Source organism: Dipodomys merriami, unplaced genomic scaffold (genome assembly GCF_024711535.1).
Source record: "Dipodomys merriami isolate MVZ:Mamm:240054 unplaced genomic scaffold, mDipMer1.0.p SCAF_12, whole genome shotgun sequence".
In the NCBI taxonomy this organism is placed as follows: Eukaryota; Metazoa; Chordata; class Mammalia; order Rodentia; family Heteromyidae; genus Dipodomys; species Dipodomys merriami.
This window is the reverse complement of record NW_027202493.1, coordinates 28,552,792-28,624,880: the sequence shown is the minus strand read 5'-3', so window position 1 is coordinate 28,624,880 and position 72,089 is coordinate 28,552,792. Positions and strand designations below refer to the sequence as shown.

The 72,089-nt window shown below is 36.6% G+C and overlaps 2 protein-coding genes and 1 long non-coding RNA gene across 5 annotated transcripts in view; 1 reads left to right on the top strand and 2 right to left on the bottom strand.

Annotated features, from left to right (window-relative positions):
• Positions 1-7,242, bottom strand: part of Spata4 (spermatogenesis associated 4) — a 9,078-nt gene extending 1,836 nt beyond the window's left edge. Inside the window, exons 1-5 of the mRNA XM_070016454.1 lie at positions 6,740-7,242; positions 5,641-5,770; positions 5,116-5,234; positions 4,796-5,016; positions 1,152-1,268 (exon numbers count right to left, since the gene is read on the bottom strand). Coding sequence (XP_069872555.1) covers positions 1,152-1,268; positions 4,796-5,016; positions 5,116-5,234; positions 5,641-5,770; positions 6,740-6,936 — 784 coding nt within the window. The 5' untranslated portion in view covers positions 6,937-7,242. The remainder of the gene's footprint in view (positions 1-1,151; positions 1,269-4,795; positions 5,017-5,115; positions 5,235-5,640; positions 5,771-6,739) is intronic.
• A 9,505-nt stretch (positions 7,243-16,747) lies between these two features.
• Asb5 (ankyrin repeat and SOCS box containing 5) lies at positions 16,748-60,108 on the bottom strand. 3 transcript variants are annotated; one of them, XM_070016450.1, is made up of 7 exons: positions 59,799-60,108; positions 26,290-26,369; positions 21,307-21,414; positions 20,484-20,634; positions 20,184-20,318; positions 18,330-18,521; positions 16,748-16,876 (listed from the first exon to the last, which is right to left on the bottom strand). In XM_070016450.1, the coding sequence occupies exons 1-7, from the start codon at positions 59,992-59,994 to the stop codon at positions 16,749-16,751; spliced, it is 990 nt and encodes a 329-aa protein (XP_069872551.1). In that variant the 5' UTR covers positions 59,995-60,108; the 3' UTR covers position 16,748. The 3 variants fall into 3 exon arrangements, with proteins under 3 accessions (XP_069872551.1, XP_069872553.1, XP_069872552.1); XM_070016452.1 differs by lacking the exon at positions 59,799-60,108 and adding an exon at positions 42,683-42,905; XM_070016451.1 differs by lacking the exon at positions 59,799-60,108 and adding an exon at positions 31,957-32,025.
• LOC138823279 (uncharacterized) lies at positions 45,215-55,978 on the top strand. The gene is made up of 3 exons (XR_011370775.1): positions 45,215-45,319; positions 47,046-47,103; positions 55,734-55,978. It is a non-coding gene; the product is annotated as an uncharacterized lncRNA (long non-coding RNA).
• Positions 60,109-72,089: the final 11,981 nt, after the last annotated feature.

Here is a 72,089-nt window from a genome sequence, read left to right as displayed (position 1 = left end):
ATGCCCATGCTTTAGGGCTATGGTGAGGTAAACAGGTTCAATAGGCTGGCTTATGCCTGAAGATTCAAAAGTATGCTTTGAGAAACACTAGTACTACAAGGCCATTGAACAAAGAAAAATTATATGATAATAATATGTGGCCAAACAGCTTGGAAAATGCCTCATCCTTTAATATTTACAATGCATAGCAGTATATTAAAGTCCTAAGTGTAAAGGTGGTATTGGCATTATACTCATTATATAAATATATAAATATATATACTCATTAGCACTATATTCAATAGCATTATACTTATCAACTGACTTCAAAGTTGTAACCTCTTTTAATTATAATAATTTTAAAAGACATCTGTTGACATTATACTGTTAGATCTGATGTAACAAAGAATGTGCCCTAGCCAATGAAATCACTCGTAACACAAAGGAAATGAACTCTTCAGCAGTGAGGCACACTCATATTCTATAAAGTTTTTGACTTTGTGATAGGGTTGTCTGATAAAGTTATAAGACACCCAGATTAAATTGAATTTCAGATATACAATGAATATGGTTTAGTAAAAACGTGTCCTAAATATGTCTTTAAAATTATTATATTACCCTATGTTCTTGTTAAATCTGCCAATTCTTATTTTGTGGGCCATAATAGTGTAAAAGCAGCTATATACAGGACATAAAGCAAACATGCTTTGCTGGGGCACTGTTGTTTGTGGGCACAGAATCTTAAGTTTCCTATCACTTTCATGTAAAAAGCCATCCATGACTTGTGAGCTATTCAAAAGCAGGTGACTGGCTGAATTTCTTCCATGCGTTTACAGCTGCTGTAATAGAAATGTTTTCCAAGTGACAAGCTTTAAACCAGTAGCTTCTTGTCATACAACAGATGGGGAAGTCCTAGTGCCCAATACTTTCATGTTCCTTAGAGCTGAAATTTGCTCCAACCACAGTTTCCTGTTTCAGATTCAACATCTTAAAGACAAAATGAGAACTGGGTGAGAGCTTTTAGAAGTAGAAAATATGTGCTGGGAGAGTAGTGGTAATTTAATATTACTTTAGAATAATGCTGATTCTATACTAACTCTTTTTTAAAAAACTGTAATTGAACAAAGTAAAACAACCCATTTTAAGAGAAAACATTTACAACAAGAACTTACATAAAACAGGAGTAGCTCTTTCCTTCAGAACCCTTGGATGAGATCTGTGCCCAGGGGTCGGGGCAGGAAGATGATCAAGGGTAATTTCTCCCACTGTTGGTTTCACTTCAAACCATGCTACCAAGCAAACACAAATGTTATTTTTGGCTCTATTATTATTATTATTATTATTATTATTATTATTATTATTATTGTGAAAATACCGTACAGAGGGGTTACAATTACATGGACAAGGTAATGAGTACATGTCTTATCAAGCACTGTTGCCTCCTCCTTTGTTTCCCCTTCCCATCTCTGCCCCCAACCCCCTGCTCCTCCCTTCCCACTCTCACCCCACCCACCCCCAGCAAAGTTGTAAAATTAATTTTTCGACATAACGTCTTGAACATCTCATTGTTGCAATGGGTCCACCTGTATCCCTATTTAAACAATTTGTTTTTTTCCCTTCCCCTCCACAAATTATAGGCATGATGGCTTTACAATTTAGGCGCGGTCAGGGGAAAGAGGGGAATGTAGTTGTGGTGGTGGGAGGGAAGGGATGGTAGGGGAAAAATAAAGGAGGAGGCACAATGCTTGATAAGAAATGTACTCATTACCTTGCTCATGTACTGTAACCCCTCTGTACAGTATTATCACAATAAAAACTTATAAAAAATAAGATGCCATTACCTTAAAATTAAACAAGTTATCAAATCGTATCATATTCTCAAGACTAATGGGAAAATACAGGCCAAATAGCCCTTTCCCCACATTGCTCAAAATATTTGATGCTCAAAATAATTATTTTTTAAAAATCACTTTAAAAGTAGTAATTTTATGTTCTTATGTTTCTATTCATTTCGGTGGGTTGTCTTTTGTTGTTGCATTGTTTGATTTGGTTTGGGAAGAACCACTGGAGATTGAACTCAGGACCTTATACTTGCTAGGCTAGTGCTCCACTAGTTCATATTCCCTGCCCTTTTGCTTTTAGGGGGGGTTGTTTGTTTATTTACATATAGTGTCTGTTGTCTTATTCAGACCAACTTCAGACCATAATCCTTCTATCTCTGCCTCCGGAGTAACTGGGACCACAGGCTAGGTACCATACTCACAACCTATTAGTTTTTGATACATTCTTATTCAGTAATGTGTATACAAATAAGTGTAATACTCATGAGGTTAATTTATGCCAATGAAGTTTTGAAATATATCTTCCAGATCACAAAATGCTACATTGCCAGAGCTCCAAAACCTTCTGCTGTCTTTCCTAGACACTAACGAGAAAGGAAAACACTTACGACTGCTGTCATCATATGTTAGTTTTACCAGTGTCTTTGTTTCATATAAGCAAATCACACAGCACCTGTTTCATTTTGTAAACCTGTTTACATTCTAAAATTAGTGACAAACTTATTTCCACATTTCCCATTGTTCAACTGATTATATAAAAATCTGATAATTAGGCAATTTCTCTTTGCCTCCAAAAGGTCACTCCCTAACCTGTAATTCACTGGAGCCTGAAGATGAATCTAAGGTAATTTCTACCTATCACTCATGTCCCCTGAGGGATGCACAAAACAGTTAAATTCCTAAAACTCTAATTATCACTATTAATTACCTTGGCAATAAACAAGAGATGTTTACAATTAGCAGTCCAGGGATTGGAGACTAGAGTGATTGTGGCTAAGGAAAAGGGGTGTTCAAAATGAGATCACTTATACAAAGGTAAATGTGTAACAACAATAAGAAAAATGGGAACAACAAGAGAATTACAGTGAAATGTGGGGTGGCCTTAAGCGATCACCGTCACAGTACTTTCATAGACTTGTACTTTAAGCATAAAGACAGCTGTTTAGACCAAGCTTAATATGTGTTTAAAAATTTCTAGGTTATCCTAGGGAGAAAGTTTCTAGATTATCCTAGGAGAGTGAAATTTTAAAATTTTCAAAATTGAAACCAGGAAAGTCTTTCAAATGCATTCATTACAAAATTAAAAACAAAGTCAGTCCATAGTCACTAGCAGCTCAGTGGTAGAGTGTTTGCTTCTGGCATGTTTAACACTGGGTTCAATCTCCAGCAAGACAGAGAAAGGGGAAGGAGAGGGAGGAGAGAGTAGGGAAAGGGAGGAGAAGGGAGGAAGAAAATCTCAGAATGGAGAACTATTAATGCAGATCCAATGGTAGATAGAAATCATGAATCCATGATAACAAAAGTTGCTGGAATAGAAAAGTCATTTACAATACATCCTTCAAAGAATAAATATGAGGACTATGTGAAGTATAACAATTACAGAGCAACACTAAAAATGCATGGATTTTGAAGCGGAGTTCTTGTGTAGGCAAAGTTGAATAGAGAATTTGGAAAGAGACTCATATATTCAAAGGTACTTGAAACCTGAGCAGGCATACAAATCAGCGGGAAAAAGAACATACCATTCAAAAAGTGGTAATGAAGCAATTTGTCCTCCATGGAAGTTACAGATGAATTAAGATCTTAAAAGGGAAAGGCTCCACTTTATCAATTTCAGTGTAGGTGATTATAATGTCATTGTGGAAACTACGAAGTTTTAATTCTGTTTTCATTTCTAGCATAACAAATTATCATACATCTTATGATTTATGGCAATGGCCATTAAAAAATAAATTTCTGTATACAAATCATCTATTTAGGTCCTGTAGTTTATTCTCACAAGACTGAATGAAATCAAAATGTTGGCAGGGCTCTGTTCCTTTCTGAGCACTCTAGATGAATTTTCCTTCAAAAATATAAGAGTTCAAAGGGGAAATAAATCCTAGGGACCTACATCTTTCTCATTCCTGAATAACTTGTATGCTACCCAAGAGTTCCCTAAGTTCCTAAGTGTGAGGTAGAGATTCTGACACATAAGTGGGGCAGAGTGGCTGGTGGCTCAGGCCTGTAATCCTAACTACTCAGGAAGCTGAGATCTGAGAATCATGGTTCAAGGCTAGCCCAGGCAGGAAAGTCCTTGAGACTTGTCTCCATTTAAGCACCAGAAAACCAGAAGTGGCTCTATAGCTCAAACTGGTAGAACACTACCCTTGAACAAAAGAGCTCAGGGACAGCACCCAGGCCCTAAGTTCAAGTCCCACATCAACCACTAATTAATTAATGAAATGCTAGGAAGGAGTCGGGTAGCCCATCTGCTTGGAATTGTGAATTATGTCATTGTCCCTGTGGAAAGCTGCCATGAGTTTCTCTAATCTGTCCTTCCATCCACACAGCAATAAAGTAGAAAAGAATACTGATCATACTCTAGGACCTAGAATGAGTCATGATAATCGGCAGGCTTTTCCTAAAAACATAAATCCTGATTGACTCAAACATTTGCATTCTTTTGGATTACTTGAGTTGATATGTAAATGCATTTCCCATAAAAGTTTACATGAATAAATAAAAAATTACATTTTTTTTCTAAAATTCAGTGTTTGTGCCAGATGTTATCTTGTGCTTCCATAGGAAAGAAAGAAAGAAGCACCGCAAGAATAATAAAGGATTCTATTGCCAGCATAAAAATTGTCTTTTCCCATTTTAGCCAGTGACAGAAGTAGACATGGGGTCACAGCATGGCAAGTTTTTCTTTGCTCTGTGTTAAAAAATATCACCTTGAGTTTGAAAGAACTCAACTGCTTCCAGGGAAAACTTACCTGGATTCAACTGTCTGGTTAATTTTCTTTGCAACATTTGTAAAAGGAAGAGGAACTCTACTTTCAGCTCATTGCTGAGCATATTGGGGTGGCTTAATAATTCGGTTAGCCTAATGTTATCCTTAATAGACCTGGAAACTGTAGACCTTGGAACCAGAGGTAGGTTCATCTGGTAGCTGTAGTCTGTGAAATTCACATAGTCTTCCTGTATACTTTTCACTCTGAAAATAAGAAAAGGTTGACAGGTCACATTTCATTCACGAGTGTCATCCAAAGAAAATTCTCTTCAATTGTATTACTAGAAAATTTGAACAACTTACTCTCGGTGTGTTAATAAAGTGTAAACCTCTTGTATCAATATTTCAGGTACTCCAGCTTTACAATGAATTGTCCCATGGATTAGTTCTGCAGGTAACTTAAGTTTCTTTTTTGCCATAAACTTTAATAGTAGAAATAAATATTTTCATCATAAACAATTATATCATAAGCACTAATTACTAAAAATTCACTTTAATCCATCTGTTTAACACATTAGTTAATCCATGTGTTTTAACACATTAGTTATCAAAATACATATCTTTCAGTGGAGAAACAATTGTACTATACCACATTAATAGTAGCAAATATGTTTGATAACAAACTAATTTCTTGTAGAACCACAGACATCTTGTGGCATGAACAGTTGAATTTTACAAGTTTGCAATACATGGAAACAAACTGTCAACATCTTAGCATACAAAGCGCTCTCTCTTTCTCTCTCTTCACTCACACACACACACACACACACACACACACACACACACACACACGTGCACATTATGAGTCAATAGCAAAAGATATATTACCTTTTCGATCTGTGCCCAATTATCCAACTTGACTTTTAAAGAGCATCCATTTTCGAAGGATGTTATTTTAAGATCCCAGGGGTAATATATACAGAATATTTCTGCAATCAGGAAGCCATTTGAAAAATCCCTGATCCATAGCAACGAAGAAAGGCAATAGTGAAGTTAAACAATGTAATTTTACAATTGACATCAATCTAGCATCTCCATCCCTATAATAAATATCTTTCAAACAAAACGTTTTCTGTATTATTGAGAAGGATCCAAGGCATAGCATTTTGTTAGATTTGTATACACACCGAAACCTTTAGTGTACTTGAAAGGAATTCAAATTAGCAATTGTAACAACATCCCCAAGTGATTTACATACACAATGAAAACTTCAGCACATCTCTGTCAGGCATACCAAATCGAGCCAACTAGATTCCTTCCTGTGTAAAAGACGCATGGTCTTAATTTTCTTTTATGGAATTGTTTGCATTCTCAGAGCAAATATTGGACGACTACAGTTAAGCGTAACTTAAAAGCAACAACAACAAAATCCCTGATGATAGATGCCAGCTCGATAGGAGCATAACCTGCAGGCATGAGTTCCTATCCTACCTGAAGAAAGAGCCTTGCCCCTCTCAGATTTTTTTTTTAGTCTCAAAGAATACTATATTAATTTATATTAATATTAATACTATATTAATTAATCTTATATTAATGTAATCAGTGGTTGAATAAGCAAAGGAAATGTTTCATATTTTACTTAAGGCTGGTGTGTACTTCTGTATGTATGCCTGTGTGGGGAGTAGGCGGGTGGGGGGGGGTTGGATTGGAATATAAAGTGGGGCACATTCAGGGCGGAGAGGGGAGGGCGGGCCTTTTCAGTGGGCCAGGCCTTGGGGTGGGCCTTTCCGGGGGGCTAGGCCTTGGGGTGGGCCTTTCCGGGGGGCTAGGCCTTGGGGTGGGCCTTTCCGGGGGGCTAGGCCTTGGGGTGGGCCTTTCCGGGGGGCTAGGCCTTGGGGTGGGCCTTTCCGGGGGGCTAGGCCTTTTCGGGGGGCTAGGCCTTGGGGTGGGCCTTTCCGGGGGGCTAGGCCTTGGCTGGCTCCATCACCTGCTGATGTTCCTGGGAAAGAAACTGAGATCTAGGCTCTGAAGCCAGCGCAGGATGCATCGGGACAGGCGCGAGCTCTTCGGAGGGTGCGGATACACCAAACACTTCTTTGACTTCCTTCGCAGAGTCGAAAGTGAGGTTGACTTTTCTAGGGCTGCCGCCGGATGTGACTCCCCTTCCCGGCCAGCGGCAGCCATGGCGCTTTCTGAGTTTCTATGGTAACAGCAGCGGGGGCGTGGCCTCCGCTTCCTACAGGTCTCTATGGCAGCAGGTGCACTGGGCCTTCTGATTGCCGTTGAGCGTTGGGAGTTAGGGGCAGGAATCTCCAGCCTGAACAGTCCCTGGGTCTGAGCAATGTGGGGAGCTTACACCTTGGGCAGAACTTCCGATCCCAGCTGTCGTTGGTCGGACTCACAGCCAATTTGGAATTTATTTTCCTTGTATTTCTTGTTATATACTGTGTTCAGCCATTCGATGAAGCATTTTGAAAGTGGTGTGGCAAAGCTGGCAGGGACAGGACAGTTTTGTTTTCTGAAACTTAGAAGGAATAGAAGATGTCTTTCACTATGTTATAAGGGAAGATTTCTTTAAAATCAAACATACCTATTAACTTTTAAATCACGTGTATAAAATTTACATTTAACTACAATTCATAGGTTACACTTTCGCTCTTGGAAAAGATGCCCTACTAGTACAGGGGTGGGGAAGGAAAAGGCGTAGACTGAGGCAGTGAAGTCATTTGGTACGGAACTGGATGGATACACTTCTCAAAGGCTCTCCACCAATATCTGCCTGTATTGGTAATTCACAAGGTCCACAACTGACATTGTAAGTATCCACATGACCACTGTCTGGAAAATAAAATTCTTCAACCCTGACAGTCACCTGAAATCAAGGCCAAATCACAAATAATAAAGACGTATTAATTTTGCCAGGCAAATGAAGAAATGGCTGTTGAGCTACTCTTTAATCTACTACAGTCCTGGTAGGAAGGGTGTGTCAATGAAAGCCCAGCAGGTGTGCTTGGGAATGTATATGCTAACATAAGAGTCTTTGGAAGGGATTGCTTATTTCCATGTATGCTTCTGTTAGACTCCTGAGTTACACCCCTTACTGTCTTGGATGTTCCTTTTCTGCATAGCCAACAAGATAAGGAGAGTGGCCTGATGATCTTACCTAGGCCTATAAAGGCTTTGTTGAATTCCCTTGCATGAAGAAATGGAGGGAAGGAGAAAAGCACAAGGAAAAAGATAGTAACTGAAAAGTTATTTAGTAAAATGAATTAGTTGTGCTTAGCTTGCAGTTGGGAGCATATTTGTCTATTCCCATTACACTAGTCTGTGTGATTCATTCAACAAAAATTTATTGAGTTCTTACCATAAGCCAAGACATTTTGAATTTGTCAGTGAATTATAGAGAAAAATGGTTACACAGTTGACACAGAAATTATAAATTAGATAATGGAAGGAAAATTATAAAAGTCTTATTTTACAGTAAAAGTACACTTAATGTGGCATGCAGATTACACAAAATAAAGCAGGACAAATCTTAATGGCATGATGAAAATTTTCAAATGTTTACTCATATATGGGTTATTAATAAAGTAAATTAATGTGGATTTGTATCAGGTTAAAAAGAAAAAAGAAGTGAAACTCTCCAAGTATTGTTAGTTTGCATGATGAAGCGTCTCAGCAATAATTCATTTATAAGGAATTGTCATAAACTATCTATGTACTATATCAGTATAGCAGCCACTAGCCACAAATGGCTGTTCAAACTTAAATTTTAGTGCAGTAAATTCACTGACACTAGCCACGCATAACCTACTCAAGATCTATTTTGGCAGTGTTGGATAGCACCAATACTGAAGTTTTAATCACACAGGAAGTTTTATACAGGGTCTGTACCCTTGAACATTAATAGGTGACAGAGAGATGAAAGTATCTATGAACCTGTCATGAACACTGAAAAATTTGGCCATGGTAAAACCTTAGGACAAGGAATGAGGCATCAATTTGATATGGGGAGTCTAGAAAGTGTCCTCAGAGGTGAGTACTGAAGTGGATTTTATGAGGCAGCATTTTTGACTAATTAAAGGACTGGTTCTATTCTTATTTGTAAAATAGGAAAATAAAGAGGATAAACCTAAAAGGGCTGTTTGGAGGTTTAAATAAACTAGTCAAATATATATAGGATCTGTGGCAATAAGCAACACTATTACTCATTCAATATAAATTATTCTTAGGAGATTTGAAATCTGTTGGATAAAAGGAGAAGGGCCATTTCCATATAGAACAACTAATATTAGTAAAAACATAAAAATGTGTTTTTATGTATGTCAGGAATTAGGTTTTGAGAAATAAGCCTAAGTAGAAAGATCAACCCAAGATTTGGGTGGTAACAGATAAAAGAGATTAAGGCTATCAACTGGGGTTTAGTTATGAACAGTTCTGCTGCAGAGTTCCACCTCCTCCATGTAATGAATGGTCCTAAGGGTTAAGTGTAAATGAGCTCTTTTATGCTCTGTGATGCTGGATCTGGAACTCTGAAATGTGACTTCTTTGCTAAGGATCTGGTAACCTGTGCCAATAGCAGGAAGGAAGGAGGGATTTGCTGTTTTCCCATCTGTTTCATGATCATTACTGTTGTCACCACAGCAACAAAGCTTCACCTGACAGTGGCAGCTGGTTCCAGCCTATCTTTCGTTTTTCTTAGCACTTAGGCCTGGTCTCTTCATATTCCTCCAGGGATTTTAGCAACTCAGAAGCTGCCCTCCTGAGAAGGCTAGGATTCAGATTTGCTCTAGCATGGCTCCCGTGCTCCTAAATTTCAGCACCAACTGACCACCTTCATGGATACCAAGTACTGGGTTGTTAGAAGCTCAAAATCCTCCACAGAGCTGGTAATTGCTTCTGGCAGCATCTATTTCTGCATTCACTTAATTATTCCATTTGAGTTTTTTAGATCATCAACATCTGTTTAATCAAGTTTCCTACATTAACTTCTTGCCATTAAGTAAGTACTTAGAGATAATGCCATTTGCCCCACAAGATACTGATGCATGTAGGAGAATCAAAGGAATTTTAGCCAGGAATATCATTCTTCCAGCAGATCCAGTCTCATGTCTATCTAAATATTCAATATATAACTAAAGATAGGAAAGATTTCACTCCATAAGGAATGGCTGATAATTTTCTCAAAGCATAGAACCACTGGGAGAAATCATAGCAGCAATATAAAACAGAGGTTCAAATATCAATTATTTCTAAAGGAGTAAACAACTTCCATTATTTGTATGACTGTGCATGCATCTATGTATATGGATACTGGCCTGTAATTGCTTGTGTGTGTGTGTGTCTTTGGTTGTGTGTGTGTGTGTGTGTGTGTGTGTGTGTGTGTGTGTGTGTGTGTGTGTGTGTGTGTGTGTGTTATTAGGGCTTAAACTTGGGACCTTGTGCATATCAGACAAATGCTTTTCTACTTAAGTTATATCCCCAGCCCACTTGTTTTGATTTTATTTTTAAGACAAAAATCTCACCATTTCACTAGTTTTTTCTGGGCTGCCCATAAACTCTTGATCTTGCCTTCTCTACCTCTGGAGTCCCTCGTATTACAGGTATGTAATCTACCACATCTGGCTTGGCTTTCCACACATGGCTTGTAAATTGCTTTTAATACATTACGAGCTTTGCAACTTAGACATTTACTTAGGGGCAGTAGATGATAAATACTTCTATTATTTAAAAAGTGAGTGATTCGGATTACAATTTTAAGTATATATACAGCATACATTAACAGAGACAGAGAAATCTATCTTTCGTCATGACTGTGCACCAGGAAAGGGTTCAAATTTGGATATCTTTCACTGAGAATCATTTACTTGACTATTAGGTAAAAAGATTAAAATACAAGGTAACACTACCAAGAAATATAAAAGGTATGAAAGTACTTCCCATGGAGACAGACTGGAAAAAAGTCTGATAGTTTCATGGATACCTGCAGAAGACAAATACTCCCAGGAGAGCCATTGTGAAGCTCCTTCCTCATTTCAGGGCATGAGCTCCACCTTCTGGCCAGCTCCTCTTGCATGGCAGGTCCTGAGGGTCTCACAGGATTTTGTCAAGTGGTCCAGAGAGAAAGTTCTGACCCCATGCGTTCACCGCCAAGGATTCTTAAATTTAGGAAACTCCAGACTTTTATTCGAAACTGCCAGAAAACCCGCACAATCTTTGCCTGGGAAGAAGATTTTTACCAGGCAAACCTGTGTTCTGTCAGGAGAAAAAGTGTCTTTCATTTCTGTCTCTATGTAAACCTTCTGAAAAACACTATCAGAACCAGAAGTGTCAGTCTGGGCTCACATAGATGTGCAGAAACATGAGAAACCTCACATAGATGGTTCTAGAAAAACACTACTACGTGCATTTCCATTTTCTCTTCTCCATCATCCGTGTTAGTCTAGCACTGAACTGCCTTTGTTCATGCATTTAAATTTAAGATCTTAGGGGCTCTAACAATATTAGTTTTGTGATTGTCATAGGACTGCAGATTTTCAGAATTGGTTTCACTGAAATGCTTTGGTATACTTTATAAGTTGATTATAATTTTATTGAAAAGTCACTTTTAACCCTAAGACCACCTTCTAATCTTTTAAATGTTGTAAGGCATGAGAACTCAACAAACTACAAACAATAAATTGCAAGCGTTAATGTATAAACAGAACTATAAACATAAGATCTTAATGTATCTACCTGTATTACTGAATATTTTATATTCCAATGTTGGAATCAACATCTTAAAAGTAATTACAATAAGCCAGATGCTGGTGGCTCACATCCATAATCCTAGCTACTCAGCAGGTTGAGATCTGAGAATTATGGTTTGAAGCCAGCCCAGGTAGGAAAGTCTATGAGACTCTTATCTCCAGTTAACCACAAGAAAATTGGAAGTGGCAGTGTGACTCAAAGTGGTAGAGTACTAGCCTAAGTGAAAAAGTTCAGAGACAGTGCCCAGTTCCAGTCCCATAACAGACCAAATATATATATATATACATACATATACATATATATATATATACACACACACGTGATTATAAGAGTTAATCATTGACTTGGACGTTTTGATAGTTCATCTGCTAAAATTAGTTTTGACTAATTTTGAAACTAAGTAGTAGGAATATTTTACTTCCAAGTATACTGAATTGTTTCTATACAACAAAAGTCAATAAATTGTGAATTCCTGCTTATGATAAATGGGGCCATATGAATAAGCTACTCTGTTGAAGTATTGAAGATCCAAAACATTCTTCTTTTTCTTCTTGAGATCTGAAACAAATCTGACAAGACAAAAGATTGAGGCAGTTGGAAGAACCAAAGTAAATTATGGATAAAAATATAAGAGAATATGGTTTGCGTTTGTGATTGCACACCATCACTGCACCTCAGCAGTTGAAGTGTCTCCCATCATAGGACATATGTCCAAGTGTGCTAGTGGGTCAGGACAGAGAATAGATAGGGACAAAGCCTGGGACTATTCAAAAGTATCACTTCCTCCATGTGAGAGTACAGCGCAACAATAAAAACAAAACAAAACATCCTATCCACCTTACCATCAATGTGTGAGCAGCCACCACCTTTAAGGAAAGGAATAGATAATCAAGATTTTCCTTTTAATAAATAGAGGGGCATGGGGCCCTGGGGTCACAAATATAAAAAGATTAACACCTTTCCATAGGAGGAATCGCTAAAGTGTACTCATTCAAGGTGCCTTCTGAACAAGCAACTGAAGTTCCAGGGGGCTAAGAGGTGACAAACCATATCCAAAATGTTAGATTTGTCTATTCTAAGGAATGAACAGGATACTACCTGGGCAAAAGAATGGGAGATGAAGGGCTGAAATCACTGCCCTCCATAGAACCAAACTGTTGTTTTCTCTCAATTCTTTTCATAATATTAGAGTTTGAACTCAGGACAACACACTTGCTAAGCAGAGGTATTCTGCCACTAAAGTCATCCCTCCAGCCCTTTTTACTTCTGTGACTTCTCAGATAGTCTCAAGTTTTTCACCCAGGCTGATCTCAAACCTCATGTACCTGTGCTTCCATATAGCTAGATTCATGGATGTATAACACTACACCCAGATTGTTGGTTGGCATAGAAGTTCACAGGTTTTGACCAGGTTGGCCTCAAAGTGATCCTTTAGATCTCTGCCTCCTTAATGGCTGGGTTTGCAAGCCATGAGTCACTATACCTGGCCAAACATTTTTTTCTCAAACCTTGATCTAGCTAATTCTAGCTTTTGCATATTGGTAAGAGGAGACCAGCCAACAATGTATTCTCCTTGTCTTTGTTCTTTTGGCCTAATCTAGGCATTGTCACACCATGACAAAAGAAATTAGCCTGTTATACTAAACAACTCTCTCCCCAACTACTCCGGCAGAGAAGCCCTGCTTTCTCATTCCTCCTCCTATTTTAGGCAACATTTTAGTGCCTGTGCTTGCACTACAATGTGATCTATCTATCCTATATTGACTATTCTGACTGATGACGTTTGTCTTGAATCAATACGCAATCTCTTTACCACTCTATCTTGGTTGATATCATATGTCCATTAGGAATCCAATCCTTTTTCTTGAGATTTGGGAAATCATTAGTGATTCAATAGCATGTTTTATTAATTTTCTGGCACAAAACTCTAGTAAAGGATGTTTCTGGGAACTTGGCCTTATCAGTTTTGCTTGTATGATGCAGAGCAAAGAAATTCAGTTATAACAGCCATTTTCTTGTATATGTCTCAGTCATTCAGATTCCTTGAAGTATCCTGTTTCCATGGTAAAAAGTTCTCTCAGGTGTCACTCTGGGGAAAATGTTTTGTAGTGGTTTCCACTGCTGTGGCTGATATCTGGTATGAACAACTGAAAAGGAGGAAGAATTAATTTGCCTTAGATACTTGGCTTCAGAATTTTCAGTCCATGGTCTGCTGGTTCCACTGCTCCACTGCTTTGGACCATCCACTAAATGTGGTGGTGGTGGGAGGATGTGGAGGAGTAACTGATGTCATGGCAGCCAAGAAACAAAGAGACATAGTGAGGGGGGAGGTAGGAGCTTGAGATAAGACATAACCCCTCTCCACTAAAGACACATCCCTAGGGATCTGCTTTAAATATGCAGCATCTCCAAAGGTCTCAACTACCTGTCAGTAGTCCTATCACATAATTTCATTGGTGGAATTTTTTTCCACTAATTAAGTCACAGCCCTCAAGATCCAATCATCTCTCAATAACCAAGCCTTCAATACATGAATTTCAGGGAAGCCGGGGTGGTCCCTTCACATGCAAACCATAACAGATGTCAAAAGTTAAAAAAAAAGTGAATATGTTGCCTTTAAAGCTATCTAATTATTCTTTTGTCGCAAGAATTTTGGAGCTCTACCTTCACCAAAGTCAAAATTACATTTGTCTTGTCTCTGAACCCATTAGAAATGATTGTAGACAGTAAAAATTGCTGGCTCACCCTAATCCATCCGTGTCAACTGCAGAGCTATTACTACATTTTGTTCCCTAGCAGGAGCAGACAATTCACATCAAAGTACATTTTGACTGCTTAGATTTATGAATTTGCTTTAAAGATTTAACTATTTAATTGCTTAATGCAAATTGTTCTATAAAACCTGAGAGAAGGACTGGACACAAGTACTAGTTCAACTAGTTAACTAGACCATATGAACAATGGAACAATGGCTTCAACTAGTTAACTAGACCATATGAACAATGGAACAATGGCTTCCCTTTGAGCTATTCTCTTCCATATTTATGAATTCCTTTTTGCAGTTAGGATAATATGTGATTAGCATATGTAAAAATAGTCTTCCTAAAACAAAAATTTCCATAATAAGTTATAATCTATAATTGTACTTCATTCTCTAATCTTAAGTGTGGGTATTCAAAACATACTGAAGATGACCATTTATCCACTTCTATTCTTTGACATTGTTTAGCATGTACCTTCTTAAAGAGGACTATTGATGACTTAAAGTGAGAAAGGACTTTTATATTTCTTTTTTTCATTTGCAGACATTATACACTCTGAACTTTTGTGTAAAAAGAATTTGAGACACAGGGTAGGTCTATTTAATTTTGTGAGAAACCACCATACTGTTTGCTAGAGTAGTTGAACAAGCTTGTATTCCTATAACAAGATAATAGAGTTTACTTTGGCTATTCTATCTGGTGTGAGGTAGAATCTCAGTGTTGTTTTGATTTGCATGTTCTTTATAGCCAGAGAATTTCTTTATGTTTCTAGTGTCATTTTTACTACTTTTTCTAAGTCTCTCTTTAAGTCATTAGCCTATTTAATAATTGGGTTGTTGTTTCTTTGAGGGTTTAATTTTTGAGGATTTAATTTTTTGAGCTCTGGATATTAGGCTATTGTCTGTTGTAGCTGGTAAAAATCTTCTCTTATTCTGTTGATTTTCTATTTAGCATGATTACTCTATGACCCAGGAATTCTACTCCTGGACATTAGTCCAATAGAACACGAACAAGGTTACAGGTAAGCCATCAAAACAACCATTTTCATTGCAGCACCATTCATCATAGCCAAAATATGGAAGCAGCCTTCCAATGCCCCTCAACGAATGGATTATATACATACATATAGATGTGTATACATATATATACATTGAAATTTCACTCATCTATTAAAAAATGACATTTGTACCATTTGTAAGGAGATGTAAAGACTTGGAAAAAATATTATGTGAAGTAAGCCAGACGCAAAGATTGCATTGGTTCCCTCCATTTGTGGTAGATAGAATGTACCTATAACTCTGTTCATAAACAGGTTGGACAGTATGCAATCAGTTACAATTAACAAGTATTAATAGATAACAGAGTTGGGTCAAAGAAGGGTATGTATATTGGAGAAAGTGACACTGGTCAGATCAAGACATGTTGTATTCATAAACTCCTTTGTTATATGGCACCTCCTTTGTTCAACTACCTAAAGATAATTAACAAATAAAAAAACAAATTTGAAGCACTGATATTCAATCTATACATAAGTAATTTTGAATGTTTCTGGTATCCCAAGCAGCACTATTCAAATTCATGACAAGACTTTTCCTTTGGGGCATATTTTTTTATTTTATTTGAAAATTCTATGACTTCAGGAGACTTGTCTTCCATTTTTAAAAGATTTGATTTAGACTGATGGTCCCTGGGCCTCTTTATCAGATATAAAGTCCATATTATCTTAGTTGTGATGGACAATTTCCAAAAAGAAGCCTGGAGTAAATGTAGGAAAGCATTGAAGACAGACCTTAAGAACCCACTCTTGAGGAGAGAGGTTTAAAAATAGCCGTATCAGTATATGACAGGAGAGAGGGCAGGCTAACTTTCTACCTTACTAGCTTCTGTCACAGGCCCATTTACTTCAGTGAAACCACTTTTGAGTTTCTTTGCAGGGAGGAAGGGAAATTCTCCTTTCTTTTCTTCGTTTATGGAACATTAGAATGTCAAGTGTACATTCAACATAAAGAATGCTTTGAAATAGAATCATCTTTATTCAAAAAGAGCTTTAACTGTCATTTCTACATTGTAATCACTTTTGTCAATATTAAAACACAAATAACCAATGACAGGAGTGAAAATTACTCTTAAACTATTACTTGGACATAGAAATCTTTTAAAATATAATACATTTGGAGTTAATAATTAAATAAAAATTTTAATAAGTAGTATTTTTGACTTTGAATAAACACAAAATGGAGAATTTCCCAATCTTGTTTTTCTTTAAGAGGATGTATTAGAACAGTGATAATGTGTAGGTATTTAAACATAATCAAAGAGACAGTAAAAATAAAACAACAGTACTAACTCCTTAGGTATTTCACTGCTTCTCCATTTCATACTTTGAACTTATTTATGCTCAATTACACCTTATTATGAAGCATTCATTATGCAAATGAAGTAGGAATTCCTGATTTTCACAGAATTTTAAGTTATTTTACCACCTTATCGATACTGTAAGAAATTCTGTAGTAAGGTTGGCAGTTGCAGCTCTGATATCAGGTGCAATCTGGGTCTCCCAATGTAGTTTCGGATACACAGTCGGCAAAGTTGGCAGAGAGAACTCGGGGTAGCTACGAGAGAAGACAGGAAGGTGTTTGTTAATTCTAACCAAAACAAACTTTTATGTCATAAGATACATGAAATATAACATAACAACAAAAACAAAACCCTTACAATGTTTTGTTGAAAATTATTTTTATTTATTTTATTTTATTTTATTTTATTTTATTTATTTTTATTTATCATGGGGCTTGAACTCTGAGCCTGGGCGCTGCCCCCCAGCTCTTCAGCTAAAGGCCAGTGATCTACCACTTGAGCTACAGCACTATTTCCACTTTCCTGGTGGTTTATTGGAGATGAGAGTCTCATAGACTTTCCTGCCTGGGCTGGTTTTGAACTGAGATCCTCAACTCTCAGTATCCTGAGCTAGGATTACAAGTGTGAGCCACTGGTGCCCGGCATGTAGTAAACTATTATAATGAATAGACTAAGAAAGTTTACCTAAATACATTTGTATTGTTTGATTTATGAGATCATACAACAAAGATGATTTCCATCCTCAAGACTGCGAAATTGTTGTTGCATTAAAAAGCCTCAGAAATGCATCCTGGCATAAAAAACACAAGTAATGTGATTCACTGCAAAAAGTGGAAAATTCAAAATTATAGCTTTTCCTCAGGTTCAGATTTGATATTTAATCTTAAAAAAATTTTTTGTTACAGCTGGGAAGGTGGCTCAGAGTTAAGAGTGCTGGCCTTGCATGCATGAGGTCCTTGGTTCGATTCCTTAGCACCACATAAACAGAAAAAGCCCGAAGTGGCACTGTGGCTCAAGTGGTAGAGTGCTAGCCTTGAGCTAAAGAGCTGAGGGACAGCACCAAGGCCCAGAGTTCAAGCCCCATGACCGACAAAATTGTTATAATCTCAGGACCAAGTTTAACAAATTATACTTAAAATAGATTTTTTTTTCTGTAGTGAGACCATCTTTCCTTGTTACATGTCTGCAGCATTCTACAGAAAGCATACTCCCTGATAAAATGGAATTGTTTCCCAAAATAAGATAAGAGGCTTTTATATCAGAACAAGATAACATGCAGTGTCAAAACAAGCTGAATATCCTTCACCAAAGGGATATGAGTGGTTAGATATGGTGAAAATTAAAATGATGAATTTGTCTCTTTGTGGCACTGGGTTTGAATTTATGACCTTTGTACTCTAAGTGTCATCTGCCACACCATTTAAGCCCCATCCCAGCCCATTTTTGCTGCTTATTGGATAGGAGAACTCACTAACTTTTTTCTCCAGACTGGATTTGAAACATGATTCTCCTGATTTCTACCACCTGAGCACCTGGATTACAGGATGATGTCATTATAGATGAAGTGCTTAGAAATAAATGTTGAAAAAGCTTCAAAATAAATCTTGCAAGTTGCATGACATTATTTTACATGTCCAAACACAGCCTTTCACTATGTCAGGTGAATTTACGTTTGTGATTATGAATGTGCCCATCTCTCCCCCTTACCTTCGTGTTGAAGTAGTATCCTTTCCATTGCACTGTTAGCTGTAGCTACATCAATAGGTCGCAGAAGCTCTGTGTTCTTGGCATTGATATCTGCTCCAAATTCCAGCAGTAAGTTTACAACTTCTGTACTAGACTGTTGAGCAGCAGCATGTAATGGAGTGTCCCAATACTTGCCTTTCTGAACATCAGCACCTACATTTCAATAGAGAGTGAAGGAAAGAAAATTACTAGATAAAGTGGCGCTGTGGCTCAAGGGGTAGAGCGCTAGCCTTGAGCTGAAGAGCTGAGGGACAGCTCCCAGGCCCAGAGTTCAAGTCCCATGACCGGACCCCCCCCCAAAAAAACCCAGAAAATTACTAGATGAATTGGTTTCCTTTGTGGGGAGGTGATAGGAAAGGCAAATGAGGATAGATATGGAGGAACCTCTGTTTATAAAGTTATTTGTTTTATATGCATGTGTTATGCATTCCTCAGGAATATACAGGATAAATAGAAATATGTATAAATATTCAAACCTTATATTCAACTCTAAGGGCCTTATATATGCATATATCTAGATAAGAAGGTACACATATTTGTAATATTCTCAAATATTTCTCTGCATGCTTGAAAGAATTAAAAGGGATTTTTTATGTTAAATAATCCCAATAGCAATCTTACTGATTGTCTAAACAGTTAATGATTCTGTTCACATACTCATATATATTTTTCTTCATATGCAGTAGCTTTTAGTATTAATCAAGAGCTTATAATTTTTATTCTTTTCATTTAGTTCAAGGAAATAGAGATCTGAAGTTCCGTGGAAAACTCGAGTCAAGATATGACATATGTAAGTATATATAGATATCCTGCCACCTTTCTACTCATGTAATTGATCAAATGACTATAGAAAGGTTTGGGTATTCAAGTGGAAAAGCATATCAACAATATTTGCAAGCAAGGTAAAACTAGAAGAAATTCTTACAATTTTATTAACAAACAGGGTCTGAAAATGTCAATCAATGCTGTATAAAAGGACTTTTTGATATTTTTGAACCTATTATAAATATTTTAGTAGAAAAATTAATATAACTTAGCAAAATAGTACAACAAAAACAATATTTGTTATTCCCAATTTAGAGGAGAAAATAACCTATCAACAATTACTAACCGAACTTGTGTTTAAGGCACTATATAGAACAAAAATGAAGTACTCATTCTGCTTAAAAGAACAAGAATTATCCAAGATAAGAGTTATATATAAAGAGATTACAGTAGAAATGCCAATCTGAATATACCAGCAATCAATTATTGTAAACAGTAAATACCATAGATATAATTGGTTTAAAATATGTATATTTTAGCATCTACTAGATGAGAGAAAATACTATGCTGCAAAGAAGAGATAATAGGATGAGAACACTGGGTTGAGGACATAGTTCCCACCCTAAAGGAGCAGCAGATCCCAAGACAGGGGAAAGACTGCTATGATCTCAATTAATTTGGAATCTTTCTCAGTGGCATTCATCTGAACCTTGAAGAGTGAGTTATTTCATGTAACTGGAAAAAGACTTAAAGCCATTTCAGTAAAATGGAACAAGAAGTCTGGGAAAGAACTTGTATTTTATTATACAAAGCGGGGTTCCACAGTTCATTTTATAACCAAATGTGTGTAAATGTGATGTGTACAAAATATAGATTATGTATCAATGAACTTTGATGTCTTCTAATAAAGAATGAGGTTCTATTTTAGTTAGATACCAATGTGCAAAAATGTAAAACATATTTAGTAATGAGTTATAATTTCCAAAGAAGCTTAAAGAAATAACTGGTAAAATATATGGACAGAGTGAAAGACATTTTAAGGAAATATACCAGCATAAAGAAGCTTCCAGACGCAATGGAATTGCTGTGCCATACAAGCTACATAAAGAGGAGTGCCCAAATGAGGAATTTCTTGGTCAACATCTATGCCCCAGGATATCAGGATGTCTAGACATTCATGGTGACCTGCCAACACAGAGGAAAAATGAGGTTACTTTTAGTTAATATCTACCTCCACATGCATCTCAACCACTACCCTGACCCCAATAGAATGTTATTCATGGAAAGATATGTGCAGTGCTGCATTTCCAGGATTTTCCCCCCTTTCTCTTAATCCCACAACCAAGGTACCTTTGTTGGCAGCCTCATGTGTAGGAGATGGAAGGCTGGACTCCAGCTGGGCTTTGGCTCCATATTCCAGAAGAAGTTCTGTGCAACTTGCACTGCCTTGTGAGCACGCATTGAACAACGGAGTCACCCCATCGATGGTAACTGCATTGACCTAAATCAAACCCAAAATCTAATTATTAGACTCACAAGTCATGAATGAATAACGATTTATTCATGCATTTTCAAAAATTATGTGATCCATTCATTAGAAAAAAATGTGTGGGATAAATATGACAAAGTCTATTTATCCCCTACACATCCATAAAATGGTTTTAAATTTTTAAGAAAAAAACCCAGAAATATGATATTAGCAGATAATTCACAGGAATTGGGTATGCTGCTAGTGAAATTCCTGAGTATGAAACAAGGACTTTCAACACTGAGGTACATTTCAGGAAGACAAGAAAATGTAATAATGATGAATTTTGATGAAGCCATTTTGCTGATGGTGAGTACTTACATTGTGAAATCATTCATTCCGTTTCTGAGAATTTAGCTAAGGAAAAAATCATCCCAAAGAAAAGATTATAGGGCTAAAGGTCTTCATCTAGTGCTACTTTAGAGCCATGAAAGCAGAAAATAACTTAAATATTCCATATGCTTATGCAGCAGGTTACCAATTCATACCATCATAGAAAATCCCTTTTAGAGTGCCCTGAGGCAACTCAAGGCTTCATTTTTATTTGAATATTTTGGAAAACAACTGAGAAAGCAAAAGGGAAGGTTTTATTTGATTCTCTCAGTCAGTAGATATGAAACTATGAATGCTTGCAAAGGTGCTTACATTAGCTCCAGCTTCTAGAAGAGTTCTGGCACATGCGACATGATCTCCCAGGCAGGCTTCGTGCAATGGGGTAATGTGGTCAATGGTTACTGCATTTACATTATAACCCTAAAGGCAACACAAAGCGTTTTGAAAGGTGAGCACAAACGTATAGCAAATCATCAGCACCAACATCATTTGGGAGTGTGATATTTTATTGTTTTATTGTAGAAATGATATACAAAGGGGTGACTGTTGCATAAATAAGGTTATGAGTACATTTCTTTTTGAAAAGTGTTACCTCCTCCCTCATTTTCTCCTGCTTCCCCTTCAACTTCCCTCCTGCCACAAGTTGGGAAGTTCATTTCCAACATAGTGTCTAGTGAGTATCACCATTGTCTCACCATTTCTGTGATTCACCTCTTCTTACACAAATCAGTTGAACTTACATACAAGACAAAGGATACAGAATGGTGCTGGCAAAATTGGTTTAACACCTGTAGAACACTAAAGCTAGATCCTTATATATCACCCTGCACCAGAATCAACTTCAAATTGATAAAAGATTTCAAAGTCAAAGTAGAAACCCTGAAAACATCGCAGGAAGGAATGAGAGAAATTCTAAAACTCCTTTTCACAGGCTGAAATTTTCTTAATAAAGACCCAGAAACACAATAAATCAAAGAAAGGTTGGACAAATAGGATTGCATGAAACTGCAGAGCTTCTGCATGGCAAAGGACATGCTAGCAAGATCAATAGAAAGCCCATGGATTGGGAGAAGATCTTCACTAGCCATACAATGGACAAGGGTCTCATATCTAAAATATACTTAGAACTTAAAAAATTAAATCCCCCAACAACATATCTCAAAGAAACATCTGCCCTATAAATAAGTGGATCAAAGTCTTAAAGAGAAACTTCTCTGAAGAGGCAATAAAAATGGCCAATAGACACATGCTCAACTTCTCTAGCCATAAAGAAATGCATATCAAAACAATTTTGAGATTCCACCTCACCCCAGTTACAATGTCTATAATCAAGAAATCTAATAACAGATGCTGGAGAGGATGTGGCCAAAGGGAACCCTACTGCATTGTTGGTGGGAGTGTAAACTTGTTCAACCGTTTTGGAAAGCAGTATGGAGGTTCCTCAAAAGACTCCACATAGAGCTCCCCTATGACCCAGCAATCCCAAATGGGATTGGGCATTTACCCAAATGATCACAAACAAGACCACACTAAAGCTACCAGCACAACTATGTTTATTGCAGCATTATTTACCATAGCTAAGATATGAAACCAACCCAGATCCCCATCAGTAGATGAATGGATCAAGAAAATGTTATACACACACACACACACACACACACACACACACACACACACACACACACACACACACACACACACAATGGAATTCTATGCCTCCATCAGAAATAATGGCATTGCCCCATTTTTCAGGAAATGGAAAGACTTAGAAAAAAATTATATTAAGTGAAGTAAGCCAGGCCCAAAGAAACATATGTCCCATGGTTTCCCTTATTTGCAATAACTAGCATATGTCTAGCACAGGCAGAAAAGGTCCAAAAACTATGTATATATGACCATATAATATGATGTTAAGCAAAATGAACCCCAAAATAGGGATACAAATATTTTTTTCTTTCTTGCTATTGTTTTTAATGTATCTATAATGTTCTATGTGATTTTTTTGTTTCTTTTGTATGTTCTTCTCCAAAGGTATAATCCCTGTTTTCACTGTATTTGATTTCGGTGCCCTGCACTTGTATATACATTTTTCTAATTTAGGGAAGGGGTGGGAAATAACAAAATGCTGAAATAAGGATACAGGTTGACCCATTGTAACAATGAGATGTACAAGACACTCTGGTGAAAATGAACTTTACAACTTCGGAGGTTGGGGAGAAGAGTTGGGGAGGTGGGGAGGGAAGGGTTGGTAGGATAAAAACAAAGGAGGAGGTAACAATGCTCAATAGGAAATGTACTACCTTACTCATGTAACTGTAACCCCTCTGTACAGTATTTTTACAATAAAAACATATATAAAAACAAAAGAAATCAAAAACAGTGACTACAGGCCATAAGCCAAAAGAAAACAGAAAGAAAAAAAAAAGAAAAAATTGCAAATAGTACATTATAAAAACCCTCATTTCCATTTCTTAAAGAACATTTTGATAAACTTCATTTTATATGGTCATATGCACCTAGCTATTGAGCTATTGTAATCCTCTGCTCAGAATACTATAGACATATTCTAGTTATTACAAATAAGGGAAATCATGAAGCCTGTGTTTCTTTGGGTTTGGCTTGCTTTGCTTAAAAACTTTTTTCCAAGTCTTTCCATTTTCTTGCAAATAGGCGATGTCATTTTTTTCTGATGGAAGCATAAAATTCCATTGTGTATATACATCGTATTTTCTTCATCCAGTCATCATCCCGGTATCTGGGGGTATCTGGGTTGATTCTGTATCTTAGGTATGGTAAATAATACTGCAATGAATATGGTTGTGCTGGTAGCTTTAGTATGGTTTTATTTGTGTTCATTTGGGTAAATGCCTACATATGGGATTGCTGGGCCATAGAGGAACTCTATGTTTAGTCTGTTGAGGAACTTCCATGCTGCTTTCCACAGTAGTTGAACAAGTTTTACATTCCCACCAACAGTGTAGCAGTGTTCTCTTTTGGCCATATCCCCATCAGCATTTGTTTTTATTATGGAATGCTATTTTGAAGATCACAAAACCTCATGGAAACCAGTTTCCAGTTTACCAGGAATGACCAATTTAAATACTAACAAAATCAGTTGTCAAAACTCCTTTGCCTTTCACAGTTGATCTTAAAAGTCATTTGTGAACTATGATAAACTATGTGAATTGTGCACTAGCCCTTTATGACTTTTGACTGTTTTGGTTTCCATTTAATATTTTCCTTCTTTCTTTTCTTTCTTTTCTTCAAGACTCAAGCAAATGCTATTTTATATTCAGAGCCACTGCTATAAAGCATTAATTTGCATGTGGTATTTGTCTTTCTATGTCTGAATTATTTCATTTAGTATCCTCCAATTCCATATTTTTTATGAAGACTATTCTCTTGTGTTTAGAGACCACATTTTATCCATTCATGGCTAAAGGATACCCGGATTGATTCCATGTTGGTCAGTATGAATAGTGTTGCGATAGTTACAGCAGTCTAAGTATTTTTTTGATACACTGATTTTATTTGTTCTGAAACTGGAAGTCTCCAGACTTAAAATAATGTTAAGGAGATGAACATATTAATTATCCTGATTTGGTCATGTGTATATGTATCAGAGTATCAAGAACATTCCATAAATATGTGCATAAATATTGTTAGTAAACAATTATAAAATGGTTTAAGGAGATAAAAGCATTAACCACCTTGATTTGATCATTATACTTTGTACATATGAATTAAATAATCATGTTCTAACCCATAAATATGTAAATCTCATATAAATAATTCTGTTATTTTTTTTATTCAAGTACTGTAATACCTTGGCCTAGAATGTGTTAAATATTTCGTTCAAGTAATAGTTGAGGGTATATGTTCTTTAACTTTTACTTTAATTTTATTTATTGGTGAAACTAAAGACTATGTATGGTCTGAACCAGACTAAAATAAATAAACAATATTAAAATATAAGATCTTTTGCCTTCTTGATATCACTAGTAATTCATTAGTTGACAATCATCTGAAGTACTGTTACTGGAAGAATCTCAAGGCCAAATTGTCTCATGGCCAAATAGTAATCTGAAAGATTATACTAATACTGGAACACACATGAAGTATCATAAAAATGAAACTCCCACAATTTTATGACGATTAAGTGGAAAATTTTAAGATCCCTTCAGTGTCTTTCTAAAAGTTTCAAGTTCTTAGTAGTCCAGTTTGGAGTGCTGCCTCTGACTGCTGCTCACTAGAGAGACCAGATGACAGGGTCAGAAGGCACTGGGTGAGCCTCTCACTGTTTTTGGCCGGCCAGCTGGTGAAGCATGGATACACATTGAGAAATACCTTGGAACTGCTCTCCTCTCAAAGAACTGCTTGACCCTATCTGAAGGATTACCCCCTCGAAATTACTGACCTTTTTTTATAGGGTTTCATTTTCCCCATCATCAAGTGATGAGCAAAAGAGTCACATGGTTGTCACAGAACTGGACATTCCCATGGAGACATCTCATACCCATCTTCATTTTACAGATGAGAAAATGGAGCTCAGATAGTGCTGTTAGCTCCCTTAAATGCCAGTTCGGGGGTCCAGGTGTCTGGATTCCCAGACAGGACTGTTCAAATGACCACAAGACCATCCCTTTCTCATTCATGGAAAATTCAATTCTCATGGATACTGCAAGGTAAAAACTGTTATAACTTCCCGAACTGGGTGTACATTTGAATCAGTCTAAACCTTAAAAAACAAACTACACAGCCCAGAATATTTACAGTTTCAGGAAGGAATTGCTATATTGTTTTGTTTTTAAATCTTTTCCTCTGCTTTATCTGAAGAGCAAGTAAATGCTATTGCCTGCATTGTTTATATTTACAGATTACCATAATTTAAACATTCTTTCACCATGGGTCTGATTACCCTTCCTTTTTTTTTTTTGGTTATTATGTAACTGAACGAAATCTTCAGTTATTTGCACACATTGTATGGAGGTATGCATCAAAATGCTTAATAAATAATCCCCAAATCCAATTACTAGTTGCTTAAATATGTGTATCATTGAACAAATATACTGTATGAGAAATTCAAAACACTTAGGCCAAAGATCATAACAAAATAGTCATAAAGGATATTCAAAAGCAAACCAGAAACTACTGACTTGCCTGAACTGTATTAAAATGAGAAGGCTGTAGTAAAATGCAAACAATCTTGCTATTTTTAAAGTGGTTGGTTTTGACAGTGCTCCATGCTCATCGAAAAATGGGTGTGTTGTGAGCGATAACATATAATATTTTTACCTGTGATAATAATGTCCTTAGAGCAAGAAGACGCCCTTGACTTGCAGCTTCGTGTAGTGGTGATCGATCTGCCCAAGAACCTGTCAAAATAAGAAAAAGAAAAAGAAAAATGCAAGTCAAAGAAATCCCTCACAGGCTCAATTACTCTGTGACATACATGATTCACATGCAACATTCAATGAGATGACTGAAATACTTTAATTCCACACGCTAGGACATTTTCTTCTTACCTGAAGGCAAGGTAAGAAGGTCTCTAATGCATGTTCTAGAACTCCACTAGACTCAATGTACCCACTAAATTCCTCCAAAGAGGAGAAAGATTATGATGAACACATGGCCCCAAGTAGGGGAAACAAAACAATCTTATATTTATATACAACCAGAAAAAATGTAAATTGTTTTGGCATTGATAGCAACCAAAACAGTCACTTCTCCATCTTACTGGCCTGCTCTGTTGTCCTTCTGATCCCATGCCTCCGATTATTAGTCAGTAAAACTCTCTGTGCCATCCTAGGAGGGCATTGGTATTCAACCCCCGACCAACTGTGTTCTGGTGATTCTGGCCTCTCAGGATCCCCTCCCCGCAAGTTTTCCTGCACCTCTCCCATTAGAAGAATCCGTCCTGTAACATGAAGCCCCTTTTCCTTCTCTTCCTCCGTCTTCCTTGGTGCCCAGCTACCACCAGAAGCACACAATCCTCTTCCATCTCTCACTTTACAGCCACCAGGGGTGAATACAATTCTGGGTGTACAGTGATTTTTTTCTTTCATTTCAATTCAGTATGATGGATAAAGTGAGATAGTATTCGATGTTTTAAGATGATTAAGAAAGCAGAGCTAGATGTCTGTGGCTCATAGCTATAATCTTAGCTGCGATCTGAGGTCCCATGGTTTCCCTTATTTGCAATAAGAAACAATAACGGGCAGGAAAGTCTCTGAGACCATTATCTCTAATTAACCACCCAGAAGCCAGAAGTGTTGTTGTTGCTCAAGCACTAGCCTTGTGCAAAAAAGAGCTCATGGACAGCACATAAGCCTTGAAAGAAAGAGAGAGAGACTGAGAGAGAGACAGAGAGAGAGGGAGAGAGAGAGAGGAAGGAAGGAAGGAAGGAAAGCAGGCAGGCAGGCAGGCAGACTATGTTCACCGGAAAAAAATAATGTCACTTCAAGGACACGGTTAAGTAAAAATAACCCTCACTAGAGAGAAAATCTTCTCAATGTAATATGATAATGGTTGTCAATATCTATTTTGTCTTTGACTACTTTCTCTTTAAATAAAATAATAATGTATTTTTTAAAATGCTGATCCTAACACAATGGAAATGAATTCACTTAGCTATTAATGAGAAACACAAGCTTCGTGAAAAGTCTGTCTCAAACTTGTTTAATAGTTTAGGAAATATAGTTGCATGAGTGCTGTGTTTTAGAAACCATGTCATTAGCCCTATCTTTCCAGTCACTGGAAAGACTTTGTGATTTTATCTGTGATGCCATATATGGTCTTACTAGAGTTTTCTATCACACCATGAGTGAACTGCCACTCCTCAATTTTTTATGCCTAATTATACAATAGCCCTTGATTGAAAATGCAACACTAAGGGCCAGGAGGCCAGAGAATGTCTTTACCATTGATGTATGAGCAATAATTACAGTAGCTATGGCTGGACAGAATTTACTTTATCCATTGTAATAGGTAAGTCCTATGTACAGGTCTATTCAATTCTCATATCAATGATATGAAGGATGTATAAATCTGAGGAAATGAAACTTAGAAAAAAAAGAAGCAACTTAGAGGAATATGTAGTCCAAATGCCTAGAGTTTGCTTCTAACCACAATCCAAACAGTACTGCCTTCCTTGATTTGCTTATTGACATACATAGAGTGATATTCGGCAGAGAGGAAATTCTCCTGCCTCTAATATCTTTCTTCAAATGTTGATGGTATGAGTTTTATGGAAAAAAAGTATCAGAATGTTCAGCCAATACTATGGGGTGACAGTTAATTTCTGGGAGTATGGGTCAGAAACAGCATTATTGTAAATTCTTGGAGTCTTTCTATGTCAGAAAATTAATAAGGATTACATGTGCTAAATGGATCTCCTCAACACTTCACTGATGTCCTAAACAAAGACAACTTAATAATTTTAACTTTTGCCATCTATATCTTTGGATCTAATAAGTTAGGAAACATTGTTCAGAATTCTACCCCCCTCTCCAGGGTGATTGCTTTACGATGTCTTTTCACAAGACTTTATTCAGTTCTTCCTTTAACTGCAAGTACATTTAAAGTTGTTTCAAAGTTACTTTCTGTTTTCCAGCATTTCTTAAATCAATACAGAAAATTGGTTTCATCCATTAAAGTTAAGTTGGGTTCTATCACAGGGGTCAAATGGGTCAGAGAGGATCAACTCATAAGCCTCTCTCCTCCTCTCCTCCCCTCCCCTCTCCTCCCCTCCTCTTCCCTCCTCTCCCCACTCCTCAGCCCCCCCCCTTCCTCTCTTCTTGCTAGAAGTTCAGAGCACTATCACAGCAAGTCTCAGCATTAAGAAAAATGAATTATTGAAGCCGGGCGCTGGTGGCTCACGCCTGTAATCCTAGCTACTCAGGAGGCTGAGATCTGAGGATCGCGGTTCAAAGCCAGCCCGGGCAGGAGAGACCGTGAGACTCCTATCTCCAATAAACCACCAGAAAACCGGAAGTGGCGCTGTAGCTCAAGTGGTAGAGCGCTCGCCTTGAGCTGAAGAGCTGAGGGACAGCGCTCAGGCCCAGAGTTCAAGCCCCACGACCGACAAAAACAAAACAAAACAAAAAAAAAAGAAAAATGAATTATTGATAAATCCAACTAGAAAAAAATGCCCTTAGTCCTCACCAGACTGGTCATAATGACTAAGTGTAAGTTTTAATCCACCCAGAGATCCTTAGAAGGAGGCACAACTATTACTCCTATTTTTCCAGCTAGGAAACTGTGACTCAAGAGACTAAGAAATTCACCCAAGATCCAAAGTGTCTTGTTATAGATATAAAACCCAAACTGCACCCTCTTTAAGTTCAGAAACAACACCTTTAACTCTGTGTAATCCAGCCCCATCCCATAATATGCTGTTTTAGTAAATGTTAATAGTATACATTTCTGTGGAAACTTTTGTTGTTCTAAGTTATTTCACTGGTCTATTTTTCTTTTAATATCTTTATAAAATAAAACCCTCTAATACAAACAGCTATCTTATTTTATTTTATCCTTAGCAAAATTTGTAGGATGCTGCTTTGATAAGAGGCTTACAGACACAGGAGATGGTAAAAATGTACAGAAAAGTCAAACCAGAGAACAAAAAGTGACAAATTATTCTACATTACTGTTAATTTGAGCTTTTTCTAATACTGAGTCTATTTCTTACATACTCAGGGAACTTTGATTCTATTCTGCCTTCATTAATCAGATCATGCAATTTTAAAATACAGCCTGCTTCATTCAAAGTCCTTTTCATTAGATTATTTTTTCAATCTTATAATTTCAGGAAAAAAGGCCAATGAAAACTAAGACTTATCACATCTTTATAGGAAGAAAAATAAAGCACCTCCCTAAGAATAGCCTAGAAATGATACAATTTTTATCCACATGCTTATCATTAGTCACATAGAAATGATGATCATGGTTTTAAATTTGAAGCACTGTAAGTTTGTAATAAAGACAACTATATTTCCTTTATAGATTGATAAATACATACTTTATAAAGCATTTTTAGCTTATCTAGAAGTGTTCATTTCACTTGTTTACAAAATAGTAAATCAAATATCCACTTCTTTGATTTTTCCACTGTTAGAATTTTTGTATGTTACTTCTTTGTAATATGCATAGTTTTATTATATATTTAAAGGTCAATTTTACCCCTAAAAAAATAAAGGTCAATTTTAATCATGTACAGTAATAAATATTGGTGGAACAAAATTTGGTGACAAACCAATAATTTATAAGAGATTAGAACCTGATGTTTTTACTAATTAAAATGCAAAATTCACCATTATAAACAAAATTCTCTGGGGGAAAATGATCAAGAGATGAGTTCCAGCTTCTAAGATAAAATTTGACCAAATCATCCATACTCCTTTGAAGAAACTTGAGTGTGGATTAAAACTCTAGACTCCAGAACATATGTCAATATTCATTGTAAATATTTAAGCAACAGAACAGAAAACTCATATTAGTTTTCCAAATAGTTTGCAAATGTGAAACCATGATGTTCAGCTTAATCAGCAGAGAAATGGAAAATTAGTCAAATCTTTAACAATCAATGCTCAACCATATGCTCAAATTTAAGCCATCACTTGTAATTTTCATAAATCATCTGGATCTTCCTTCTTATGTGATATAATAAAAATGCTGCAGTAAATTCATTTCTGAAGAAATATGCAGGATTTTAGGGTGCTGAATTGTTTCTGCAGTCTACCTTTCCATCATCACTAGCTAGCACAATAGTCAGATGGGATTGGTATTTGCCAATCACAAGCAATAGCCTTTTGGATTCATTTTGGCTTCATTTTGTTCTATTATCATCTGAGGCCGCCTTATATTAGATTTTCTTATATTCCTCCCAGCCAGCTCCTCTCCTTTGCATCAAAGTGATTTCATTAGTCTTTTGAAAAATTTTAGCAAGTCATGTCTTACTGTTCACAGAGAGAGAGAGACAGAGACAGAGACAGACAGAAACTAAGAGAGACAAAGAGGGATTCACAAAAATAGTTACACAAGTACCAAAATTAAGAATTGCTGGAGGAGAATGAAGAAAGTTATGACATTGATGAAGATGTACAACTACTTAAGAATAGTTTGGTTTTTTTTAACTCCTGTTATATTTTCTTCCTGCAGTACCAAGAAATAAACCAATCTTTTGAAGGAGTAATTTGTAGAAAGTGCACACTTCCAAGTAAAAACAATCTTCTGTTTTGAATTCTGCTTTCTTAACTTGAACCTCACCTCATTTACTTCCGATAATTTCTTGGAATTTTATGACATCTTTGTAATATGTGAGGATTAAGATATACTAGATAATGTTCTGTGTTCTAGTTAAGGTTTTCTCCTTTCCTGTTTCTCCCAAATCAAACCTGAAAATTAGCAACTACAAATGACTTTTTTTAATGTCTAACAATAAACTTCTTACCTTTATTATAGCTGTTTTACATCTGATTTATAAACTTTCTTAAGATCAAATAAAATATAAATACCTCAAGATAATACACAGCTACAAGATTATGCCCCTGAACCACTGTTTAGCAACTGTGTAATCTTGTTAGAATTTGAGTATCTAGAATAAAAGCAATAAAACCACTTCTCTAAAAATACATGTTTTCAATTTAACTCATTACAATAAATTATTCAGAGTGAAATTGTTTTACAAACTATCTAACTTTGATCATGCTGATCAAATGCGTACTGTTCCAGACTGTGCAGCTATGCAGGAGGTAACTGTGCCTATATTTAGAAATGGAACCAGTTTTCCGGATATCTGGTAGATTATTTACAGGGCGAAAGCCTGCCTTGTCTTGTAAACAACACATTGCTAGAGCAAAAAACAATCACAGTTTTATCCATATATATATGTATATATATATATATACATATATATATATGTATAGATACATATATAAAGTTTTGTAAAGATCTGTATCATACCTAAATCGCCATCTCCCCAGGGCACTTCAAGCCAGCCACTGCTGAGATAAATCCGACTCATATCTTTTTGTTTTTTAGTGAGCGTAAGCTGGGGGTTGGGGGAATCCTCACTGGTCACTTGCTAGTTCTTTTGGCCATTTTAGGAAGCCCTCCATTCCCTGTAATATGACCGTTCACCTCCACAAAGAAAAGGAGCTTTTGGAAATCTGATCCACTTTCAGAATTGCCTTTAAAAAAAAATTGAATGCTCCTATTTATTTGAAAATAGGATCATTTAGCTTATACTCTATGCTCTATAGTGAAATAAAGACATTATAATTTGACCTATGTCTCTGGCTATGATGAGACCATTTATTATAAGAGTTTGTCTGTTCCCAATCTTAGTGCATCAGTGAAATGAAATGTAGAAAATTCACTTAACAGTGGTGTTGAGATCCCATAGGATCTGCTCAAACACATTTTTCTTTACTATTCTCCAAATGAGAAGTACACACAGAACTATAACGAGTTGAGAACAAGTGACATTTTCATACAACATTTTTCCTTTATTAATACATTTAATGCATTTAAAGCTCTCCTAGATATAAAAATTTAAATCAACCATTTGCTTCAATGCAGGGCCCTTAGATTCCACAAATCCTTTGCAACACTATCTAATTTTGGATTTTATTTTTTAAAAGGCTTCTCCCAAATGTGTTTTGTATCATATGAAAAAATTTAGCCCATATTTACTCACAAGTTTAAAAGTAGGTTAAGTCACCAGGCATTTACTGGATTTTGTTTATGTGCTTTCAGACAAAAGACTAAAAAACAAAGAATAACAGGAATTCTTGAGGCCAAGCCTAATAAAAGAGAAATAATATTTTGTAAAAATCCAGGGTCCTCAAGGATTGGGACTGTCCTGTCTTTTTATTCTCAACCTCTCTCTGAAAGCTCTTTAGAATCATGGTAGTCAAGATCTGAAACCAGAAAACCTTAAGTATATAAAACTAGTGCATTTGGGATTTTTGATGTTGTTTTGTATTTTTTGTGAAAAGGAAAGTTCTCTTTTCATACACTCTCTGAAGCCTATGATCTCAAGCTCAGCTTTTGCATCTATACTCACTCTTGAGATCCTTACTAGTTCCCTGGATATAAATATTATCTACATGTTGGTTTTATATGTCAATACCAATACTCTCCTCTAAATACAAGACTTTCATTTCCACCTGGCTAGTAAATTTCTCCACTTGAACATCTAGGTAGCAATTGGATTTAACATGTCCAAAACTGAACTCTAGACTTGCTCTTTCTAAAACCTCCCTCTCAGAAAATGACAACTCAGTAAATGACAATTCATCCAGTTGTTTCAAAGTTACTTCTTGGGACTGGGAAGATGGCTCAGTGGTAAAGTGTTGCCTTGCATGCATGAAGCCCTGGGTTCCATTCCTCAGCACCACATAAGCAAAAAAAAAAAGCTGGAAGTGGCGCTGCTGTCTCTCAAGTGGTAGTGCGCTAGCCTTGAGCTGAAGAGCTGAGGGACAGTGCCCAGGCCCAGAGTTCAAGCCCCACACAGACAAAAAAAAAATTGCTTCTCTGTTTCTCACACTCCACAGGCCAACACCTGGAATCTCTTTTGCTTCAACCATTTGAACATCAGCTAAACTTTGACAATATCTCAACCACCACTGTTAATACCCTGTTTCATGCCACTGTTACTCTCACAAAAGAATCATAAGTACGTTTCTATTCACATCTTTCCAACAATCTATATTAAACATGAGAGCCTGGACCAACCATTTTTATTAAAATTAGAAAGGCAGTGGCCGCACTATTCACCCAGAATATGATTTTGACATGTTTTTTGTAATGGTACTAGGATTCGATCTCCCAAATGTGCCCTATTTGTTACTGCTCTACCACTTGAGCCACACCCACAGACCTCTTTTGCTTTGGATATGTTTCGGATTGGGTCTTCTTTTTTTATTTTATTTTTTGCCTTGGCTTGACTTCAGTGTTCAGTCCTCTTGCTTATGCATCTCATGACGCTGGAATTACAAGAGATAGCATCATGCCTGTCTTTTTGTTTGAGCTGAGGATATAACTTTTTGGCCTAGAACCATGATTCTCCTAATCGCTGCTTCAAGAGGAGCAGGGAATCACAAGCACGTGGAACCAAGTTGAGCCTTCCTTGAGGGTTGGTTTGTTTGTTTTCATGATCTACAATTGCAATGTTCTACTAGTTTTTGGACCATGACTTCTGGATGATTTGCTGTCAACAGATTCTTCTGTTCATTCTATGCCACTGAATTAAAACTAAAATCTACAAGATCCTGGAGTCTCAGACTGTGCCTGTGGCAGGCAGGAAATCTACTTTACTAGATGGACATAGCCCACACAGAATCTGTGGCTGCCTCCAAAACACTGCTGAAATCTTGCCACTTTGGGGTTCAAAAACTTTAATGGCTCCCAGTGAATACAGTTTGTCACTGTTACCCTGGAAGGAGTATCTGTAACACCAGTCAGAGCCTCCTTTTTCTCTTTTGTTTTCTAATACTGCCTTACAGATTCTTTTGAAAACTGAAAGTGGACTCAGTCACACATTTCCCACCAAAAACTTTGTTCTTTCCTGATTGCATTCAATTCTCTTCCTCATGCTACACAGTAATTTGTTGAGGCATCTCTGTGATTTTGGTTCTCAAGCAGTGGCTTGAAGATGGCTTAAGTCAAGAGGGAGGCTCCAGGTAGGGGGAAGGTACATTAGTAGGGTGAGAAGAAGCTACAAAGTGTGAATAGGTCAAATGAAAATGATGAGAGATGAGAGAGAAGACAGTTGGGGAGACAAGGAAGGAAGGTAGACATCCACTAATATAGACTTTTCATATTGGTCCTGAGTATTAGGAAGAAGCTGTAGGTCTAAGGCAACTCTACTCCCATCCCTAAAAAGTACGAAGAGCTTGTAAGACCTTAAGGAACAAGGTAGACATTGGTCTGTTTTGTCTCATTTAGGACAATCACATGCAACAGAGGGTAAAAATGGACTTCCACAGTGGGTTTACCAGAAGGAAACCTGAGGAATGAGGCCTGCTGTGTTTCCTAGTATACCAGTATTCAGTGTCAGCCTTTGCAAAAGCCCTGGTGGAGATAGGAGAAGGCCTAAGATAGGGACCCAAGTGGTTTTTTTCCTTCTTGCTATTGTTTTGAACATATTTATAATGTACCATGTGATGTTTTTGTTTCTTTGTATGTTCCTCCCCCACGGTATAACGCCTATATTTCATGTTGGTGCCTTGCATCTTGTATATACACTTTTTAAAATAAGTTTTTTATTGTGAAAATATTGTATATAGGGATTACAATTGGGGGGGATGGGAGGGAGGGTATGGTTGAGGAGGTGGGAGGGACAGGATGGTAGGGGAAAAACAAAGGAGGAGGCAACAATGCTGGATACACTTTTCTAATTTGGGGAAGGGAAAAGAAAAAACAAAAAACAAAAGATAAAAATCTTAGTCAGCCTGATGGGGCTGAAGACTGAATGCATGGACAGGGGTGGCTGGGGATTTTGCTAATTGGTAGAGCACTTGCCTATTATGCTAACTAGCATGCACTGGGTTTGATGCTCAGTTGTGGGGGGGAAAAGATAGTAAATAAATCCATCTTTTTTTTTCTTTTCTTTCTGTGCTGAAGGGTGAATGTGGAGCCATGGACATGCTAAACAAATATTCTACCACCTATACTTTGACCAGGTCAACTTGCAGAATTATCTCCCACCAGATTATTTTTGTTCTGATCTCCATCTTCACCATGTTTCAAAAGCTTCCTCCTCTAAAACACCTTGTAATAGTTTTAATAAAAGAGTTCCCTTCTCTTATAGGCCTTAACTCTCTTATTGTGTAGGCACTTTAAGAGTGAAGCCTTCCCATGTCACAAATACAGAGGCTGAAACCTCTTGGAATTAAAAAATATATATATTTGGTTGTGTATACATTGTGGTTTTTCCTCCCTCCCTTCCTTCCTTCTCTCCTTCCTTCCTTCTCCTCCCTCCCTCCCTTTCCTTCCCTTCTTTCCTTGCTTCCTTCCTTTCCTTCGTATTCTTTCTCCCGCATCCTTCTTTGTTCTTCTCCTTTTCCTTTCCCTTCTTTTTCTCCTTTACTTTTCCTCTCCTTATCTTTCTTTTTGTGGCACAGAGGAAATAAACTAAGGCTGACAAAAGGCTATGATGCCTCTCAGAATATCACAAGATCCAAACTCTGGTGCAATCTCATGGATGATCATACAAAGCCTCATATTATTTGAGGGCACTGCAGATTGCTATGTAGTAAAGCTTTGGATAAAGGTGTATTTAGACAGGACTGTATCACAGATTTGCTGTCATAACTTGCTAAGTTTTTTATAATTGCTAAATCTCATGCCACATCTACAAAATAGCAGTATTAATATGATTACATTTTCTAGTAGTGGCAGGAGTTAAAATGAGTAAGGAAAAAAGTCTAACAAAAAGCATAACCTTAATAAATTCATTTTCCTTGTATTGAGCTTTAGAGAGATTAAATCACTTGACAAAGTTATCACTAACAAAAACAGAAAGCCAATTTAGTTCTTCTGAATACAAGTTTCATGATATAATATTCTCATTTTAACCCTAGACCTCACAGTAGACTGCTTATCTCTAATGGAGCCATGATAAATGTACCAAAGACAGGATAAACAAGTGAAAAACCTGCCTCCTAAAGAAAAAGAATCGTGGAATATTATTTTCTAAAAGTTCATATAACAACATATATACTTGAAAATTTAAAATAGTGTAAGATCTGCATTACTGTATAGACACGACTTGATTTTTGCATCAAATAAATAGTAAAACAAAATTTCATAATAAGTATTTTCAAATAGAACCATTCAAAATATTTTAGTATATATTCTTTCCAACTTTATCATAAACATTTCTTTTTCATTTGCATTCTTTTTTTTAATGTGTTGGTCCTGGGCTTGAACTCAGACCTGGACACTGTCTCTGAGCTTTTCTGCTCAAAGCTAGCATTCTACCACTTGAGACACAGCTCCACTTCTGGCTTTTTGGAGTTAATCGCAGATAAGAGTTTCATGGACTTTACTGCCCAGGATTGCTTTGACCCACAGTCCTCAGCTCTTAGCCTCCTGAGTATCTAGGTTTACAGGAGTGGATCACCAATGTCTGGTTAACAAACATTTTAAATCAAGATGAGAACATACTACTCCTATCAATTTTAATGTTTTGCTTTCATTAAATGGTATCTCCAGCCCATGTTCACTGTGACAAAGTATAATTTTGTAATATTTTCAATGATCACTTTATGATATATTTCATTGTATACCATCATTTATATGGTTAATCACCTATAAATAATGTTTAAGTATCTTTTAGTTTTAGGAAATCAATATAATGTTTATCTCTTTAAATGTACATAATTATGTGCTAAAGATAAATTCATCAAATTATTGCTGACAGAACTGGGGGCATTTACAATCATATTAACAGTACAAGGAAATGTTGAAATAAAAATTTGCTAAGATATCTTTTATTTTAATGAAGGCACATAACATTCACCATTACTGTCATTTCAATATATTTAAACTCTAACCATGAAGAAGATAGCAAAATGGAATTTTAATTTATAATTTTATGGTTTTGTTTTTCTCCAAAGTCTCTATCTACTTTGAAAATAAATGAGAACCATCTAAGTAAATGTCTTCTCTTTCCTTTTATTTGTTTCCCTGCCACACAAATTAATTCCTGGTAACTTCTTTATTTAAGAAGTGATATGGTTCACTTTATTTCTACAATCTGTCTACATTTATCGAGGATATTAAAGACCTTGAATGGTATACAACAGCCTATTGATGTTTCCCAGCCTCTAGCACAGTGCTTAACACATAGTAAATAAGCAAACAATATTTGTCCAATTATTTGTTTCTATATAATCATCTATGTTCAATTATGCTTGTGCATTCTCAATTTACTGTTAATTACATTGTTAAAACATAATAAAAAGGAAATGTATTTGTGAGGAAAGGAAACAATCCAGTTGCTTTTTACAATCTTTTAAAGAATTGAGTGCTGGCCCTAGCAAATATAGTATTGAAAAACAGATTTTTTAATAAATAATTATCTTCAAATTCCAGCTGTTAGAATTCTGACATAGTGTGATGATGAGCAGCACGTTTATTTTACTTCTTAGCCTGCAGGTCCAACCTTTATATCTTCCATGGATCACATTGGTGTCCGAGTAAAAGTTATACTAGTTGTAGGTGTTTAATTAATTTCCTCACATAGCTCCTTTGCAGTATTGTGCATATTCTTCCTACCTCATCATTTTCTATTATTAAAACTAATAGCTATGTGTCAGAGCATTTTAAGTAAAATTGTTCGGTTCATTTTGTAGCCCAAATCAGCCTCTTTGTTGATGGTCTAATTTACATGATTTAAAATTTCCATACTTCCCATAAATAGTCCTCTCTGGCTTAATCAATTGCCTGTTTCTGTTTCCATACTGACTAAGAAGAACCTGCTGCAACAGAAAGACAGGCAAGCAACAACAAAGAAGTTATAAGTTGATCATCATTTTTAGTATCCCATCATAAGAATAAACCAACAAATGCAGTTTTGATATGCTAAATAGTGAAAACATAGTGCAATCCTTTGCCATGCTGCTCATTTGCATTCTAGAAAGTAGCCACAGGTCAAAGTTAGTATATGCAAACTAACAGGTCAAGACACCAACAGATTTGCAATGGCTGCTCTACTAACCTTGACTGGTCAGAATACCCCAGCTAGCTTTTCCTTTGGAAAAACTTTCCTCTCTACTGGCTAGCCTTCTTTTCATGAGGATCTGCTTAATGCAGTTGCCTTCAAGAGCAGTATCTGCAGACATAGTTAGGTGAACAGTTTGGTCTTTGAAAACCAAGTGTTTCTAGGTATAAGGGCATTAGCAAGAAGAAGTAATAGCATCTGGTTTTCTACCTGCTTTTCCCTTCCCTTAAGACTTTCACAAAGGTATCTAAGTGCTGACTGCAGAATGCCTTCCACATTGAACTCTATTTAGAAACACTAAGTGCCAAGCTGGTAGCTGTCTTGTGGAGGATGGGCTAGAAATACGGTAGCATTTTCTATTTTTAAAGTGAAGACGCACTGTTGCCAGAAGTTTTTAACTATTTGTATGATGTAAAAGGTAAAGATCCATGGGTTAGGATGATTTTCTTGATTGAAATAGAATGTAGATAAGCATTGTCTTCCAAATATGAAAACCTATGTAAAGAATGTACACATGAATCAAATATGCAATTATCCATGGATAATGACTGCAGACCAAATATTGCAAATGGAAAGTTCAGTAGTGGCCGGTAATTAGGTAGCCTTTTCTCCCCTTTATCTTCAGAAAGAAATATTATGTGTGCATTAGGGTTAGTTGGGAGCCAGCTCATATTTTAATTCTGTAAGAATCTAAATTTAGAATTGGCTTCAGAACAAAACTCACAGACCTCTAATTTATATAGACACAGCCCATGATTATGATTTTTTATGTAGGTCATTTGTAAACCAAAAGACATCAGCAGACAATTTAAGTCCAGCATGAGCTTTTTCACCCTAAAATGCAAAGAGACGAGATAGGGGGAGGGGGAATACATGTTCCTGTTATTTATTTATTTTTACTGGCATGTACCATTGAAGAAGGCACATAGTCCCTGATGGAGTCAGAAGCAGGAATTTACTGTGATGTGCTCCAAGGATTAACTGAGCTGGTGATCACCTTACAGGGTATTAACATATTGAGATCTGTCTGGATGAAAGTTGGTGACAGATTCTGCTATCTACATTTATCTTTCAAACACTATTTCTAAGGCTCTAACTGTTGTTAGAAACAAAACATGGGGATACTGTCATTGTAACAAGAAATTTAGGGAGAAAAGAAACTGTCCCACAAGGAAGATGAGTCACTACGTGTTATCTTGTTAGTGCTTGCTGTGACATACGTTACATTGCTGAAGTTTGCCATGAGTAAATCACCAAATACAAAAGATTTCCCCTGTCTTGCATTATGATCAAACCCCACTATTTATATGAGCCAGGGAAAGTCATTTAATGATGTTTTTGCTTTATTTCCTAGAAAAATGAGACATGTTGATATTCTTTTTTTGGATTCAATTTTTATGGCTAACTAGATGAAAATAGTATATGAGCTTTAGATATTTTATATTTCCCTACAGAAGCTCAATATCCAACCCCCCTCAAAGCCAGCTCAGCTCAGGCAATTTGCCTAACCTATTTAGTTGTGTATACATTTGAGCCAACTAATTACTGTCTCTTTTTCTCCTAATTTCTACATATAAAATTTGTATATATAAAAGTGTGATAATTTGCAGATGCCACAAAATGAAAAATAATTTTTGGTCTAAAATGAATAGGCTTACTCAGAAGAAAATTTAATTCGTTTATGATTTCTAAACTTTATGTTTTTGCTATCAGAAATAAATACAGAGAACTTTACGTACTGAGATTATTTTTGTTCTCAATATAATTTTAGATCTAATAATGACCTTTCTATCTCTATTTTTCTCATTTGACTAAGTATTTTGTAGAGTCTGAATCTATATATCTGTTCACATGTGTACTTCTTCCATCGTAGACACCCCAAAGAGAACCATTTTAAAAAGTAATTTACATTGGCATTCAAGAAGGCTTTCTCTATAGTCTTTGGTGATATAAATAAAAATCTACAGTGATGGAGAAATGAAGCCATGTGAGCATAACTGCATAATTAAGATGTGCGCTACTCTGCAGGTAAGCTAAGTTGGACATTTTCCCATTTCAAAAAATTTAACTAGAGAAAAAGGAAGCATGATTACTTAAAAAAAAAGACCGCAGAGAACTGAAGAAAACTATGGTTTGGATAATTCCCTAGAAAGCAAGAAAAGAAAAGGGACTGAAGATTGAAAATACTCAATGAGCTCTTACACATTGAGTATGATTTAAATTTTCATAAAGAATGATGCCCAATGTGAATGTTTGGGGCTAGAAATCTTCAAATGTGAGTAACTATATTCATAATATGTACATAGAATTTTTAGAAGCATGGCAGAATTGGACACATAATTCCTAATATAAATGCAAACCTCAAAGCAGATAAATTACAGAGTATTATAAGGTCCTACTGATAGGCAGAAGTTTTGACCCAACATTATCTATAAAAATAATAAAAATTGTATCCATTAGGAAATATTGGACTCTGAATTATGTTTTAGAGAAAGTATGTAAGATATGTTTTAGACACTTTATGGGTGGTCTTATGATATTGCTACAAAGGCTAAAATAATGTTAAGTATTTTCAGCAGGATATTAGATACAAAAGAGGTTATTTTATTCCAAGGATACATGTTTGTCTGAAAACTTGGCGGGGGGCCATGTTTGATCTTGTCACCAATCTTCAATCAGAAAGTGATGCCGAAAATGGAAACGTTTCAAAAAGGAGCATTGGAAACCAGAGAAGAAACAAAACAACTTCTGCAAAACAGAAATCTTCACTTTCACACATTCAACTCGGAAAGCTAAAATCTAAGAAGCAATATAGACAGAAATCTCCATAATCATGTTAGGGGTGAACAAATTTAGGAAGTGGGATGATCTTCTGACAATTTCAAAACCATCCTGAGACACAAATTTAATTTCTTTAGTTGTTATAATCAATCACAAACTTAGGTCATTGTCTCCAAAATATAGTCTCTAGGTAAGTTAATAAATTTGTGATCTACAGATTAAAATTTGAGAATCTTCCCTCCCTCCCTTCCTCCCTCCCTCCCTCCCTCCCTCTCTCACTTCCCTCCCTCCCTCCTTCCTTCCTTCCTTCCTTCCTTCCTTCCTTCCTTCCTTCTTTCCTTCCTTCCTTCTATCCTCTTTCTTTGTTTTGAGGTATTTAGTATTTAGATAGACTGGCTCTAATAGCTCTACCACTTTAGCCACTCCTCAAGTCCTTCAAGGGTATTTCTGAGTAATAAACATTTGAACCTTAAGCTACTGTCAGAAAAAGACAGTTAAGGTAAGGGCATTCCTTCTAGGTCAGGGTTGGCACTTTCCCGTGTTTAACTATTGAATATTTCAAACATATCTGTGTATCTATCATTCACTTTCAATAAATGTTACCTCGCAGCTTATCTTGCATCATCTAAAATTTAACCATTCTCCCACAAATACCTATAGGATTGTTTTGAAGCAAATATCAATATGCTATTTCATCTACACATATTTCAGTATCTCCATACAAGATGAGAAACCTTCTTTATTTCCATTCCAGTATCTCAACCAATCAAAAACAGTGATTCCATAGTGTCAACAAATATAGACTGCATTAAAAAAAATGTCCTATGGTTATTTCCTATGGATATATGTAAGTACCAAAATTCATCAAACTATTAACTTAACGTGCACGTATGCTATTGCTTGCAAATTATACCACAATAAAATGATTTCCCAAAGGAAAAAAGAGAAGTTCCATTGATAAACTTCCTTCTAAAATAATGTCTGAATTGAGTTAGCTTTTAAATCCTTTGTTTTGAAGGAACAGCCTAATCTCTCCATTTTGGACAGCTTTTTTTGAAATGTTAGATTCTTATCCTTATTTTTTTTGAATTTTCTTTAAATTACTAAAGGCTCACCAACTACAAAACAGAATCTTCAGTTGAAGACATCACAAAGGACACTAATGTTCTCTTTTACCTGGAAGTGACAAATTCCCACCCTTGTAGTGTAGCATCTGGAATGGCCATAATTCACTCTCAAAGGCCCCCGGGGCACTTCAGGCTTCTTTACCACACAGGCAGTCAAGGCAACTCTTAGAACTAATTTCTGAGCCCCATTCTTGTTCCATTTTGTTCTTTATTCCATTTTAGTTAAACATGATTACTGAAATCTGTTGGTACAGTGATAATGAATGAGGGCAGATAGGGTCTGAAGGCAAGCCCAACACAAGCATCTTAGTAAAAATATAGAGCAATTATTACCCAACAGTACCCTTTGTGCCTTCACTGCTTGTATATGACCATTCACTTCTTACATAAAGGTGGCTGGGAAACCTAAAAACTTTGTGGTGCACCGTATTTCCTCTCATATCTAGAATTGTGTGATCAGGAAAGGCCATATGGGACCGAAAGAATCAATGACAGAAAATATGGATAGAATGACTTCAAAACCACACATATACCAGCAAGGCCCAGAGAATATAGGGAAGTATATTTGTTTACCATGTGTACACAAGGATTTGTAAAGAAATGTATTTGGTCTTTGCAGCTTTAGTATCTGGTAGAATTTGAAAACCTACAGGCATAATGTAAAACTTCAGTAAATATAGTTTAAGATAACAACATATGGTTTCAACAAAAGGATTTTCATTATATATCATGAAGCAAAAGGTAAAGACCTTCTTCTACTGAGGAATGTGTACTTGTCCCATGTTGAGGAAGCTTCAATAAGGAAGCCTAATTTTCCTTTAGCTGTCATTTTACCATACTCAGGTGTTTAATACTGAAAGCTAAAAAGATTCTCAAAATAATGAAAGCCCTCAAAACTCCTGTTTTCAATGTATTTGCAGTATAATTTGGAGAGGGGATGGGAAAACATGTTTAAATAGGGATACAGGTTGACCCATTGTAACAATGAGATGTACAATACACTATGTTGAAAAATGAACTTTACAATTTAGGCTGGAGGGGGAGAGTGTACTTGTTGAGCTGGGAGGGAAGGGATGGTAGGGGAAAAACAAAGGAGGAGGTAACAATGCTTGATAAGAAATGTACTCATTACCTTGCCCATGTAACTGTAACACCTCTGTACAGTATTTCACAATAAAAACTTATTAAAAATAATGAAAATATCTTTCATGATTTATCCAAGGAAGATATGCACTCGAGTAGAGTATTTTAAACTATTCTGAAAAGCAGTAGTGTCTTGTAAAGAACACAATAATCCCTACATCCACAAGGACAACAATTAAACTCAATTTTAATTCTCAAGGCTTAAAATATATAGCATTACCCTAACTCTAACCATTGAGACATATTAATTTTCCGTTACATAATGAATGGATAGGTGGTAAAATAATATTGATTAATTTACTTATTTAATATTTATTATGTAACTACCAGTTGCTATGTTTTGGGAACATAAAGACAGTTGTTGCCTACTACAGTAGGTCTTTTAAAAGCATTTTAAAACTGCATCAACCTTAGTAATTGTAAGATGCCTTAAATCTGAAAGTCAAAGATTCTAAGAATCATAGGAAGCTCAGAAATTCAGCTATATTACAGAAACATATTTAACAACTAATTTCTCATAACATACCTGATTTACAAATACTTTCTATGATTTTTTGTTTGTTTTGGTCATGGGGCTTGAACACAGGTCTTGGGCACTGTCCCTGTGCTTTTTTTGCTCAAGGCTAGTGTTCTACCACTTTGAGCCAAAGCTCCATTTCATTTAGGGGTGGTTAGAGATAAGAATCTCATGGACTTTTCTGCCTATGCTGGCTTCAAACCATGATCCTCAGATCTCAGCCACGTGAGTAGCTAGGATTATAGGCGTGAGCCACTAGCACCCAGATAACTTTTTATGAATCTTGAATAAATTGTTCAGTGGTGCTCTGAAACAGTGGTGTCTATATTCTCAAATGAGAGAATGAGATGTTATTATAGACAGAACATATCTATTGCTAAGATTTTTGTAAAATGCAAAGAATTTAGTAGAAAATTAAGAAGAAAAACATCTTTTACTATTGTTATTCTTCACACATTGATTGGTGATGTGCCAACACCATGGTCTCTAATACCAAACATCAGAGAATAAACCTGGAAGCATCTTCAAAGGACAATTCAAACCACACACACACACACACACGCACACACACACACACACACACACACACACACACACACACACACACACACACACACACTAACTTCTCTTCTGGTCAGTTTCTACACAGAAGAACACAGGAAAGCAAAGCAGTTCTGCCATTACTACCTGGTCACAGCACAAGAAGATCCTCATCCAAAACAAAAAGTATATTTTAAATTAAGGAAGAAGCTAACAGGAAATGGAGAAGAAAGAGTTGACTCTACTTTCCCTGATGCCCTTTATTCCATGCTGAGGATTATTGGGGTTCCCTGCTCTCCCTGACTGCTCAGATCTTCTGAGAGCAGCAACAGACTGTAGTTCTCCCATTTGTGTTAAGAAGTTACCCTTCATCTTTACAGAACAGTGGACCAGTGGAGTGAAGAGAGCATGGGAAGATGGGAAATTACTCCCCAAGTGCCGAGGAGCAAAACTGCCCGCAGTGTATGGTCAAGTGATCCTTGAGGGGTAAGTAAACCAAAGATTCCCTGCAAGACCACAGGAAGTACTATGAAATAGCAGCCACTACACGTTACTTGGTGACTCAAAGCAGCTGTTCTGGGCAGATCAGTGGAGTACATTTTCCACATTCTGCAGTAGGGTGGCTGAAGTCATAGTTGTGATAAAGTCACAAAAGGTAAGTTAGGTTGTCTGGGTTAAAAGCTCCTCTAGTATAAAAATGATTCACCAGAAGGCAAAAGAACATGAAAGAAACACAACATTCTCAAGCTAGAAGTGAACGTAGGTATCATTTACTTTAGTGATGAACAGATCATTGCAAAGGGCCATACTAGTTTAAGAGAGCTCTCACAAAAGATGCTGACACTGTTGGGGGCTCTGTCTTTAAACAGAGCTGTTTCCACACCAGGAGCTTATCAACTGAGATTCCAGGTGGCTGAAAACAAAGTGTCAATATCTGGAGGAAAGGAAACACACACACACACACACACACACACACACACACACACACACACACACACACACACACACACACACACAGAAATTAAAATCTCACTGGCTCTACCTTACTTTATATATAAAACAAACTTGGACTGAAGGTTAGGATCTATGAAACAAGTGGTAGAAGAGATGCCTAGCAAACCTGAAGTTCTGAGTTCTAATCTAGAACAGAGAGAGAGAGAGAGAGAGGAGAAAGAGAGGAGAGAGAGAGAGAGAGAGAGAGAGAGAGAGAGAGAGAGAGAGAGAGAGAGAGAGGAGAGAGAGAGGAGAGAGAGAGAGAGAGAGAGAGAGAGAGAGAGAGAGAGAGAGAGAGAGAGGGAGAGAGAGAGAGAGAGAAGCAACTAAGGAAAAAAACTAAGAAGAAAAGAAACTAAGATTAAAAGAGGACAGATAATGTTAGCAATAGCCTCATAGTCATCCACAGGATCGACAAGGAAGTAACACCCAAACCAAGAATGTGTGCTTTAAAAAACAAAAAATAAAAATAAAAAATAAAACATGTGCTCCTTTTTGTTTGTTTTTTGTTTTTCTTGTCTGTCCAGGCACTAGAATTCTGTGGCTGGGCACTATTCTTGAGTTTTTCTTTTCTTTCTTAAGTGTTTGGGTTTTTTTAGTACTCAAGGCTAGTGCTCTACCACTTGAGGCACAGCTCCACATCTGGCTTTTTAGAGTCTTCTGTACTTTTTTTGCCTGGCCTGGATTTGAACCATGATTCTTAGAACTCAAGCCTCCTGAGTAGCCTAGAATTACAGACATGAGCCACCAGTGCCTAGTACCTAGTGCTCTTTCTAATCTACTACTTTGCTACCTAACAACATAGATAAGCAAATCTAATCCAGTGAATATAAAATAAGGGAGGGAAAAAACATATCTAATCATCAACAACTTATATATCCTAAGGTCTGTGTCAGAATGAAGTGAGTTTACAAGAGCATGTTTAATAAACCCTGGACATTATGTCAGAACATGTTGTTTGCTGTTCTCATAATATGATCCTTCCTAGTCCTTTTTCTGTTTTCACTTTGTTCACACACTATTTTCTCTCTACAGACCACAAACTTGACATTTTAAAAGGGTCATAAAGTCATACAAGGATTGAAATTGGCCAAATCTTCTGTTTTCTGGGGAAGAAGGCAGCTGCAGAGGGAGGGTCTGGACACAACATGGATTAGAACTTAATGGAAGAACAATTTTACACACACCTTTCTCCTCCCCATCGTTTTGTCACTTCTAGTTTTGTCACCAATAATCAACCATCGTGTTCAGAAGTTTGGGTGCTGATAGCAGTTCAGGTAATTTAAGTTTATCTATTTTCCATAACTTTCGCATATCTGTTAAAGTACTTGTTTTAGGTATTCTTTTAAGCATAGAAAATTAAGAATCCCAGGTACTCTGTCCTCAACTCCAAGGTTACATGTCACACTGGCATTCCATTCTAGGCCTAGGTGTTCTGCGGGCCTTTTTGCCATTGTCACAGTCATGCTGCTCTCTCCCTCTTTCCATGTTGATATGCTATATATAATCTAATGGATGGACAATCTAGTTATCTACATGGGAAAATGAAGACTTGTAAAATTTTGCTTGTTCACTTATCATTCTGACTACATTGCTAACGAAACAAATCCTAGAATTTGGATCAAAGACACAACACTCATAGTGACATATGCAAAATGTCTGGACAGAGTTGATTTTCTGCCATTTGTTCATTTTGAGATTAATTTCCAGAGTCACTATTTTTTAAGATTGGTTTGAGTATACCTAAGCGCACAACTGTGGGACCAACATGGCTAGAATAAGCAGCACTCTATATGGAAAGTGGTTAGAAAATTCACTGATTCACATTGGAATACCTTCACTTTCTCAATTCCTCATTTGCTTCTGTCTCTATTCCTTCTCACCTTGACTGTTCATAAAGTACCTGCTTTATGCTAGGAAGTTTAAATAGTCTCGGTCTTAATTAGTACCACACAGCATAGCTTGATAGTTCAGCAGATGCTGAATTTAGTTAGACTATCAAAAAAATAACAAAGCCAATTTCATAAATGATAAAGAGGAGCAAGAGCAGCAGCAATTTAGTAAGATCCAGATTCACATTTCTACACTTCTCTAAGTAAAACAATAATGCTGAGCCGACTCTCCTATATTTTTAATTGTCTACTTTTTTGTCTCTGTAGAGGAAGTATAATAACATGGTTTTAGGTGGTGACAGGTACAAAAATGGAAAGGGGTAGCATGTGTGGAAAAGCATTGTGAAATACAATTAAAGCAGTGTATTATCCACAGAAAGTGTGAGGTAGGGCAGGCCAAGTCAAAGCTTTGAACAGAAAATGTCAAGTTTCTGGGGAATCACACTGGTAGTGCCAATTATTGGGAAATTGAAGATGTGTATTCCTTGCTCTTCCTCATTTTCTCCTCTGTCTACAAGGCTCACACTTTTACTGGAAAGGCAACATACGAAGTACCTCACCCCATCAACAGAAAATGGCGTGTTCAAAGATTTATTTTTAAGCCACATGTGATGTGACATAGCTGGCATCTAAGCACTGATAAGACAGAGGCAGGAAGATGGATAATTTACAAATAGTCGAGGCCGGGTGCCAGTGGCTCACACATGTAATCTACCAAGGAGGCTGACTTAGGAGGAATTGAGGTTCAAAGCCAGCCCGGGCAGGAAAGTCCATGAGATTCTTATCTCCAATTAACCACCAGAAAACCAGAAGTGGTGCAGTGGCTCAAGTGGTAGGGTGCTCACCTTCAGCTGAAGAGCTCAGGAACAGCACCCAGTTATAGAGTTCAAGCCCCATGGCCGACAGAAAGAATAAAAAAAAAAGCCAGACACACTTCCTAAGGTGCTGTCTTTAAAACACTAGAAAACAAAGATAGCTTTGTAAAATTAGTCAATTGCTTATTTCTAAAAGGACTCTCTTAATAAGTGTACATGGCATGACAAAAATTCAGTAATTTACTCTAAGTGATTTTAGCTACAACTTATAAAGCACAGCGAATACCTCTTCTGGTATACAATAGATAGATAAATCGATGGATAGATGCTAGATTTCACTCATACTTTACCAAATCGTATACATATTATGTATGTTTATATATACATGTATATATAAATACTTATATATAATAGTAAAGATGATGTACAGAGGGGTTATAGTTACATAAGTCAGGTAATGAGTATATTTCTTTTTTTAATATATTTCTTTTTGAACAATGTTACTTCCTCCCTTGTTTTCTCCAGCTTCCCTCCCCTCACCCCCAAGTTGAGTATTGCTGTTGCATTTGTTTATCTTTTGTCCTGCAGTTTCTGTGAACCCCCTTCCTTTCCCCAAATCAGATAAACTTATATAAAAGACAAAATGTATAGAAATGTGCGTTAGTGGTAGAGTGCTTGCCTAACATGTATGAGGCCCTGGGTTTGATTCCTTGGTACCACATAAACACAATAAATAAATAAAATTATAAAAAAAAAAGTCAAATGTATTTTAAAGCCCTTAGGATTTACCTATTTTTAGCATTGTTATTTTGCTAGAATATTTTTTTAAATTAGGATATTTCTATTTTAATGTCACCTATTGTCAGATTTGAGAAGTCATAAGACAGTCCACTTGGATGAAGTTCTTGATTTTCCATAATACTCCATCCACACTTTCTGTCGTGAAAATTCTTTATTCTTTATCACTTAATGGACTCATATTAAAGAGAGAAGACAGAAATCTGTCTATCTAACTATCCATCCATCCATCCATCTATCTTCCATCTATCTATTTTATTTATTTTTATTATAGAGGTGATATACACAGGGGTTACAATGATATGTCACTGTGATGAGTATATTTCTTTATGAACAATGTTACCTCTACCCTTATTTTTCCCCAGTTTTTTTTCCTCTCAACCCCCTCTATCCCCCACAAGTTGTATAGTTCATTTCCAATATATAGTCTAGTTAGGAAGTCATTTTCTGATTAGAGACTTAGCCACTTTCAGATAGACTTCTTCAGTGGTCTGATAAAGCACTAAGTGGTTCTGGAAATCACAACACTTGAAAAGACACTTTGCAAATTCATTGTAGAGCCCTGAGTAATTTAAACATGATTAGAAACTGAAGTATTTTTATGAACATCTGAAATTATTCTGTATCCTTATGCCCATATATAACCTACAGTTTTGAAAGATTATTTCTTATCTTCTTGTTACTTTTCAGTTTCTAGTCAAATACTTGACAAGAATTACATTTGCCTCATGAGTATTAAGTTAATTACCAAATATTCTTTTTCTTCTTATTAAATATATCATCTTCAAAAAATAGAAAACTAGGGCTGGATGTGGCTTAGTGGTAGAGTGTTTGCCTTGCATTCATGAGGCCCTGGGTTCAATTCCTCAGCACCACATAAACAGAAAAAGCCGGAAGTGGCACTGTGGCTCAAGTGGTAGAGCGCTAGCCTTGAGCTGAAGAGCTGAGGGAAAGTGACCAGGCCCAGAGTTCAGGCCCACAACCGACAAAAAAAGAAAGAAAAGAAAATTAGTAATCATGTTTCTTTTTTAAAGTTTAAAGCAATTTTTAGACTTAAATTAACAACCAGTTAAACTTTAAAAAACTAGCATTTAGATAACATATATAGATGTAAAGTAGTTATATAAAATTTCTATTATGTGTTCCACAGTCTAACTTTTGTGGGGGGTCGGTCGTGGGGCTTGAACTCTGGGCTTGGGCCCTGTCCCTGAGCTCTTCAGCTCAAGGCTATTGCTCTACCACTTAAGCCACAGGACCACTTCTGGTTTTCTGGTGGTTAATTGGAGATCAGAGTCTCAATGGACTTTCCTGCCCTGGCTGGTTTTGAACCCTGATCCTCCGATCTCAACCTCCTGAGTAGCTAGGATTACATGTGTGAGCCACTGGCACCCAACTCAGTCTTTAACTTTAAAACTTAAAGGGTACACTTCTTTAATATTAGTCATATTTCTTATAATCCTACAGAACTATATCTCAGATCATTTATACATTCTTTTCAAAATTAAGGGCAAGACATGTGGCCCAAATAATTTTTTAAAATCTGTATATTTGAAGCAACTTAATCTTTATGAATAAAAAATATAAAAATAACATCAGTTCTACTGGATGGTCAATACTAAGTTTACTTAAATAGACTTCCATTTCTCTCATATTTTTGGAATATTATACCAATTAAGCATGTAACTATTGTTTTAGTAGTTAACATTCAGAAAGAGCTTTTTCTAACTCAAACTCGTCTTATTTTGTTGTTGTTATCATTGTTGTTGAATCTTAAATAGTCATAAAGCTTTGCTTCTACACAGCTTTTATTAGATGAGCAAGCTCATCACAGATACAGATTAATAATGTTCAAATTTTCAGTGAGTTTACATATTCAGCAATGTATTTGGTGTATCACTTCATCCTAAAAATTCCTTTTGTATTTTCTTGATGGATGTTAGAAATGATCATTTTCCAGGAACTTGGAAAGTGAAAGTGCTCTTATGTCTCAGTAGTTAATCAAAAATGTGCTTAGTTGTTACTAAGGAGTTGAGTCATGGTGTCATGCCTGCTTCTGTAGGAATGATTTAGTTCTGGCTCTAGTGTGTTGAAACCAACCTTTTTAGAAGAACAATGGCTTCCTCTCACCCACTGGTGGAGGCTTCACCCAATTCTCTTTAAGAAGGAGAGGGCCAGCATGTTGATATTAAGGGGAGAACTTTCACTTTAATGTTACCATAGTCAGTTGTCAATTAAATCAAGCTGCACGCTGGATGGTTATGGTGAGCCAGCACTTCTATGGAAGAACATATGTGGCATTTTGGTATTAAATTTTGGCTTATTTATACTCTGCCCATAATTCATACAGTAGTAGGAGTAGTAGGTGAATTTCTGAAGGCTTTTCTTTACTCAGTAGATAATGGTGACGTGGAAATTTTAGCTGGCTTAAAGAAGAAAGAATGCCTCCAAGCCATTTCACAGAGTCATGTGCATTCCTGGCAGGCCTAAATGTGAAGTATTATAATTTCTAGATGATCGAAAGTCAGTATTGTATATGGAAAAGGGTGTGAAGTGATGATGCATTTAGTGTGTGATCCGTAATGATGCGCATACATGAATAATATTTAAATAACTGGGGCACAGTTTAGTTGAAAACATTATTTATCCCTCGCTTTGAGGAAAATTTTTCCTCATGTTCCACTTAAGAAGATTTGGGGAAATAGAGTCACTGTTCAAGAGGAGAAGGAAGTCCATGGAAACAGTGATCTCCCATACCCTCCTATTGCAGAAAACCCCTAAATATACTTAGAGAATAGATTTTCTATCTAGTCTCAGATAGACCCATGGGGCCTTGCAGGACTGAATAGCATCATTCTAACATATATTACCTTTAGCCTAAACTTTTAGTTACACCTTTCGTTTATCCCTCCTAACTTGGTATCATTTGAGCATTTCCAGTGTAAGAAGCCCACCACCTGCAGGTAGCATTGCTGGGGTGTGGTGGGGGGGGGCGGGGAAGGAGGCTGGAAGGAGTGAATGCTTGCTCCCTGTGCATCTGGCAAAGAAGAAATAACGAAAGTTCCACATAGTCCCAAGCCAGCTCTTTCCTTCCTTCCCTCCTTTGACTTTCCTTTTTTCCCCTCTCCTCTCTTTTTTTCTCTCATTCCTATTTCTCTGTCCTCCATTTCTCTCTCCCCTTCCCCGATCTAATTCTGTCTTCTTGAAGGTAGCTCTGGCGGGAAAGCTATTCTAAATACACCGCCTGCTTCCAATGACAGGTCGGTGGAATAATCTTCCTCCAGTTTAGAAAATGAGCTTAATGTGCTAATAATCCTTCAGAAAAGAGCTATTATGGGACCACCCTGGGAACGTGCAAAGTTAGCCACCGTCGAGAAAGCATTCCATCATCTCTGACAGGAAGTTCAGGAAATTCATGTCATGACATATTAACTCATTACACCGAAGTTTGTATGAAATTCTTAACGGTGGTAATGACTCCCATCACTAGCTAACGACATTTTAATACATGCTGGATGCAGTAAGGGTATTAGGAAACTCTTAATAGAACTATGTGTTTTGGCATGCATGATTTTAAGATCAAAAATCCTTTGGCACCAGCTTAGCTGCCTTTTCTCTAACGTTTATTACATTTTGTTCTAGTTCAAGCCAGGCATATTTGCTTCCATATTCTAAACTCTCCCCTTCCCTCTCCCTTGTTTTATTTATATTCAGCTTGGCTTCATCTCCACTTCTGTGGAACCAAATATATTCTGACTTAAATTGTTCTTTCTCTGCAAAATGCTTTATACTCTTGGCTGACCTCAATTCCTTTCCCTCCTGAATACTAACATAGTAAGTTTTATAAAACCTCACTCTTGTTTTTATTCTTTTGGAGAAGTGGGTGTTGGGATTTAAACCTGGGGTTATGATTGCTACTCTTTGAGCGAGGCTCCATCCTTTTCTCTCTCTTTAACTTCAAGGTGGAAAAAATAAATTTAAGGTGGGGTCTTGTTCTTTTTTGTTCGTAGGCGGGACTGAATTGAGAATCTATTTATACTTCGTACTATTGTTAGTTTAAAGATCATGTATGTATCATGCTTCTCTCTTGAGAGTAAGTCTTACGAATGTTTCATCCAAGCTGGCCTCAAATTCTGAGCCTCCCATTTCTGGTTTCCTAAGCATATACCCACTTATAATTTTCTATTTGATGGATGTATAATTTTTAATATATACATGGTTTAGCTCATTTTTCTAAGCATTCTCTTTTTATTTAAAATGTTACATATTATATGTAGCATATATATATATATGTACATGCAGCACAAACACTATGTGAGAAATAGGATGCTATCTAAGAATTATTTTAACTGAGTTAAATTCAGATATATATTAATAATGCAACATTTTAAAATAAAAACATTTTTTAAAATAAATAATACAAGAAACAGGCATATAAGATCTATTTTTCACTGATTTGCCATCCTTACTATATAAGAACTTCATAAACTCTGTCAGTGTCAACTATCAAACTCTACAAATCATTTTGAATATTTTTCATCAACAGTCATTGATTTTCCCCCCAAAAAGTAATACTAATCAATAAACAATGTGCCTTTCCTAAAAATAAATTATTTTGTCGAAAAAAGTTGGTGTATCTTTAGGCAAGGGATATATGATTTAGAAATAACAGGTGGCCAGCCACCTGTGCCTCATATCTGTAACCTTAGCTAGTTAAGAGGCTAAGATCCAGAGGATCATGGTTCAAGGCCAACCAGGGCAAATAAGTCTGTGGAGACTCAATTTCCAAAATAGCAAAATGAAGAACCAGAGACATGATTTAAGTGGGTGAGTGTCAGCAAAGTAAACAAGTTGAAAGGCAAGACCCTGCGTTTAAATCACAGTACTGAAAAATACAGAAAAGAAAAGCAAAAGAGATAGAAATAAGAAAGGATGAACATAAGAAAAGAAAGAAAGAGCAGACTGAGAAGTGAACATGTTTTTAAGGAGAACTAGAAAGTGTATGATAAGAACATATTGTGGAAAATAGGAATACAAAGTAGAAAAATATGTATTATCTTAGAAGTACAGATTTGATCTAACAATATCTCAGGTAGGACTCTTTCCATCTCTCATAGCATTTTAGCTTTATGAGATACCATTTATCATATTTTAAAATTACTTCGTCATTTTCTCTCTCCTACAAATTTGTGCTTTGGGAAATACTCTATTCTTAATGCCAAGCACAGAGCTTTGAAATTGTACATATACAAATTAACACTGTGTAAGCTGTAATAAATAAATGACTGTTTGAATAACTAAAGGAAGAAAAATGAAAGGAGCCAGGCGCTGGTGGCTCACTCCTATAATCCTAGCTACTCAGGAGGTTGAGATGTGAGAATCACAGTTCAAAGCCAGCCCAGGCAGGAAAGTCCATGAAACTCTTATCTCCAATAAACCACTAGAAAACCGGAAGTGGCACTGTGGCTCAAGTGGTAGAGGGCTCACCTTGAGCTGAAGAGCACAAGGACAACGCCCAGGCCCAGAGTTCAAGCCCCATGCCGGACAAAAAAAAAAATTATAAAAGGAACATTTCTACAAAAACCTGATTCCTCCCAAGCTACCACCAGCTATGTCAAGTTCTTTATCTCCAAGAATCAAAGAAGAAAAATACACATACATCAAAAGTTGACAGTCATTTCTAAACTTAGAACTTTGTCCCCCAACTTCACTTCTATTTTAGGATTACAAAAAAAAATGTTCAGGCATGGAGGATAATAATAGAGCTTGTACAAAATAGAACCACTTTAAAAAAATAATGGTAGCACTTTCAAATATAATGTGATATCCTTTGTCTTTTAAGAGTAATTGTTATTTCTAATGTTCCTACATAGAGCTATTTCACTTAAGTACAGAAAATATGGCCAAAATGTATCCAGGGTATTTTTTTATACATTTATATAACAAACACCATTTAAAGAAGTTATCTGACAAATTTACTTCCTGAATGTTTTCATTGTGAAGATTTTGAGAAATGTTCCTCACATACCCAATCTCATTCACAGTCAACACAACAGCAATACAACTTCACAAAACAAATTGTTCCTGAGAAATAGGTAACAACAACAACAACAAGTAATTGCCGCCACTGATGGCTTGTGCTCATGAAGAAACAAATGATGTAACATTATGTCAAACTTTAGTTGCTTGGCCCCCCAGGTTGTACTGTTCTCTGAAAGGACAAGTTATTTTGCCAATTGACTTGAGGTAGCATATTTATAGTGTATCCTATTTTCAGGTTCTAAGCCTAGTTGTGATGAAAATAATTTCTTGTTGAATGGCAACCCTAAAACAAAACTTATGAAATCACAAGCATAAATCCTCTAGCAGATGATTTTGCATACATTCTATGTTCTCTGTTCTCAGCCAGGAAACCGAAGGAAGGCCAAATGTCAGCTCTCTGTTTCTCAAGTCACAATCCACCGAGACTCATCACCTTGAGGGATTTTCTACAATCCAAAATTATGTTCATGGCCTTGCACTCTCAGAAACCTGATATATCAGCAAAGCTGGAGCAAATCCAAATCTCTGAAGTGGATTTACAATCCAAAGAACACAAACTACTGATTTATCTGAGGGTGTGAATATATTAATTTACAACCAGCAGTAAAATCTCAGGGGGACTAAAACACTCTGGTTTGCAAGCTGGCACGTTTTCTTTTATTGAGGAGCCAAATCATAATCAGGAGGCTAGTGATTTAAAAAGTGGAGGAGCCCCCTCCCTACCAAAAAAAATACACAAACCACACAATGCAAGACTAGAATTGAGATTCTAGTAGTTTCTACTTTTATGGGAACAAAAGGTTAGTGACATACCAGATTTATCAAGCATTTAATGGTTTATCTTCCCAGGATGCACATTGGCTTCTGTGGCTTCTGATTGATACACTAATATCTAATAGTAAGACCATGGTTTACCTCAAGGCAATAACTGTTTCTTCTGGCTATTCTATTTAAAGGCATCACCAGATTTATTCTTTCTTCTTTTCTTTACTTCTTCTGTATTCTTACCAGCACCTCTAGTCTAGGGTTCATCTTATAGTGAGGTTTCAACTGGTTTATGGATCCTATTGTACAATTCCAGAGTTCCCATACCTGTATATCTACTACATTATGGTTTTGTAATGTCTTTTCAAATTTATTAATACTGAAACTCTCAATGAGTCTTAGTGCCTTCAAAGTTAAGTACAAATTGCTTAGCTGCTATTCAAATTCTTTCCTATTGAGGCTCAGTTTATCATTGCTATTCTACAACATAAACACTCCACCAGACAGATCTACCTCCGAATAGTCCAAATTTATCCCTAAATCCATGTCTCTGCTCCCAGGGTCAATTGAACATCTACTACTTCTTTGCATATATCTGTAAAGGTCCAAACATGAATTTGACCCTTTCAATCTTGAAATTCATTTGTTATTTAGTATATCTGAAAGAGAATGTAAACACATTTGTCATTTTTGTGTCTTGTATCTTCATTGTCTTAAAGTCAAGGGTGATCATACACGAAACCCTGCATACTTGGAGATAGGTCTATTGAATTCTTTCAGCCTAAGATTGAACTTGAAAAGAATTGCCTTTAATAGGCAGGAAAAGCTGGCTCTTGATAAACCCGTGGTCTATTAGTAGTTCACATCTTGAAAGTTGCAATGACTTCACCAAGTTAATGCTCTCCTCCATATTCTCATTTGTTCTCTTCACTGTTACAGTTATATTACAGCTGAAAGTACCTTTAATAATACAGCTGAAAACATTTTGAATATTATAGCTGAAAACATCTTTCCATTTTTGTTAGTTTCACCATCAGTCTTAAAGTATAGTGCTACCTTTAAAAATAGATTTGACTTCTGAAATACAGAGGTTCTAACCAGTACATTTAATGGGAAGAATAATACTGAATAGCATAATAAAGAATAGGTCCCTTCAATATGATGGTGGTTTAACCATCTTCCAAGATGAAAAAGTAGGTATGTAAATTTTATTTGAGTTGTAAATGGATCAAGAAGGTAATGTTTTAAACTATTGTAGCTGCTACTTAGCTTCTCAGCCCTCTTGTGTGTAATCATGCATTAGTCTCAAGTCTGATGAAACAGTGTCTAAAAAAACAGACAAAATGCCATCCAAGAATCTGATACAATGAGCTTCTGTACAATAGTACAGATTCTTTCATTGTCTACCAAAGTACTATTTTCAACAGGGTCATCTATAATTAGGAAAGATGTGAAAAATACACACAATGCTCTTACTTCATGGAATTTGGAAAATTACACACACACACACACACACACACACACACACACACACACACACACACACACACACACACAAAGTGTCAAGGAACAATCTGGCTCAGCCTTATAAGCAGGAATAAGAAACGTTAAGTCAAAGTGGAACCAAGGTGATAATACTCCCAAGGAAGGAGGAAATTGCTGGATTAAACAGCAATAGTTAAGCCTGATCAATCAATCTAAAGATAAGATGCAAACAAAATTAAAATGCTTTAACTAGTTTTGAAAAAAGAAATACAGAAAATAGTAAATACCCTTGGCAAGGAAGATTCCTCTATTAGTAGTAAGACAATAAAAGTTTCCTGACTTATTTTCTTAATTTTATTGTAAAATTAGATATTATCATCATGATTGAACTGAGTAAAAATCGCAATGCATATCTGTTGCTGAGTACTTGAAGATTAATGTATGATTTCAAAGAGTTTTGTTAAATAAATTTAACATTAAAAATGATACAAAGCTTTCTAGAATTTTGTTTCCATTTTATATTTCCAGGAAATGTGTTTTCTGTTAAGGAATACTGATTAATATCTTTCATCCCATCTTGGAGTAAAATCCTAGAGTGTTAAGATTCAATCCTAAGGTAGAATATTGAATGAAAGCCAAAAGAACATGGAAGCCATTTTATACAGCCTGTGCCTTCTGTGCTAAAATACACTCAAGTCAGTCTAAAGATAGGAAGACTGTCTCTTTTTATTTGTAAATATGTACAAAAAAGGAGTATCCATTGCCTTGTATGAACAGATAAACATACTACTTCTATATTACATTGCTTTATGTAAGGTAATTCTTATAGCACACAAGATTTGACTATGAGGTAATGAGCTATAGGCTATTCATGTAGATAAATTTTACTATCTTATGATCTCCTGATTGGTTCAACCTTGTATCTAGAAATAAGGGTTTTGTTTTAAAACCTAGTTTTCTATGTTTGATTTTTTTTATTATTTTCCATTGGACTACATAGTAAGGATTTTACCTTTAAATAGGTAAGGCTGTTGTGCAGTAAGGCTGGCAGATAAAGGAATGAATATTGCTAAGTCCTCAAAATTTCACTTTCCTCATCAGAGCTTTCCATAGTATTTAGAGTTTTGTCACATTCAGTTAGTATATAAATTCCGTACTTTTCCCAAGAGCAATTTTTTCTCAGAAAATATGCTCTTGTCTAGCTCAGTACCACAAAAGATTTTGCATTTTCATTCAACTTTCCACATACCAATAAGGTAACCTAGATTTTAAAGTGAGTTATATCAAAAATTGAAGAATGTAGAAAACTCAATTTTAAGAAAGAAAGCCTAAAGTGCTCTTCCTAATTGTGTGATTCTAGGTTTCGATGCTTTATATTTTCATTGCCTTGGAGATATGTTCATGCATGGCTGATTCATTTCAAATCAGGAATTCATTGAAATGTTATCAGCAATTAAAATGACCATTTAAATCCTATCCTCTAGATAATTTTTACTTCAACTGGTTTTCCAAAATTTTGAAGTCTGTTATTATTTTCATTTCACCCATATTTCAATTTATTTTAAGAAAACACAGATGTACTTGACTGCACACATATGAAATTTGTTAATTCATGTTCCTATCTTTTAATAATCACTTTTTCACCAACTGAGCAAAGCAATAGCAATCTCTTGAGGAAACCACATTCCATAAATATTCATATTGGTAATTCAATTTGAATCAAATTATAAAATTGTGTGAAATAAAATCTTAACTGCTCTCCCTTTAAAAACCATGATCATCTATAGAGCTAAATATTTCATTTAAATGCTGTCAAAATGTTAAAATGTTGGCTCATGTTACATAATCATTGAAATATAATCAGTTACCTTTAAAATTAATCTCTCAAACCATGACTTGGCAAATGCAGTGTTTAAGTTTTTTAATGTTTCTCAAGAGAAAAGAGATATTTTAATAGTGTGCCTGCATTTATCTTCTTTGAATGGTGCCTTGATTTTAACCTGAACATTAAGACAGATAAAACAATTTTGTTTTTCATGAAGCTATGGAGTGAGTTACAAGAATTTTCCTTCACAGTTTACAGAATCTTCCATAAAGAAAACATGTGATGTTTTCTTGGAGTGCAGATTAAATGCCAGTTCAACTCTACTTGAAACAGGAGAGTAGTCATAAACTTACCTTGTCCTTGAGTTACTCCATAAAATTCAGCTGCTATCCTTGCCGCTTCCTTGCGGTTGCCTTTCACAATGTAGAAATGACTGAGGATAGCCAGGCTGATTTTCACAAAAAGCTTAAAACAGAAAAGTGAGAGTATTGTGAAGTAGACATTGGATAACTGTTGAGCAAATGGTCGGCTTTCTTCTAACACCGACATTGCTGCAGAAGAATCTGCGCCGGTCTTTAGTTAGATCCAAGCCTCAACTGTGTCTGGCTCTGGTCCGAGATGCTCTTGAACAGCTGGTCCTGAGGAAAGAAAATATCAGCTGGTAGTGATGCCTACGGCTCAAAATATTTATACTGTCCATAAAAGCTCTTCACAATCTCCTATTGGTCTGACAATATATCATGGAAGCAACTGCATCACGTTTCACAAGACTCCTGACTTTCCATTCGCAATATAAAACGATACCACACCTCCTTTCTCTGAATATCAAGATCCGGAGCCTGAAATATAAATATCACTAGTATTTTCTTTTTAGTATCTAATTGCCAAAAACATTTTGAATACTTTGTATATGAAATGTCTATGAGTGGATGCAAATAATATTCAAAATATTGAGAAAAATTAAGCCTTATAAAATACTCAGAGAAAGTGAAATCATTATATATAGTCACTGACTTGAATTGTCATGATGTTATTTGTCAAATTAGACAATGATGTTGTTTTATTGTTTTTAGATGAAAACTTTTTTCTTATAAGTGATTATAATTGGAATGTCATTGATTAATAGTTTTAGCTTGAATATAATAATAAGTAATAGCTTTACTCTCCAAGTGAATCTTTTGAAGTATCAGTTATGTGCCAAGCATTTTTTTTCTAGATGCTGAGAAAATAAACATGAATACTAGGTCCTTAACAAACAGCCTATAGTCTAGACAAGGAAACAGACAGGAAATCAGGTAACAAAGTAGAGTAGGATAGAGTATCATGAGGGTACAAAGAGGAAGAGCCAAATGCTGGTAAGGAAAGCAGAAAAATCTTCCCGGAAAAAGCTGATACAGACTTACTGAGTAAAACAATAGATGTTTTAGCACTATTCATGATTGAAATGAAATGAATAGATTGGTAGGGTATACATATATATATATATATATATGTATATATGGTATTCTAGTCATACCTATATTTATCCCATGGTTTAAAAAGGAAAATAAGATAAATTATTATGACAAATAATGTAAAGTAACAGTATTTTGGCATTTAAGAATAAAAAAGACGTGCCAATGTAAAAAACATAATGTGTAATGAGGAGTTTTTTTGTTTATTTGTTTATATCAGCAGATTTGTTGTCTGTTGTTATATTGTTTCTAAGTTCTTTAGCAAATGCTAAGTGTCAAAGTCACAAATAAAAGTAGATATAAGGAAACAGCAGTGATTCTTCTCAGGAAATGGAGTATATTTATGATTGGTCATACTAGGAAATGGTTTACTTACCTCTGTCTATATTTTTTATGCTATATATATTAACTAATAAGGTTTACATGAAGCATTCAGATGATAAGGGAGAAATGGCCCTTAAATAAATGGGTCAAATGAAGCAAGTTCTTCCTTTCTTCAGTGAATGGATAGCTCCCAGAAACATAAAATTAGATGAATAAATTTGAAAGGAATTACTAAGTTCTTTTTGCAACTAGACTTCGGTGTCATTTTCAGAGCCAACACATAAGTCGAAACACTATAATTGGACCAAGTGTCCAACTCACGTGTGCTTTGGGAAACTGTGAACGATAAGTAGAAAACGTGGAAGAGGAATTAACTGTGTGTTCCTGGCTGAGGCATGATGATTGCACTGCAGTGAGTCTTCTGCCTTGACCAAAGGCTGGAGAGAGGCTCATGCCCCATTGCAATGCTCTGAGTCACCATGCGAATTCCACTCCAGTGCAATCAGAAACAGAGCCACCTGAGTCACATCTAAGTGCCTCCCGTTACCAGTAAGTGCTCTACATCAGCCTGGATTCTTTGGCGTTAGGACACATTTCTATTTAATAAGGCTGCTGTCATTAATGCGGTAAACTTAAATCCTTCTGGTTTTACTAGTAGAAAAGAAATACACTACTGCATAATATTTAAGATATCCTATCAAGCTATCAGGTTTCATTTTCATAAATTCTTCATTTCCATTTCTATTTTTGGGATTCCCCCTCCGAAGAAAATTTGCACCTGTCAATCTGTTAATTACTTAATTAAAATCAAAGTCCAATAAAATAACTCACAGGAAATAAACACATCAAAGACAAATCAGAAGCTACCTTTTTCATATTCAAAAACCCAACATGGAATCTTTTTTCTGGCTTTAGCATTTCCTTGAATCATTAGTAATTTAAGTAATTTATTGAGATAAGTGCTCTTGTAGTTTACTATGTTGCAAGGATGTATTGATTAGCTTAGACAGCCAAACTTTCTTAATATTATTAGATCTAATTTAACAAAAATGTGGAAATTGAGTTCAACATTGTGTTACTAAAAACAGGAAAAAAAACATGATTGCAGGTCACTTTTGCTGTGTGAACACATATACACACAGCCATACACAGTATTATTTGTTATTGTATTACATATCAGGAGGCTGTATCTTTATTTACTTTGTTTGAACCCAGGGCCTTTCCTAGGCTAGGAAGACATGGTAACTGTTGAGCAATACCTCCAGTCCTATTCTCTATAGCTATTTGGGAGGAAAGAGCTCATGCTTTTGCCTGGGTTGACCTAGACTCTGAGCCACATATTTAAGCCCCCCATGTGTATATGATGATGATGGTGAACCAGCACACTTAGCTTTATTGGTCGAGATGAAGTCTCACTAACTATTTGCCTGGGCTGGTGTCTGATGGTGATTCTTTCAATTTACATCTATCCAAGTAGCTGGGGTTACAGGTATCATTGTAATATATTACTGTACCTGGCATATATGTATACGTGCATAAATATATGTTTGATCTTTCTGTGCTAGGTTTCCCAATAATTAGTATAACTAATGAGCCACATTGCTCTCAGGTTTTCATTAAGATGGTGTCCTGAAAATACTTTATACTTGGGGTGGCCTTGCACCATGAGCTCAACCATCTCAGGCTTCCAAATAGCTAGGATGATAGACATGAACCACCAGTGTCTGGGTTATGAGTGTTAGCAAAAAGAGAAGTTGGTCTCAGAGAGCTGTACTGACCTACAAAGGTTAATTATGAGCAACAGCATAATTGGAACATAGTTGGGACTAAAATTTCATGTTGCCTCTAACACTTCATTTAAGTACTTACAATCTAATAGAGAAAATGACATTCATGCTCATGGAGATGTCACCCAGGGTACACACACACACACACACACACACACACACACACACACACACACACACACACACACACACACACACGATCTATACAATAGCCGGGTGGCTCATACCTAGTTACTCAGGAGGCTGAGATCTGAGGATCACGGTTCAAAGCCAGCCTGGGCAAGAAAGTCCATGAAACTCTTATTGCCAATAAACCACTGGAAAAGCAGGAGTGGCGCTGTAGTTCAGGTGGTAGAGCGCTAGCCTTGAGCTGAAGAGCTGAGGGATCGCCCTCAGGCCCAGAGTTCAAGCCCCATGACCAACAAAAACAACAAAAAAGATCTATATGATATTTCATTTAATCCTGTACTTAAACTAATGGGATAAGCCATCAGCATGCTATGATCATTAACTAGCATGAAACCTGTGTTCAATAAATGAAATGATGGGAAAGAGGAGTATTTCATGAAATATCAGATTCCTTTGGATCATTCATGAGTTGGCAAACCATTAGAGAAGGAACAGAATAAGGTTCTCAAAGGTCAGCACATCAAACAAAATAGAAGTAAACTCAACTGAATGAGTTAGAACTACAAGAATGGGAATAAAGGAAGGGATACATAGCCTGGCTAGAAGGAATTCACAATTAGGTCAATATTCTAATAAGAGAATTCAGTGAGAATTAAGGCATCAACATTAAGAGCATTAGCCTTTATAGAAAGATCCAAAGAAAAAGATTACATGGCTATGGTCTCCATTTGAGTTCCTATCTTTGTCTCTCATTACCACATAGCTGTTACAAAAGTTACTAAGAGGAAAATAACTGTGTCTCTGACCCTTTCTTCTTTCAAGCCTCTTTAAGTCTCTTATCCCCCTTTAGTATCCCAGGATAGTATATGATTTATCTTTTTGTCAGACTTTTGAAACTGACATATGATGATGATTGTAAAAAAATTTCTAGATTAACTTAAATTGTTGTAAAGAATTTCATTTCCAGAGATTTTTAGGCTAACTTTTTTTTCATTTAGTTACTATATCATTCCAAGTTATTAGCTGAAAATGTCACTGAGATATTATAAAAATTATCTGTCCTTAGTGCTTTGTTGATAAATCTTTCCATAAGTCAAATATAGTGAGCCTACTAAAAATTTCATTTGCTTCTTTCTTTGCATGTGTGTGTGTGTGTGTGTGTGTGTGTGTGTGTGTGTGTGTGTGTGTGTGTGTGTGTGTGTGTGTGTGAGTCGTGGGGCCTGAATTCTTGGCCTGGCTGCTGTCCCTCAGTTCTTCAGCTCAAGACTAGAACTCTACCACTTGAGCCACAGCACCATCTCCAGCTTTTTCTGCTTATGTGGTGCTGAGGAATCAAACCCAGGGCCTCATGCATACAAGACAAGCACTCCACCACTGAGCCACCTTCCCAGCCCTCTTTCTTCTCTCACTCTCCCCCCTCTCTCTCCTGTTCTCTCTCTCCCTCTCTCCTTCTTTACCTCTCTCCCTTTCTCTCCTTCTCTCTTCTTCTTTCTCCCTCTCTGTCCCTCTCTCCCTCTCCCTCTTTCTCTCTGTCTCTCTCTGTCTGTCTCTGTCTCTCTCTGTGTCTCTGTGTGTCTCTGTGTGTCTCTCTCTGTCTCTGTCTCTCTCTCCCTCTCTCTCTCCCTCTCTCTGTCTCTCTCCCTCTCTCTCTACCTCTCTCCTTCTCTCCCTCTCTCTCTCTCCTCTCTCTCTCTCTCTCTCTCTCTCTCTCTCTCTCTCTCTCTCTCTCTCTCTCTCTCTCTCTCTCTCTCTCTCTCTCTCTCTCTGTCTGTCTTTTTCTTAGAAATATGGTATTACTAGGCGCTAATGGCTCATGCCTAGAATCTTAGCTGTTTAGGATACCAAGATTAGAAGGGTCACCATTCAGGCAAAAAGTTGCCAGCTCAAGCAAAACATTCTTGGGGGAGTGGGGGAGGTGGGGGAGGGAAAGGATAGTAGGAGGGGGTAATAATGCCCTACAAGAAATGTACTCTTGGTCGGGCACCTGTGGCTCACGCCTGTAGCTACTCAGGAGGCTGAGATCTGAGGATCATGGTTCAAAGCCAGCCCGGGCGTCAAAGTCCATGAGACTCTTATCTCCAATAAACCACTAGAAAACTGGAAGTGGCGCTGTAGCTCAAGTGGTAGAGTGCTTGCCTTGAGCTGAAGAGCTGAGGGATAGCACCCAAGCCCAGAGTTCAAGCCTCATGACTGACCAAAAAACAAAAAGAAATGTACTCATTACCTAACTCATGTAACTATAACCTCTCAGTACAGCATCTTTAAAATAAAAAAGAAATAAAAAAAATCATGAGATGCCTTCAGTTTTTATTTTATGAAATCTGATAAGAAATAATGACACATGAAATATTTAGATATTGAGAATACTCTAGAACCTTACGGTGTTTAGGATGCATGAGAATATTCAATAAAAGCAAAAGCATTTATACATCATGTTGAAATTTTTTAAGGAAATTATTCTTAAATTATCTTACCTCTGTTTAGTATATTCTGTTTAAATTTCACTTACCCAAAAGCATACTTATGGAAATAGATACTTCATAAAGCTGAACCAGAGCACATTGTCAAAATCCTTGGCATCATTTTAGATATTATAATATAATCTTCCGGTCATATCCAATGCAATCTCAATAGAACTCTAAGAATTAGTATCTCAGATTTTTATCTGATAAAGGCTATAGTCTTATAGTGACTATAATTATAATTTTATTTATATTGTTGGTGGGGAGAGTTTGAATAAGAACTACTCTATTACTTGGCTCAGCTGTGTGCTGGGGAATAGATATTCATGCTTGATTATCCTTTCTGTCAAACGGATTAAAAACGAAAGAGAGAATCCCCCAAAAGATAAGCAATTTGCAAGATATTACACATCTTGAAATGTAAATACAGGGATTCCAAGCCCAAGGTTCTTCTATGTATTGTGTCAGTATGAGTACCACAACTTTCCTGTTGTGTACTTTTACCCACGGGTTCCTGAGGGCCACACCCTGTGACTCAAGGCACACAATAGTGCCAGGCTCAGGGTATAAATAGCTTTGACTAAACATTTGTGTGTTTCATTGGGCTGAAGCCAACAGACTCCATTGAGACCTTTGCAATTAAGAACTTGTTCTAACCATTTCATATTCCAGAAAAGGAACCCTTTCTCTCTAAAGCAAGGGAGCATATGAAAAGTAGAATGACATCATGGAGATCCTCAGGCCCAGAGAAGACACATGGTTTCCCTTATATGTAGAAGCTAGATTTAGTCACTTTGAGAAGTAGGCAAGGGTAGACAACCATATGAACTGAAGTAGGGTAGAATCAAGGAAGAATTCAAACAGTGTAATTCCTTAGAAAGGCAAAGTCAGAGCTCAAGCAAAATGAAAACCAGGAAACAGATAGTTGAAAGAGGTGGGGTGGGGTCAAGGCAAAAGAGGTAGGAGAATGAAGAGAAGTCGGGTGTCAAGAATTCAATGTATATCCTACTACCTAAACAAGAGTGAGGGAAGGACGATGCGTAGGGGAGAACGGGGGGGGGGGGGGGGGAGGAAGCTGAAAGGACTGACATGGATTAAGATGCAGCGTATTCATGAACCACCTTGTTACTTGGCAACCCCTTTGTACAACTACTTTAAGAGTTTTTTTTAAATCATTTAAAAAAAATTCAGGGGCTGCGAAGGTGGCTCAGTGGTAGAGCGCTTCCCTTGCATGCATGAGGGTTTGATTCCTCAGCACCACATAAGCAGGAAAGAGTCGGAAGTGGCGCTGTGGCTCAAGTGGTAAAGCACTAGACTTGAGCTGAAGAGTTCAGGGATAGCACCCAGGCCTAGAGTTCAGGCCCCACCACTGACAAAAAAGAAAAAAGAAATTAAAAAAAGAAAATTCAGCTTGGGAATTGGAGCAATATTATTTTGCTAAGGGATAAAACATTATCATTTACCTTGGAATGTGACTAATAATGTGTCTAATAAAGTTGAGGCCAGTGAATGACCTACTTTCAGATCTTAAGAGTATATTTTCTTTGACAACAGATGTACTACCTTGAATGCTCATATTTCAAATTTATTTTTAACTTTAATTATGAATTTTTAGAGAAAAAATCATCATTAAAGCATATTTTTTAGACTTAAGATCTCAGACTCTTTATGTGTATACTTATATATATATATATACTAGTCTCCAAATGCCCTTTTCTTTTTTTTTTCTTTTTTTCTTTTTTGGTCAGTCATGGGCCTTGAACTCTGGGCTTGCGCGCTGTCCCTGCGCTCTTCAGCTCAAGGCGAGCGCTCTACTGCTTGACCCACAGCACCACTTCCTAAATGCCCTTTTCTAAAGGATTATTTTAACTCTATTGTCTCCTTTTTTGTTGTTAATTTTTTGTTAGTGTATGTTAATTAGACAAAATGACATGGTATGACACTTTCACACATGTACATAATATACTTTGAACATGTTAATCCCAATAAACTCTTTTTTTTTTTAATGTGTCATTTCTTACCAATCTCCAATACCAGAGAAAATGAGCGAAAAGTACCCTTAGAATAGTCCACCATTCAGTTCCCAACTGGTCCCTGATAGTCACTGAGGCCCTGGCCTGGAAGTATGTAGACACTCAAAGACCACATTATAAGTATTAATGGATAGTGTTTGAACAGCAAGTATCATAAAGTGGGCCTGAGTACATGTCAGGTGTCTGAAATGAACTTTATCTGGTGGATTCCCCTTTCTTTCATTCCTGCACTCAAGTGAGAAATGGGCAACCTACTTAGAGAAGAGAAAGTGAACTGACTTTGTTTTTAACTTTTAAGCTTAATAAAATAGATGATGTGTGCAAATAACACTAATGTCTACTTTTCCTCTGATACATGGTATGTTTTTTTAAGGGTGACCAAATAATTAAATATGCATGGGTGTCTGCATACATATGTATATATACACAGATACACATGTATGTACATATATAGAGATAATTCAGTTTTTACATAATAGTATTTTTCTCCAAAGTTTATTTTGGCCTTTTTTAATGCTCAGTATCTCAGCCAAAAAAATGAGAGAGGCCTTCATTTGACCATTTGCCTCAACATTAAGCTAGCCTTTACATTTTCGCTTTATCTTCCTTATTTGGTGTTTGAGCAGTTCTCAACCCTGGATATTTTCTTCCAGTTACAGTTGACTTCACTTTTTACTTGGGTTGGTCAAAGTTCCTCTCAGGAGATCCATCGAGAGCTCCCCCACCTGGCCTTTGTCTGTAATAGCACCAAAAGTGATGGAAAGCTTGACAATCTTCTGTAGACAGACAGGTGCTACAGAGAGGTCAATGATCCTAACATCCCATTACTCTTGTAAATGTCAAGAAATGCAGATGCTGAGAGAACACTGAGGGCACTGGCGAGAAAAGAGCATCTGTCATCCTCGCACATGGAAAGTTGTACACTCACTGTTTCAATGGGGGAACATTGGCCAGGAATTCATTGTGGACTATAGAGATTCGCTTCCTTCCATCTTTGCCTTGTGGCAATTCTCTTTTGTGTAGTAACATTGCTATTAAAAGAAAGTGCATTTCATAGTTGTTCAGTTTCACACAGTAATTTACAACAACAGATATCTCCAGCTTATGTAATGGGCCTTGCATGAGGGCAAGTTGGAGGCTCTTCCTTTTTTAGATATAAGCACTTCCAGATAGACAACATGGCCTCTAGAACCAGACAATCTTACTCTCCCAGTATTACAAATGAGCTGACTTGGGTCCTCCTGTTCTACCCACGTAGAAATCACAGGTAGGTGAGAAGCAGCCCGCGATTTCCTGCCCTTGCTGGATATCTGCCGTGGACGGCAGCAGGCAGCAGGGTACTGCATCCTCTAACATAGCAGCTTCATCTGCTCTATGATCACTCCCATGCCTCTGGGTCAGTTAAAGGCTCTCAGCAAGGGTAGGTGTTACTATGTTCACGGCCATGGAGGCCACTTTTCTAGTTGTTTTCCCCACTGGCCAGCTGCTCCTATCAGTTTTATTCTTGGGAAACTTCAGCTACCTGGACACTGCTTTACCTCTGCCACTGGGGCACTAAGCAAGCCCCGCCCTTGCTACAGTGTCCAGCTGCTGACGGGGGAGACACCCCCATGGGCTACCTGTTGGCCCTGCTGCTGTCTTCACTGCCCTGCCATTGCTGTCATCTCTGTCACATCTTCTTTTCTTTTCATGTGACCATCTCAGACATGCTATTTCTTGAGAGAAATCTATTGGGCATGTGCTTGTAACATAGGGAGCAGTATAGAAGGGCATACATATCCTGGCTGCTTAGAAAGTGAGCTGTGCAACATTATTTATATAGCTAGAAAGGAGGAAGTGACCAAGCTGTCTACAGCAACCACAGCAGTCCCTTCATGCAAATGAAGAATTGCATGGGGACCAATCATGGCTCGGGTCATCACCATTCATACAGTCCCTTAGGCTGATAAAGTACTGACTTTGTACCAGTCATAGGTACTTGGCCCTTGAGGGCCACCTGGGAAAAGAAGTGATTCCCCTCTGCCTCATTGGAAGTAGCTGTGGGATCTTCTAGAATTTACTGTGGCTTGTAGAGGCAACAGTCCAGTGCAGGCTACTTAATGGGGCCTTGTTGGTTTGTTTTTTAGCTAGAGTCATGCTTTGGGTTCAAAGTGGCTCTTGCTAGCAGGAGGGCAGTTGGGATGCCCAGCTGACAATTCATTGCTCCAGACAATTGCCCTAGGGAAGTAACTAACAGCTAGCATTAGGCCATTCATCTCTCCTGGCCCCAAGGTCTCAGCACTTGAAAGGAAAAGGTCAAAACGGAGCTTATGAGGAACTAAGCTTTAACCATATTTCATAGGGTTTTAACACTGGTTAAGTCCTGACCCATTGCCCCAGGGAGTGGTAAAGAGCTACCTCGAGACCTTTAACCTCAGAAAGTTAGACTTCTTCAGCCTTTTCAAACTTTTCAACTTCTTCACTTGTGAAATGTGAATACCAATAAATCATATGCCAATGACTTGTGGAAATGATTAAGTAGGTTAGGTTCATATTTAAAAGTAGGTCAGGCTAATATCTAAAAGTATTTTGGATAGATCTAGTGTTCTATAAAAATTTATTAAATAAATAAACCTTCAAATAAAAAGATATAAAATAAAAGATAATTGTTGATGGTCAAGAGAATTGAGTTTGGTGTTAAAAACTTGGTGTCAAAATGCAGCTTGGTGTAGAAAACTCCAATATGACAGATATGTAAACATGAATTTCCCCTCATTTCCCTTATGAAGTTTAAATTCAAAAGCATAGTCTGGAGAATGTTCATAAATGATACACAGTAGGCCCATTTTATTTGTAGATGTATTACATGTGGTTTAGATCAAACACAGCCAAAATAACATTTTTTTAAAGTCAAAATAAATTTCAGGACACAAAAATTTGAATTTTCACATGGGCGTTACAGAGCTCAGTTGATGAAGAGCAGGTCTTTGTCGTTCTTCGGGGCTATCTATTGTGGTTAAATGCTTCTGTGACCTGCTGAGTATTTTCCTGACCTAAATAGTGTAAAAAAAATATACCTCACATAAAACAAATGGTGCAAAATAGCAAAGTAAAAGTTAATTGCTTGATTTAATTGATAGAGTGAGAATTTTTAATTTATGGAAAGGCAGCCTGTGTTTACTAGAAATTGGGTGTTAATTTGAGGGAAAAAAAATCAACCAAACAGCAGTACAGTACTTAACTCTACACATTTTGAACACATGCAGTTTTTCTTCAACAATAGTCACCTTGGAAACATGTACTCATGGATACCCAGGATTTGCTGTAATTATCTAGACTCAAGTTGGAAACAATTCAAATGTGTCTCAACAAGAATTTAATAAATAGATTTGTGAGAGGAATCAACTATAAAATGAGGATCTGTACATATTAATCCATGCAAATTACAGTGCCATTAAATGGAAACTACATTGAGAAAAGTTGAGTATGCTCATGTATGACTATAGTCCAAGAACATAAGAAGGCTTAAATAGAAGAATCACAGCTCCAACTTTCCAACCTAGCCTAGATTACATAGCAAGACCATGCTTCATTATCTATCTATCTATGTATCTATGTATCTATCTATCTATCTATCTATCTATCTATCTATCTATCTATTTAATATTACATATTATTCCTAGTAGAATCAAGAAGTTATGAATCCAGTAAAAGATTAAAATTCAGAAAAGAGAACATGAAACAGTGGACTACCTTCTCCCTAGGAATATTTTACCAATCATTAACAAATAGCAGAGAGATTAAACAATACGTCTAATTCTGTCAGGAAAAGGGGAAATAAAAGCTTAAGGTTTACCAAGATTGGACACCTTAGTATCATATGGTACTACACAATTCCTCATAGTAATACCTTGCAGTAAAAACATTAAGCTAGTGCTTAATGACTGCAGTATAGATACTCCAGAAAACTTCATTTCCAGATACTGAATTAATGTGATTCAAGATTGCTAGTACCTTAAGGCACCTTTTTTGTTGATGGTGGTGGTGGTGGTGGTGGTGGTGGTCATGAGGCTTGAACTCTGGGCCAGGGTGCTGTTCCTGAGCATTTCAGCTCAAGGCAAGCACTCTACCACTTGAGCCACAGCACCACTTCCAAGTACCTCTTTTTTTAATATGTATTTTTTATTGTTCTTATAACGGTGGTGGCACCTTTTGGAGAAAGGCCTTGCTCTTGTACATATAAGTACAAGGAAACATGTAAAAAATATAAAGTAGACCTTGGTTAGTGGTTCCAAGGAGAATGCTACTGAAATATTCCGAATGACCAGAATCTATAGAGTTAAGCATTATGGCAATTTTTCATGAATGAGTCATATTGCCACCCAACTTCTGCTAAATAGATGCCACCTTTCACCAAATCTGAACTTTTGTCACATCACCTAACTCTGGAGGCACCATTTGCTTTACAGGAGGCAT

Coding starts and splice junctions, on each gene's coding strand:
- Asb5 (XM_070016450.1), bottom strand. CDS start 59,994: ATGTCGGTGTTAGAAGAAAGCCGACCATTTGCTCAACAGTTATCCAAT. Junction 20,635..21,306: donor TTCTAGAAGCTGGAGCTAAT/GTAAGCACCTTT, acceptor GGTTTGATTTAG/GTCAATGCAGTTACCATCGA. Junction 18,522..20,183: donor CTGGAAGCTTCTTTATGCTG/GTATATTTCCTT, acceptor ATTGAAATGTAG/GTGCTGATGTTCAGAAAGGC.